This window comes from Camellia sinensis, chromosome 13, assembly GCF_055761805.1.
Source record: "Camellia sinensis isolate YWXY chromosome 13, ASM5576180v1, whole genome shotgun sequence".
Classification (NCBI taxonomy): domain Eukaryota; kingdom Viridiplantae; phylum Streptophyta; class Magnoliopsida; order Ericales; family Theaceae; genus Camellia; species Camellia sinensis.
Genome location: NC_138973.1, coordinates 89,844,069 through 89,916,157, shown reverse-complemented (window position 1 = coordinate 89,916,157; position 72,089 = coordinate 89,844,069). Strand labels below are relative to the sequence as shown.

The window sequence follows — 72,089 nt, the reverse complement described above, 5'->3', positions numbered from 1 at the left end:
GCTCGATCCTACACATTCCATGAACACAATGGGTCACAAACAATTCAATCCGTTCTTAATTCACATATTCCTCTTTAGGCTTCATTCTTATCATTTTAACTTATTTACAATGCTTAATGCATGCCTAAGAGTACTTAGAAGTGAAAGAGAACGAAAAATGGAACACAGAACACATTTACAAAATTTCAGAAACAGGGGTCCCCGCTCGCTCGAGCGTGGACTTGCCCGCTCGAGTGGACCCATTAAGTCTGCAAAAGTACTGGTTGCCTCGTTTCTACGCTCGAGCGTGAATTCGGACGCTCGAGTTGAAGGTCATTCTACATAGCTCCCCACTCTAGCGTGTACTTCCCCGCTCGAGCGGACATCCATGTCTGCAAAAAGTTCTGGGAGCTCATATTTCCCGCTCGAGCGGCGCCTTCCCCGCTCGAGCGGACATCCCAAATTCTGAAAAATCCAGAATTGTTCTTGAGCTTCAAACTTGCATTCAAATCAACATATCTTGCATATTATGGCTCAAACTTCACATATATATGTACTAACATGATCCAACACCAAATTCATTACATTATGAAGCTCAATTTCATGAATCAATCACATGCATGTCCCAATTTACACCAAACTTATTTCCAACATAACAATTTCATGCATTCAAACTCATACTCTTATGAATTGTACATGCATGTGGAACACAACTTCTATTCTTAACTCAGATGATGAAGAGATGGTCAAAAATATGAGCTTCAACTAAAATCTCACATGGATTATACATTTTGTACTCAAACATGCAAATTCAAAGCAATTTCTCACATGCATGTGCATATTGACTTCCAATTCAACAAAACCAACTCAATTTCATCATAATCAATTCAATTCATGTTCTTGATCATCATTCAACTTTGAATTCACAAAGTTACAAACTAGAATCCATGAATTTACTCACCTAGAAGCTCAATCTTCCTAATTTATGGTAAATTCTTGAGTGTGTCTTCAAGATCACTAAGTTCCCTAGCCAAATCTCTACCTTGAGCTTCCTCTCTCACTAAATTCGGCTCCTCCCTCTCTCTAGAGCATAATTCAGCCAAATTGAATAAAAATAGAGGAATTGAGTGTATAATGGCCCTTATATAGCCATTCTTAATCAAATTATTTTAATACAAATAAATTGAGCACTATTTCATCAATTTAATCTATTTAATTTGATCCGAATCAATTTTCAATTAAATTTCACCGTAGGCTCTAAAAATTACGCTGATCACAATGGCGTAGTCAATTTCGATTTCTATGGCCGTTAGGACCTTCAATTTAAATTCCAAAGCAGAAAGTCAAACAGATTATCCTACGGTGAACAGATAGAAATTCAAAACCACATATATTCATATAAATGGCACACCAAATCATATCAAACACATGATCACAATTACAATTAAAACTAATTAGCATAAGACGGAACAGGGTTATCACACCCCCCTTGCCCTAAATATTAGCCAAGTGTCAAAATCATCAAATTAGACACAATACAACACCATTTTTAAATCCCACAACACATTGTTTCATCTACACACAAAACCCCTCTTTCCATTCTTTATGCCCAAACCCTAGGTTTGTTTAAAACATTCCCAAATCACACCATTGTTACACAAGAGACAAATAACTAAGCTAAATATCATGTGAATGTATAGAAAGGTCCATACCTCAAGTTAGAAGATCGAGCAAAGCAAAGGTGAAGCTCCAACAATGTCAAAACCAACTTTTAATTGGATGAAAATGAAGATCTTGAGGAGCTCAATCTTTTTAATGAAGGCTTAAGGGTGTAGAGATCAAAGGCTTTAGGTCAAAATGCAGAGAGAATGTGAGTTTTAGAGAGACAGGCTCTCAACTTTAGGCCTTAGGATGAAAAGATATGAAAAAGTGATGTAAAAAGTGCTTTTCACGATCTGATATACGCGCAGTCCGTTCGAGTGGAGAGTTTGACGCTCAAGCGTCAAACACAAAGTTTGGTTCCGGTCGAGTGTAAGAGTGGCCCGCTCCAGCGTAAAATACACACATCCAGTATTTATGCAGACAACAGACGACCCGCTCGAGCAGAAGAAAGGTCACTCAAGTGTAGGAAACGCCACTCGAGCATGAAAGACATTCCTCCAGTACTTTTGCAGACGTGTAAAGTATTGAGACCTTGCACATATCGCTCGAGCGTGATAACGGCTGCTCGAATGGAGAACCAAAATATACACAGCCCGCTCGAGTACAATAATGGCCGCTCAAGCGAAGGAGTAAAAATCTGGACAACAAGATTTGGAAAAAAAAAAAACCATCAACCAACCAGTTTCAAATGCAACCATAACAACCCAAGGCCAATTTCAAAGAGATACAAGAGAAAGAAGAGGTAAACAATAATATGAAAGCATTAAACCCAAGTCCGGAACACAATAGATAACTAGTCAAAACCGGAATCGCTATAATTTCCCCCCTTAAGGAATTTCGTCCCCGAAATTACAATTCAAGTTTGCAAATTAAGATTTTACCACTCACACCAATGTTATTCTTACGAGTTCAATGCCATGACCCATCCTCCGGTCATCTATTCTCATCGACTAGATATACAAGTCCCATATTAAAATGAAATTTACAATTTTTCCCAAACATTTGCAATGTTTAAATCAAGATTCAGGTTACCAAATGTTTACGTAGCATATACAATGCTTCCAAAGTAATACAACATCATCTATACTCCATATGCTCAAAACATGTGCAATGTTTATATAAAATCCATGATTCCAAAATGCTCATAACATATACAATGTCTTTACATTTTATTTACATATTGGAAGCCTCAATATAAAACTAAATATTAACAAATAAGTTCGGATATTTTTCACGGACTTCCAATTCACACTCCCAAGTTGCTTCCTCAACCCTGTGGTGTCTCCACAATACCTTTACTAAGGGAATTGTCTTGCTTTATAAGACTTGGTCCTGTCTATCCAAGACTCTCACCGATCTCTCCTCATATGAGGCATCCCCATCTACCTCCAAGTCGGTCTAATCCAATACATGTGATGGATCCGGTTCATATTTCTGAAGCATACTAATATGAAACACGTCATGCACTCCGAAAAGTTGTGGTGACAATGCCAAACGATAGGCAACCTTCCAATCCGCTCAAGAATTTCAAAAGGGCCGATAAACCGAGGGGATAACTTCTCACTCTTCCCGAATCTTATTAGACTCCGCCTAGGTTATATTTCCCCCACCTCAAAAGACAAGGGTCTCCTTCTACGGTCTGCGTAGCTCCTTAGGCGACTCTGGGCCGTAACCAACCTCTTATGAATAAGTGTCACATTCTCCGTCATTTCTCGCACCAAGTCTGGGCCCAATAAAGGTGCATCACCCACCTCGGCCCAACACACCGAAGATCTACATGATCGGCCATACAAGGCCTCAAACGGTGCCATGCCAATACTTGATTGAAAGTTATTGTTATAGGCAAACTCCACTAAGGGCATGTGTCTCTCCCACGACCCCTTAAAGTCAAGGACACAGCCTCGAAGCATATCCTCAAGGATCTGGATAGTATGCTCGGACTGCCCGTCAGTCTGAGGATGATATGCAGTACTAAAGGTCAACTTAGTGCCCAAGGCACTCTGCAGGCTCTGCCACAACCGAGCCGTGAAACGCAGATCTCTATCCGAAACTATCGTCATGGGAATCCCATGCAATCTCACTATGTCCTTGATATACAAGTCGGCAAGATAGTCTATCGAATCACTCATGTGCATAGGTAAGAAGCGCACTGACTTGGTTAACCGGTCAACTACCACCCAAATAGCATCACTACCCCGTTGAGTCCTCGAAGACCCATAACAAAATCCATTGTGACATGCTTCCACTTCCACTCGGCTATAGGCAAGGATTGCAACAAACCCGCTGGTCTCTGATGCTTAGCCTTCACTTGTTGACAAGTAAGGCATTTCGATACAAACATGGCTACATCTTTCTTCATACCTCTCCACCAAAACTGGCAACTCAGATCATGATACATCTTTGTGCCTCCCGGATGCACCGTAAGGCGTGAATGGTGAAACTCTTGGAGTACCTCCTCTCGGCAAGACTCCAACATGAACAAACGATCACGGTATCTCATACTCTGGTCGGGATACACACTCAAGCCTCTTTCTACCTTCCTACTGGAAATCTTCTCCCTGAGGATTTCTACCTCAAGATCACCCCTCTGTGCTTCCAACACTCTGTTCACGAGCATAGGTTGTGCAACTACAGAAAACAAAGTCGTAGACTCGACGGACTCGCCAAGGTGCAAGTCAAACTCCCCAATAGTACCCAACATTTTTCATTCCCGGATAGCGATACGAACTACACTAGTAATAGATTTTCTACTCAAAACATCGGTCACTACATTGGCCTTCTCGAGATGATAATGCAACTCGAAGTCATAGTCCTCTATGAACTCCATCCACCTCCTCTGCCTCAAATTCAAGTTCTTCTGAGTAAACAAATACTTCAGACTCTTGTGGTCGAAAAACACTTCAAATCTCTCACCATATAGATAACGCTTTCAGATTTTCAAGGCAAATATCACCACTGCCAACTCTAGATCATGAGTAGGGTAGTTTCTCTCGTGTGTTTTCAACTACCGTGAGCCATAGGCCACTACCTTCTCTTCTTGCATCAACACACAACCCAAACCTTCCCGTGAGGCATCACAATAAACTGAATAACCCAAACCTCTCTCTGAAATAATCAAAATTGGAGCTGTGGTAAGTCTAACCTTAAGTTCCTGGAACGACTTTTCACAAGTCTCATCCTACACAAATTTGATTCCTTTCATCGTCAACCTAGTCAAAGGGGAGGCTAATCTTGAGAAGTCCTTCACAAACCGGCGGTAATACCCGGCCAATCCCAAGAAACTGCGGATTTCAAAGGCATTCTTAGGGTGTGCCTTGTCTTGCATTGCTTCTATCTTGGATGAATCTACAGTCACCCCTTCCCCGGATACCACATGACCTAAGAATTTGACATTTTTCATCCAGAACTCACACTTCCCAAACTTAGCATACAACTTATGGGCTCTAAGCAACTTAATCACCACTCATATGTGTTCTTCGTGTTCCTCCTCAGAAGGTGAATAAATCAAAATCTTGTCCATGAAGACGACCACAAAAAGGTCTAGAAACTCCCGAAAAATCCGGTTCATCAAATCTATAAATACAGCTGGAGCATTGGTTAGCTCAAAAGGCATCACCAAAAACTCGTAATGGCTATACCACGTACGAAATACCGTCTTTGGGATATCCCCCTCCCTCAATCTCAACTGGTGATAACCCGACCTCAGGTCTATCTTAGAGAAACAGTAAGACCCCTTCAATTAATAAAACAAATCGTCTATACGAGGCATTGGATACTTGTTCTTAACCGTTACCCGGTTCAACTTTCGGTAATCAATGCAAAGTCACAAGACTCTATCTTTCTTTTTAGCAAAGAGGGCCGGCGCTCCCCAAGGTGAAGTACTAGGGTGGATGAAACCCTTATCTAATAGTTCCTAGAGTTGAGCCTTCAACTCACTCAACTCAATAGGTGGAAACCAATATGACGCCATAGAAATCGGAACCGTGCCAGGCACTAAGTCAATACGGTGAGGTGGTAAACTAGAAAGATCCTCAGGAAAGACATCGGGGTATTCACAAACCACCCTTGGCAACTCAACCAAGACTTCATCACACTCACTATTCTGAAAGCTAGCAAGAAGACAATTAAGCTCACTCTGCCCTCGCGGATTATACACCTGTGATAAGCCACCCGGTCCCCCAAGAAATAAAAGCAATCCCCGTTCGAGGTACATACAGTAACCTTCTGATGGTAACAATCTATAACAGCCCGGTATGACGATAGCCAGTCCATATCCAAAATAACATCATAATTAGTCATGTCAAGCAAAACAAATGCAAATGGGAGTCAACGACCAGCGACCTCTATGTCACAACCCCGACACCCCTATTTCAAGATAACCTTACCACCAATGGGTGACTCTACACAAATAGGAGATGCTAACTGTGTCACCTCTAACCCCAAAACTGATGCAAATGCAGACAAGATAAAAGAATGGGACGCACCCATATCAATCAACACATTGGCAACCGAATTACAAAACAGAAAGGTACCTCTCACAACAGATGGAGTCGGTACAAGATCTGGCCCGGCAACAACATACACACGCCCTGTTGGCCTCTGATCTACCTACTCACCCCTCGGAGCATAGGCCTGCTACACTGACTGAGCCGAAGAAGCTCCTTGATTGGCCCTCGAGGCCTGTGCTGCACTACAAGAATTTTCACTTTTGGCGACTAAATTTTTAGTTGTCAAAAGTCATTTTTAGTCGCCTATAGGCTTTAGCAACTAAATTTTTTGGTCGGAAAATTAGTAGCCGAAGAGTAGTCAGGAAAGCTAATTGGCGACTAAACTTATTTTAGTTGCCAAATGTATTCATTTGCCGACTAAATATTTAGTCACCAAAAGGTTGGAAAATTAATTAAATAATACATTTTCGCCGACCAATTTTTTTGTCGCCAAAAGCCTCAATTATTGTTAACGACCAATGATTTAGTCGCGGAAAAATTTTTGGCTACTAAATTTTTCAGTCGCCTAAAGCAAATACTAGTGTTTTGGCTCCTAAAATTTTAGTTGCCTAAAGTCAAACTTTTTTTGACTACTAAAATTTTAGTCGGAAAATAGTATTTGTTTTGGCTACTAAAAATTTAGTCGCCTAAACTTCCACATTTTTGGCTACTAAAAATTTAGTCGCCTAAACTCTCACATTTTTTTCTACTAAATTTTTAGTCGGCAAAAGTATTTTTATTTTTCAGCTTTTGTTTAGTTACGAAATATTTTAATCGCCAAATGTTTGATTTTCTTTTGGCTACAAAACTTTTAATGGCTAAAGGTTTGATTTTCTTTTGGCTACAAAACATTTAGCCAAATGTTTGATTTTCTTTTAGCTACAAAACTTCTAGTAGCCAAATGTTTGTTTGTTTGTTTGTTTTTTTGTTTTTTTTGGGGCTACAAAACGTTTTGTCGGCAAAAACATGATATTATGTTTTATTGCAAATATTATAATGTGTCCATAACCTGTCTGTATTCCATGCAACCTGTAATACACATATAAATAAAATGATACATAAACTATCAATCATTCCACAATCTGCATCCGTATACAAAAAATAAATTACTTTAACTATCCAAGTACATACAAACCAACTATTGTCCAAACTAAAATAATAATTCCATACAAAATATAGAATCATACAAAAAGTAAAGCCTTCCATATACAAAAATTACATTTACTATACCATGTGAAATGACCATTTGGCATGGTACAAATTACCATCGTAATCTGTACCATAACAAAAGGTGATGTATGTACCAAGACAAAAGTACATCTATGTACCACGACAAAAAATCATATATACGTACGGCGACAAAAGGTGAGCTATCTACCATGCCAATAATTATCTATTGGCTGCCAAAAGTTTTTTGTATCAGTAATAGTTAACTGCACAAAAGCCGGAGACGACAAAAGTATTATATTACTTCTATACAAAAGTACAATTTCTTCTCCATACACCAAAATATCTCTAGAAGTCCGTGCAACAAAGTTATTTACAAAAAACAAAAAAAAAATAGAATTGGACCCAAAAATGCCCAACTTCATGAATGAATTTGGCAACAAGTGACAAATAAAAATAAGTGAGAAGCAGCCTTCCATGATGAATCAATTATCAGTCATTCTACAGTCTTTCTAAAGTCTTTTGTTATAAGGAACATTGTTAAATACAGAACAATCATTACTAAATCTTTCATTAGTAACATAAAGCTAATGTAACAATCTTCTATTTGTATGCAACATGTATCCAAATTCTGTGGCCAAACCAATATCAAAGCCCAATGTGAATAGAAAGTATTCTTTTTACCAACTTCCTCATTATTTGTTTGCAAAAGGCACTTGAATCATTAGATTTAAAACCATCCCTGCTTATTAATGTATGTCAGTGCCATTTCATTCAAGATATTAGAACATGTCAGAAAAAAAATAACAAAAATAAATTTCAATCATACAAGGAAATATGTAGAAATGTATGTTGAGACACCTATAAATGGTTCATCAAAGAAAGAATACTTGATATCTCATGAAGCACATGACCTCAGAAACATCATGAGCATGTTTGATACTTGTATGAAGCTGTTCGTGTCGGCCACACGGCGGTTCGAAGCCTGTTTTGAATTTTTGCCCCCGAAACGTCTTTTTTCGACTAAATTTTGGGCGTATTTGGCTCTAAGGGTCCAAATAACATTCCGTGAGTTGTCATAAGTCATATTTGGCATAGGGAAGCTGTTCGTGTCAGCCACACGGCGGTTCTGGGGCTGTTTTCAATTTTCGCCCTCGGAACGCCCTTTTTTGACTAAGTTTTGGGCGTATTGGGCTCTAAATCCCAACCTACGGGTCCGAATAACATTCTGTCAGTTGTCACAAGTCATATTTGGTATGAGGAAGCTGCCCGTGTCATCCACACGGCGGTTCGGGGGCTATTTTGAATTTTCTCCCTCGAAATGCCCTTTTTCGACTAAGTTTTGGGCGTATTCGGCTCTAAATCCCATCCTACGGGTCCGAATAACATTCTATCAGCTGTCACACGTCATATTTGGCATGGGGAAGCTTCCCGTGTCAGCCACACGGCGGTTCGGAGGCTGTTTTGAATTTTCGCTCTCGAAACACCCTTTTTCGACTAAGTTTTGGGCGTATTCGGCTCTAAATCCCAACCTATGGGTCCGAATAACATTCCGTCCATTGTCACAAGTCTTATTTGGCATAGGGAAGCTGTTCATGTCAGCCATACAGCGGTTCGGGGGCTGCTTTCAATTTTCGCCCCCGAAACGCCTTTTTTCGACTAAGTTTTGGGCGTATGGCTCTAAATCCTAACCTCGGGTCCGAATTACGTTCCGTCAATTGTCACAAGTCCTATTTGGCATGGGGAAGCTGTTTGTGTCGGCCACACAACAATTCGGGGGCTGTTTTGAATTTGCGCCCCTGAAACGCCCTTTTTCGACTAAGTTTTAGACATATTCGGCTCTAACTCCTAACTTACGGGTCTGAATTACGTTCCGTCAGATCTCACAAGTCCTATTTGTCATGGCGAAGCTATCCGTGTGAGCTACACTACCGTTCAGGGGTTGTTTTGAATTTTTGCCCCCGAAACACCCTTTTTCGACAAAGTTTAGGGCGTTTTCGGCTTTAACTCCCAACCTACAGGTCCGAATTACGTTCCGTTAGTTCTCACAAGTCCCATTTGTCATGGGAGAACTGTCTGTGTGAGCCACACACTCGTTCGGGGGCTGTTTTGAATTTTTACCACCGAAACGCCCTTTATCGACTAAGTTTAGGGCGTTTTCGGCTCTAACTCCCAACCTACGGGTCTGAATTACGTTCCGTCAGATCTCACAAGTCTTATTTGTCATGGAGAAGCTATCTGTATGAGCCACACGGCCGTTCGAGGGCTGTTTTGAATTTTCACCCCCGAAACGCTCTTTTTCGACTAAGTTTTCGATGTTTTCGGCTCTAACTCCCGACCTACGGGTCCGAATTACGTTCCGTTAGTTCTTACAAGTCCTATTTGTCATGGGGGAACTGTCCGTGTGAGCCACATGGTGGTTCGAAGGCTGTTATAAATTTTCGCCCCCGGAAAGCCCTTTTTCGACTAAGTTTTAGACGTATTCGGCTCTAACTCCCAACCTATGGGTCCGAATTACGTTTCGTCAAATCTCACAAGTCCTATTTGTCATGGCGAAGCTATCCATGTGAGCCACACAGTCGTTCGGGGGCTGTTTTGAATTTTCGCCTCCGAAACGACCTTTTTCGACTAAGTTTAGGGCGTATTCGGCTCTAACTCCCAACCTACGGGTCCAGATTACGTTCCGTCAGTTGTCACAAGTCCTATTTTTCATAGGGAAATTGTCTATGTGAGCCACATGGTGGTTCAGGGACTGTTTTGAATTTTCGCCCCCGAAACGCCCTTTTTCGACTAAGTTTTGGACGTATTCGGCTCTGACTCTCTACCTACAGGTCCGAATTACATTCCGTCAGTTCTCACAAGTCCTATTTGTCATGGCAAAGCTATCCGTGTGAGCCACACGGTCGTTCAGGGGCTGTTTTGAACCTTGACTTTGCGTACAAGACCGATCAAATTCAAGATCACATTATAGATGTTTACAAATTTACATGATGCCACTAGTCTTTGAATACAAAAAAATAACTGATGTATTTCTATCCATCTTTGAATGCAAATTTACATTAATTTCCAGTTACCATTTACATCCCAGCATTAGTAACTGATGTATTTCTGGGTAAGCATGGGAAATTTTGAACAGTGTAGATTTTCACATCACATTGCATTATATATTATAACATTAATTTGAAATTACCATTTACACCCCAGCATTAGTGACTAATGTATTTGTGAGTAAGCTAGAACCACTGACTCAACAATATTAATCACAATAGTAATTTCCACAGATTAGCAATTAATATCTTTGGTTAAGCATAAGCATGAAATTCAGAGTCATTGAGTTCAAGAATTAGCACTTACCACTTGAGGAAAAAAACCATAGAAGAAGAAGTTGGAAATGAAAATGTGTGGTGCGGCCAACATGTGATTTTAAAGACACTCATGGATTGTCAAAGCACATGAAAATATCTTGTATTTAATCCATACAGTAACTCTGCACCATAGTAATGACCTTGAGAGAAACAAAATACAGTAACTAACAAAACCACAAATCAGCCCATAGCTTAAAACCAACCTGAAACTCATCCAAGTTGGAATAACACCCCTCTAGTTTCTTCCTGACAGTTCGAAAATCCATCGGATGCTCAATAATTTCATGGTAATCAGGAAACTGCATAAAGACTGTTTCAGTACCAATTTAACAAAAGGGGCAATTAAGAATCATCATTATATATGCAAGATTTTCCAAAAGCACCTCATTTGGATCAACAGGTTCTGGGAAGACCCCATAAGTGTATTTCCTGCAGTTGAAGTTTAAAGAGGCAATCAGCTTACAACAATCAAAAACCCAAGTAGAACAGTACAAGGAAAAAACAAAAAAAGAAAATCTAAGAAGCTAGAAAAGAAAGCACACACTTTTGAAGCCTGTCAAGAATGAACACCAACAACTTTTTGTCTAGCAAACGTGTTGTGGGTCCGGAGTCCAAGGGTGACCCTGTCCACAAATAAATCAAAAAATTAGATTAATATAAAAATTTAATTACTGGGAATTCTCAACAAAACTGCCTTCAGTTCAAGAATGGATAATTTGATTGGAACCATTTATGCTGTGTTTGGTTGGAGTTTTTGAGGTGGGATTTGGAAAAGGAATGAGAAATGTAATCCTATTTATGTTTGGTTATAATAAAAAATATATGGGAAAAGAAAGGGGGTGAGAAATAAATAAAGAAATAGGATACCTTTTAGGACATCAATTCTATTTTATAACCAACACAACCAAACATAGTTGGGATTTGGAATTCTATTAATTCTTTCTCCTTTTCCTTTCATTTCCATTTCCCTTTCCATTTCCCTTCCCAAATCCCCCAACCAAACACAGCGTTAGAGTGTCCGTCGCTTTCTGAATCCTATAAACTAAGGGAAAAAGAATTGATTAACAGCAAAGGGCTTCTGGTATTTGCATTAAACTAACGGAAGATTAACAGCAAGCTCTAAGGACCCCACTCCATATATAAAAAAACATCCATTCTCATTTAATAGAATTGATTTAAAATGCTAATTCCATAACAACGACTCTCAGAGAAATAGGCAACCTAATTCATAATAAACTGATAAATTCTTTAAAAGGAGATGATTCATTTGCGTGGGGTACATATTTTAAGCTAACTGCTCAAAGAGAATATTTCTATGATGATGATGTTGATAATAGTTTTAATTAACTGTGAATCTCAACACAGTCAAAACAGGGCACTATTAAAATGCTAGCAACAAATTATTGCTAACTGACTTCACAACCATTTCATACATAATTTTTGCTATCATGACATAAATTCAATTTCATATCGAAAATAGAACAGCTAAGGAAATCAAAATTTATGAGAAGGTTATACATACATACATACATACATACATACATACATACATACATATATATATCTTCAAATAAATGAGTGCACAATTAGATATCACTTTTTATTACTTCATATGTTTCATTAATAAAGACGAATAAAAATGGAGGGAACAAATGGACTAGAATTAAAACATGCATTATAGTAACTTTGCCAAAAGCATAGGGAAAGGAAAGCACATGAATCTTAATGGTGTCATTAACAGTAGCCTTGTTTGTAAGAGAATGAAAAAGGAAGGGGAGTAGATAGATAGGCATCCATTCATAGAGCATTGTAACTTTGTGCTAGGAAGGCTAAAGGAGGACAAAATGCTTGATATTTCAATAGTCAATTAGTCGAATCAGGCCTAAGATGTTAGGCCAAATATCAAATGCTTGATGGCCAATCCAAGTAATACAATCCAAATCTCAATTACTAACCCAATTCATAATCAAATCACAAACAATTAACTAGATCTAAAATAGCACCCCTTGGTTCCACCCAAAAGAGTACAGCAACCCAATTAACAAGCTCTACCCGGACCAAAACCATTATATACAAGAAGAGGTTGGCAAACTTTCATTTGCCAAAGCAATGTATTTGAAAGAATAAAAGTAACACAATAAAAAAAGATCTAACAAGACCTCAACAATCAAAATGAAAACAAAAAGTATCCAAAGAGCGCACATTTGACATTTGATCCAAAAGGAAAATAAAAAGAAAAATATCTCACCTCTTGTTAAGAGATCTACCTCCTTATTGGTTAATGAACATCTAAATATTTTAAAGCTTAGACGTAACATTTAAAAGGAGATAAGCACCAAATCCCAACTTAGCTAAAAGGTAAATATCTTCCTGTATCAAACAGTTTGAAGGCAATGAAAAAAAAAAAAAAAAAACAAAACAAATCCTTTGTTATAAGAATTCAAATGGAAAAGCCATAACAACTTCCCAAACCAACAATTCATGGGGGGCCAAAGAAACAGAGTGAACTCAAAGTAGAAAAAGAGAAATAGAAACCAAAAAAATTGATAAAAGCCATTAATGGGAAGCTAGAATTAGAGCAAAAAGTGAATGACCCAATAGAGTATTATGCATTGGAAATCATACCTTCTGACTATTATGCATTAGAAATCATATCTCCAATGGATGAACGAGAACTATCTATCACAATGAATCATTAGACATACCACCTTTCTTCACAAACTTCGTTTTTTTAAAAAACTTTTTTTTAAAAATAAAAAAATAAAAAAAAAGATAGATTTTTTTTTTTAAACCTTCAGCAGCACATTTTAGTAAAGAGAAACTTTGCATTGAGAAAATGTTTCAGAAATTTTAATGTTATCATCTTGATCATAATTAACACTGTGAAGTGTTGATATCCTGGTTCAAATAGCTAAACCGTTAGTCATTTAGAAATTGAGAATAATTGTAAACAAACAGATCAACATGTAAATCCATTTAAAAGAATAAAATAGAAGATCATGAACCTCTTGCAGGCTTTCCTTGGCAGATTGGGCAACATTGCTGGCCTTGTCCATCATCTGGTTGCCCTTTTGCTGAAACAAATATAACAAACATCTGCACATCAGTCTTCTTTTTTTTTTTTTTTGTGCTCTTAATCTTCTAACGAGGTGAAAGAGTTCTGACTAACTGAACTAACTAGTTAATTATGTGCATCAATTAATATGTGCTATGGATGTTGAGAAGTACATAATTGGAAAACAAAGAAGATAGAGAAAGCCAATTAAGCTCACCTGGGCTTGGCCCTTGGGCTGGCCAGCTTGATAACTTATGTTCTGTGAACTGTCCATTTTTTTCAAACTTCTTGGTTCTTGGTGTAACAGATAATATATGCAACTATTGCTCAAAAACTCTGAGTTGTGGAGATCTCAGAGTTACTCAAATTTATAGTTTTTGAAAGCAATCCATTGCTTGACATGTGTACTAACCATGTGGAAGGCAATTGGACAGGTGTTACCTTATGCTGAAATTTGGGTTTTTGTCATTGGACAGGGGGGGGGGGGGGGAAGAAATGTTGTGGAGATCCATTATTCACTATCATCAGTTATTCTATTCAAAGGTGGTTGAGATTTTAGAGGAGATTTGAAGAGTTCTGTTTAAAGAAAAGGTTCTTGTTTATGGCTTATGATATATATATATATATATATATATATATATTTATAACAACATTGGAAGTTGTAGCCTTGGGAAGGGAGAGCTTTGCCTAGATCGAACCACTGATGTATTTAATTAAACATGAATAGTTGGAAGATTTTAATTAAGCTGATTTTTGTTGAAATATATAGGAAAGATTTATAGGTATTCAGAGCATATTTGGTTCATTATATGGCATAACAAATAAAGCATATTAAAAAAAAAAAAAAAGTTGTGCTTGTCTATTGGTACACTTGTTTATCTACCTAGTGTCATTCAAGAAGGGAAAAAAAACAGAGCCTGAGCATCAACAACTAAAATTTCCTCTCATCAACTGTATAACTCTGAAGCAATAGAATGGGAAAAAACAGAGCATGAGCATATATAACCTATATCAATCTATACTCCTTAGAGGAAGAAGTGTAAGCATATATATCAGTATACTCCTAAAATTTTCCATTAACTTACCTACTAATAATATTCTTAAATTGTTCAGTACCTTAAATCAATTGCTATCTACCTAATAATACTATATATATATACACATATAACTCTACTCAGCAATTAAGCAGTTCTTCACCATTGCTTAAATAGAGCAACAAAAGTTTGGAATTAAACACAACTTGGAGCTCATATGTGCTTCAAATGTAGAAAAAGAGTAAAACCCTAAAATGATTTTATCAAAATCCTACAACATCAAAAATAAAATAAAACCCTAGATCCGAGATGGTGAAATGGGGAAATAGAGAGAGAGAGAGAGAGAGAGAGAGAGAGTGAACTCTTTCGCTCAAGCGTGAACTCTCTCGCTCGAGCGGACTGTAAAACACAAGAACTTCTGGGTACATGCATTTCACGCTCGAGCGCAACTTTCCACGCTCGAGCGGAAGTGCACGACTCAAAGGGTACGCTTGAGCGTGAAGTCCTACACTCGAGCGTGGGTCCAAAATCTGGAATTTTCAGATTCATCCCCAAGCACAAAACTCAAGCATTTAAGCCTCAAACTCGATCCTTTTGGGCTAGTTTTCTGGAAAAACACTTTAAACCCATAATATAACATGTTTCAAAGATCAATTTGAGAAATCAAAGCCCAAGGATGAGTCAATTGAACACCATTTTCAAATAAACTTCAAGAACAAAGTTCAAACACAACATGCATGATCTCCTTTAAATTCCAACACCTCAAATCAAGATTAAATTGGCAATTTGATGGAAAAACATGATGAATTCATGGACTACAATCAAAACATGAACTTGCATGTAAGATTTCATGAAAAACAACTTCGAAATGTCATAATATGAACATGCATGCATAGAATCACTTTTAATTCAACACTTTACACCAATTCTTAACTTAGATCACTAATTTACCATGGACCATGCAAGAAATGACTTGAATTCACAATTAAGAAGGTGATTTTCCTACCTTAGGCCTTGAATTCTAGATGTGGAGGCTCAAATGTGCAAATTCCCTTCAATCTCTTCTAAGTCTCCAAGTAATTCTCAAATGAAAACAAGCTTTCTCCTAACTCTCTCTCTCTCTCTCTCTCTCTCTCTCTCTCTCTCTCTCGGTTATAGTCTAGGAAGATGAACAAAGTGATGCATCAAAATGATATAAAGTGGAGGATAGGTGGTCTAGAATCAAGCCACTTAGTGGTAAAAGTGCAAATAACTCCAACTAATGTAATTTAACTTAAATAACTCTAATTTAATTATTCCAAATCAAATTTAAATTAAACCTACCATAAAATCACAAAAATTCTAACTAGCATAAAATACCAAACAATTTCTGAATCGACCGCCGATAAGGCCTTCAATCCGCAATTCGAAACTAAAAACATGAACAGATCAATTTATGACAAACAGATAGAAAATGCAATCAAGCAACATACTTATGCGTTCAGTTCAAAATTTCAGTCTGTTCAATTACTTATCATGCTTAATCATAGTTTAGCAGTAATCAGAGGTGTCTTCCCCCCTTAAAAGAGTTTGGTCCCCCAAACTCAGATTACCTTCATTTTGGAAGAACACTAGATCCAGAAGGGACAGTTCGGGATATCTCTTTAACATATCATCTTCTCTTTCCCAAGTGGTATAAACGCCACCATGGTTTTGCCAATCAACTTTTACCAACGGGATTTCTTTATTCCTCAACTTATTGATTCGTCGATTTACAACCTGAATAGGTCGTTCTTCATAAGTGTAGTCATCACTTAGCACTACACGGGCAGGCTCAATCACATGGAAGGGATCCCGAAGATAATCCCTCAACATTGAAATATGGAAGACATTATGCATATGCTCCATTTCAGGAGGAAGTGCTACTTGATACGCCACTGGATTAATCTTCTCAATGATTTCATACGGCCCGACATATCTCGGCGCTAGCTTACCCTTGACTCCAAAACGAGTTTGCCCTTTCATTGGTGTCACTTTAACAAAAACATGATCACCTACTTCATATTCCCCGTCTCGCCTTTGGACATCCGCATAACTTTTCTGTCGGCTTTGTGCGGTTTTTAATCTCTGTTGAATCAGTTTCACTTTTTCTATAGTTTCCTGTACAATATCGAGCCCAAGCAAAGGCCTATCTCCAACTTCTGCCCAGCAAATAGGAGATCGGCATTTTCTGCCATACAAAGCCTCGAAAGGCGCCATACTAATACTCGAGTGAAAGCTGTTATTGTAGGCAAATTCAGCTAAAGGTAGATGAGTTTCCCAATTTCCCTGGAAATCAAGAACACACATCCGCAGTAAATCTTCCAGAGTTTGGATTGTTCTTTCTGACTGGCCATCCGTCTGAGGATGGTATGCACTACTCAGTCTCAGTTCAGTACCCAAGGTAGTTTGCAAACTTTGCCAAAATCTTGATGTGAACTTTGAGTCCCTGTCAGAAATAATAGATACCGGCACTCCATGCAATCTAACAATCTCATCAATATAAATTATAGCCAATTTGTTTGCATTATAGATTGTTTTGACAGGTAAGAAGTGAGCAGATTTAGTCAATCTATCAACAATGACCCCAATTGAGTCCATACCTTTACTGGAGTGAGGTAAACCAACAATGAAATTCATAGTGATATGTTCCCATTTCCACTCTGGTATTGGTAAGGGTTGCAGTAAGCCTGTGGGTCGTTGATGTTCAGCTTTAACTTGTTGGCAATGAAGGCATTTCGATACAAAATCAGCGATCTCTTTCTTCATTCTCGGCCACCAGAAATTCAGTTTCAAGTCTTGGTACATTTTTCTATTTCCTGGATGGATAAACAGTTTCGAATTGTGGCCCTCTTGCAGAATTCGTCTTTTCAGCTCAGAATCATTCGATACACACAACCTTCCCTAGAATTTCAACACATTGTTCTCAAATTTAAAATCTGGCCTCGGTTTGGACTCCCGTTCATTAATGACATTTTTTAAAAAGTCATCCTGTTGCTGTTTCTCTTTAATCTCCTCAATCAGTGCCGGTTGAGCAGAAATAGCAGCTAAGGTTCCACCTTGTTCACGCAAAACAATCTCAACTTCAAATTTTTCAAGGTCACATAGCAGTTCTTTCTGCCCGGTGAGTAAACATGCTAAATTTCCAACTGATTTTCGACTCAGTGCATCGGCAACGATGTTAGCTTTCCCCGGATGGTACAAAATTTACAAGTCATAATCTTTTATCAGTTCTAACCATCTCCGCTGTCTCATGTTCAATTCTTTCTGTGTGAAGAAATATTTAAAGCCCTTGTGATCTGTATACACTTCACATGTTGCCCCATAAAGGTAGTGACGCCAAATTTTCAATGCAAACACTACTGCAACAAGTTCTAAGTCGTGGGTCGAATAATTTTTCTCATGCGGCCTCAGTTGTCGGGAAGCATATGCAATAACTTTACCATTATGCATTAAGACACATCCCAAACCCTTATAAGAAGCATAACTAAATATGGTAAATCCATCCGTACCTGAAGGTAGGGTAAGAATCGGTGCAGTCACAAGTCGAGTCTTTAACTCTTGAAGGGCTGATTCTCTCTGGTCAGTCCAGTCAAATGATATCCCTTTTTGAGTCAACTGAGTCAACGGTAGGGCAATTTTGGAGAAGTCCTTCACAAATCTTCTATAGTATCTAGCTAAGCCTAAGAAACTTCGGACTTCAGTAACATTAGACGGTCTGGGCCAATTCACTACTGCTTCAATCTTCTGTGGGTCAACTGAAATGCCATCCTTACTGATCACATGTCCCAAAAACATTACATTGTCTAGCCAAAATTCACACTTCGTTAGTTTTGCATACAGTTTCTGTTCTCTTAAGGTCTGTAAGGCAATGTTCAAATGATGTTCATGTTCTTCCGTGCTTTTGGAATAAATCAAAATGTCGTCTATGAACACAACTACAAATTCATCGAGGAACGGTTTAAAAATTCTGTTCATAAGGTCCATAAATGCAGCAGGTGCATTAGTAACTCCGAAAGGCATAACAAGGAATTCGTAATGTCCATACCTCGTTCGAAACGCAGTCTTTTCAATGTCCTCTGGTTTGACTTTTAACTGGTGGTATCCGGATCTAAGGTCAATTTTAGAGAACACCTGGGCACCCTATAACTGGTCAAACAAATTATCAATTCGAGGCAATGGATAATTATTTTTCATTGTTACCTTGTTCAACTCACGGTAGTCAATGCAGAGTCTCAAGGAGCCGTCTTTCTTTTTCACAAACAAAACTAGAGCGCCCCACGGTGAAGTACTGGGCCTGATGAACTTCTTATCTAACAATTCTTGTAGCTGAACTTTCAGTTCTTTCAGTTCGATAGGTGCCATTCTGTACGGAGCTTTGAAAACTGGCTGTGTACCCGGAATCACATCAATGGTGAACTCAATGTCTCTGTCAATCAAATCTCCTGGCAAATCATCTGGAAAAACATCTGGGAATTCTCTGACTATAGGAATACTGTCCACATTAGCTTTAGTATCAGTAGGTACAGTCAATATACAACATAGATACCATTTACACCCCTTTCTAATTAGTTTAAATGCTTTCATGGAAGAAATCATGTATGGGGAGATACTACTCCAACTCCGTTAAATACAAATTCAGGCAATCCAGGTGGACGGAAAACAACTTGTTTTGTTATACAGTCTATGGTAGCATGATATTTTGTTAACCAGTCCATTCCCAATATCACATCGAAATGATCGATATTCAAAGGCAGTAAATCAATATACAAATGCACATTCCCAATAATAATTTCACATGCAGGGTACATATAAGCACAAGTCATGGATCCCCCAACAGGTGAAGATACAACTAACAAATAATTCATGGGTTCTAATGGTTTATCTAGTTTTCGCGAAAAAGCATGCAAGACATATGAATGTGTAGACCCCGAATCAATCAGAACATAAGCATTTTGAGCACAGATTGAGAGTATGCCTGACACAACGGTCTCGGTATTCTGCACATCTCCCGATACAAGTGCGAACACTCGGCCTTGCCTTAGAGGCTCATTTCCGGTAGCTTTGGGGTTGGATTTCGGTGGAGCAGTTGATGCTGCGGTGCTAGCTGCAGCTTTACTATTGCCTTGAGCTGTAGAAGGGCAATCTTTAACCATGTGGCCTACATTGCCACACCTGTAACAAGCACTAGAAATTTTATAACAAACCCTTTTATGTCTTTTCCCACATTCGGAGCACGGTGGTATGGAACCACTTCCCTGACTAGAACTGGTCGTTGACCCTATATTTTGTTTTTTGTTCAGTGAGTTATTTTGGCCTTTCTTAAACTTAAAACCCCGTCTCTTACCACGCCATTCAGTTGCTGGTGTTTCAGTCTGTTTCAATGCTTCAATATTTGACTCGGCCATTATTGCTCGGTCAAGAACATCTACATATTTCAGTAATTTCAGCACATTGATTCTGTCAAGTATCTCTACATTAAGGCCGCCTTCAAACTTCCTGGCCTTTTTGTAATCAGTGTCCACCATGTGTGGTGTATATCTGGCGTGTTCGGTAAACTTTGATTCATACTCTGCTACTGACATGGTACCCTGCTTTAACTGTTCAAATTCAGTTACTTTACGATCCTTGACACACTGAGGAAAATATTTCTCAAAGAAGGCTCCCTTAAACTGAGCCCAAGTCATAACATTGTCGGTGTCACGGATAAGTATCCACCACCGTCTGGCCTCTTCTTGTAAAGTGAAGGTAGCTAGTAACACTTTGTGTGCCTCAGAACACGGAAACATTTCAAACAACATCTTCGTTTCTAGCACCCATGCTTCGGCCTTTAGTGGTTCAAGGCCTCCTTGAAAGGATGGTGGTTTTATTTTGCTGAACTTCTGTGTCAGAGCAATTATATCCTCATTAACATTCTGATCGGGTTGTACTGGAGGAGGTGGGGGCTATTGGTTCTGTTGTAGCCTCAAGGCCTCAGTCAATAGTTTAACTGTTCTTTCTAATCTTGCCATTCTGGCATCAGATGATTCTGTTTCATCGGCATCCCTTGCATTGTCCATTTCACTATATGCAATACAGTAATAATAAACATAGGAATTGCTTACTTAAACACATTAGCACATATATTCATGTCATGGCTGCACACACTTTTTCAATGCTCATGCAATGCCCTAATCACTTTTCTAGGACATCCTATAGCTCATTTGGACACGTGTGTGCGGTATAACTCGTGATTTGATATCACTCTGATACCACTCTGTCATGACCCAAACCCGCCCCTATGGTTTTAGCACCGTAACCGGCCAGTAATCCGTGATTACCAAAGGCCTGCTTAACAGTAAAGACAGTAATACAGAGTAAGGGGCTGGCGGAAGCCAAAACAGTAAATAAAATGTGTCTAATGAGCTGTGACATTCTGAATGCAAAAAAACTTTCCTGAACAAATTCACATTCAAAACCAAAATAGTATATACATACATCATATACAGACATTCAGGTTAGGGACCAAATCCCTAACTTAACAGTACAGTGCAAGTCTCAACATTTATTACAGAATAGAGGCAAAAGGGGAAATCTAAGACACCCCAAACCAGCCTTGGCTTTGACGCACTCAGAACCTCGAAGTGAGGCATAATGGTTGGCTTTGGCAAAACGGGAGCTTAGCCTGATGCTCCTAGCATCGGTCCGGTGCCTGGACACCTACATATATATATAAACAGTGAGCTAAAGCCCAGTGAATAACAGTTGTGTAAAGAGGTTAAGAATGAATGTCCTTTCAGTAATTAAACAGTTATGTCAGTCATTTAGAAACTATAGCAGTCACATGTGGTACATCCAATAGCAAAACAGTACAATAGGTCTTAACAGACCGAACAGTCAGTTGATGGCCATCATAACAGTAAACAGTAGTGGTTCCAAACATGGGAACCGACAAAGATCTCTGTGACAGTAGCAGTAACAATATAGTAACAGTAAATTGCTATGGATGCCACGGTTACAGTTTACAATTAGGACAAACATTCATTCATTAAACAATAACGATTCAGTAAGCAGAACAATTGATCATTCAGAACAATAATCATAATTGAACAAATCTTTACAACATTGTTACTCATAGAGTACTAGGCTACAAGCAGCTAATGAGCGTCCTTGGATGCCAACCCTATACAGTTATAGAACGAACACACACTAAGTTACACACTTGGGAATCAACAACTTAGTCCTTATCTTGACTCGGTGTGGTTCTACATCAATAACCTCATTAAGATGCCTTAAACTAGGCTTAGGAATGCCTAGGATAAAATGAGGATGCAAAGATGTATTCTAAAACACTTTTCAAAATTTTCAGAAAACAGGAGTCTCGCTCGAGCGTGGCTTTCTACGCTCGAGCGGACATGCAGACAAAGGAGCTCCGCTCGAGCGTGACTTCCTTCGCTCGAGCAGACTATAAACTCCATAAAAAGTACTGGATGCATGCAATTCACGCTCGACGGACGCTCGATCTCTATTCCAGCGCGAGACCCAGGTCATCGCTCGAGCGTGAACTCTCTCGCTCGAGTGGACTGTAAAACACAAGAACTTCTGGGTACATGCATTTCACGCTCGAGCGCAACTTTCCATGCTCTAGCGGAAGTGCACAACTCAGAGGGTACACTCGAGCGTGGGTCCAAAATCTGGAATTTCCAGATTCATCTCCAAGCACAAAACTCAAGCATTTAAGCCTCAAACTCGATCCTTTTGGGCTAATTTTCTGGAAAAACACTTTAAACCCATAATATAACATGTTTCAAAGATTAATTTGAGAAATCAAAGCCCAATGATGAGTCAATTGAACACCATTTTCAAATAAACTTCAAGAACAAAGTTCAAACACAACATGCATGATCTCCTTTAAATTCCAACACCTCAAATCAAGATTAAATTGACAATTTGATGGAAAAACATGATGAATTCATGGACTACAATCAAAACATGAACTTGCATGTAAGATTTCATGAAAAACAACTTCAAAATGTCATAATATGAACATGCATGCATGGAATCACTTTTAATTCAACACTTTACACCAATTCTTAACATAGATCACTAATTTACCATGGACCATGCAAGAAATGACTTGAATTCACAATTAAGAAGGTGATTTTCCTACCTTAGGCCTTGAATTCTAGATGTGGAGGCTCAAATGTGCAAATTCCCTTCAATCTCTTCTAAGTCTCCAAGCAATTCTCAAATGAAAACAAGCTTTCTCCTAACTCTCTCTCTCTCTCTCTCTCTCTCTCTCTCTCTCTCTCTCGGTTATGGTCTAGGAAGATGAACAAAGTGATGCATCAAAATGATATAAAGTGGAGGAGAGGTGGTCTAGAATCAAGCCACTTAGTGGCAAAAGTGCAAATAACTCCAACTAATGTAATTTAACTTAAATAACTCTAATTTAATCATTCCAAATCAAATTTAAATTAAACCTACCATAAAATCACATAAATTCTAACTAGCATAAAATACCAAACAATTTCTGAATCGGCCGCCGATAAGGCCTTCAATCCGCAATTCGAAACTAAAAACATGAACAGATCAATTTATGACAAACAGATAGAAAATGCAATCAAGCAACATACTCATGCGTTCAGTTCAAAATTTTAGTCTGTTCAATTACTTATCATGCTTAATCATAGTTTAGCAGTAATCAGAGTAGAGGGTTGTCACAGTATAGTTTCGGGACTTTCACCCAAGACACTCCGACCAACTTAATTATAATGGAGTCCATCCCATTTCTCCTTCCAAACAATTAATCATACATATGCAATGTATTTAAACGTGTGGTCACACACATGGAATACATCCCCTTTCTTCTCCCAAATAAACATTCATATACAATGTATTTATAACAAGATCATATTCGATGATAATCAACCATGGGATAGTTTCAATTCACCTAATCCGCATGCAATTTCTACAATAATCAAAACTATCCTCCACTAATAGCCCAATATAGTTATCTCTAAACAGATAATTAACCTCAAATAGATAGTTTATTCAAAACTTCCAAAAAAATGAGTTAACACATAATCAATCTCACCTTTCATATCAATACCTTCTCAATTTCATATTTTTAATGCCAATTTCAATTATTTGTACAAAATAATAATTTGACCCAATTAGGGCAACTTCCCCCCCTTGCCCCAAAGATTAGCGAAGTGCCAAAATCATCAAATTAGACACAATATAACACCATTTTTAAATCCCACAGCACATTGTTTCATCTATACACAAAACCCTTTTTCCATTCTTTATGCCCAAACCCTAGGTTTGTTTAAAACATTCCCAAATCACACCATTGTTACACAAGAGACAAATAACTAAGCTAATATCATGTAAATGTGTAGAAAGATCCCTACCTCAAGTTAAAAGAACGAGCAAAACAAAGGTGAAGCTCCAACAATGCCGAAACCAACTTTCAATCGGATGAAAATGAAGATCTTGAGGTGCTCAATCTTTTTAATGAAGGCTCAAGGGTGTAAAGATCAAAGGCTTTAGGTCAAAATGTGGAGAGAATGTGAGTTTTAGAGAGACAGGCTCTCAACTTTAGGGCTTAGGATGAAAAGATATGAAAAAGTGATGTAAAAAGTGCTTTTCGTGATCTGATATACGCGCAGTCTGCTCGAGTGGAGAGTTTGACGCTCGAGCGTCAGACACAAAGTTTGGTTCCGCTCAAACGCAAGAGTGGCCTGCTCTAGCGCAGAATACACACATCCAGTATTTATGTAGACAACAGATGACCCGCTCGAGCGCAAGAAAGGTCGCTCAAGCGTCCACCCGCTCGAGCGTAGGAAACGCTGCTCTAGCGTGAAAGACATTCCTCCAGTACCTTTGCAGACGTGCAACGTACTAAGAGCTTGCACATACCGCTCGAGCGCGATAACGGCTGCTCGAGTGGAGAACCAAAATATACACAGCCCGCTCGAGCGTAATAATGGCCGCTCGAGCGAAGGAGTAAAAATCTGGGCAACAAAGCTTGGAAAAAAAAAAAAAAAAAAACAATCAACCAACTTGTTTCAAATGCAACCACAACAACCCCAAGGCCAATTTCAAAAAGATACAAGGGAAGGAAGAGGTAAACAACAATATGAAAGCATTAAACCCGAGTTTGGAACACAATAGATAACGAGTCAAAACTGTAATTGCTATAAGGTGACCGTTAAGAACAAATACTCTATGCCTCGTATAGATGATCCGTTTGATCAGTTGAAAGGGTCTTGTTGTTTTTCTAAGATAGACTTGAGATCGGGTTATCATCAGTTGAGGGTAAGGGAGGAAGGATATCTCAAAGACAGCATTCTGTACGCGGTATGGCCATTATGAGTTCCTAGTGATGCCTTTTGGTCTGACCAATGCTCCAGTGGTATTTATGGATTTGATGAATCGAATTTTCCACGAGTTCCTAGATCGTTTTGTGGTCGTCTTTGTAGATGAAATCTTGATTTATTCACCTTCTGAGGAGGAACACGAGGAACACTTACGGGTAGTACTTGAGTTACTTAGAGCCCACAGGCTATATGCTAAGTTCGGGAAGTGTGAGTTCTGGCTAAAAGCGGTTACGTTCTTAAGCCATATGGTGTTCAGAGAAGGGGTAACTGTAGATTCATTCAAGATAGAGGTAGTGCAAGATTGGGCACAACCTAAGAATGCCTTTGAAATCCGTAGTTTTCTGTGGTTAGTCGAGTATTATTGGAGATTTGTAAAGCATTTCTCTAGACTAGCTTCATCTTTAACTAAACTGACGAAGAAGGGAGTTAAGTTTGTGCGGGATGAGACTTGTGAGAAGTCGTTCCAGGAACTTAAGATTAGACTTACCACTGCTCCAGTCTTGATTATTTCGGAGAGGGGTTTAGGCTATTCAGTATGATGTGATGCTTCACGAGAAGGTTTGGGCTGTGTTTTGATACAAGAGGGAAATGTAGTAGCCTATGGCTCATGACAGTTGAAAACACATAAGAGGAACTGCCCTACTCATGATCTAGAACTAGTAGCAGTGATATTTGCCTTGAAGATTTGGAGGCACTATCTATATAGTGAGAAATTTGAGGTGTTTTCCGATCACAAGAGTCTGAAATATCTGTTCACACAGAAAGACTTGAATTTGAGGCAGAAGAGGTGGATAAAATTCATAGAGTATTATGATTTTGAGTTGCATTATCATCCCGAAAAAGCCAATGTTGTGGCTGACGCCTTGAGTAGGAAATCAATTAGCAGTGTGGCTTGTATCGCTATCTGGGAATGGGAGATGTTGGTGCTCTTGGGGAGTTTGACCTGCATCTTGGTGAGTCCATTGAATCTGCAGCCTTGCTTACGGTAGTTGCCCAACCTACACTTATGAACTGAGTATTAGAAGCGCAGAAGGGTGACCTTGAAGTAGAAAGTCTCAGGGAGAAGATTTCTAGAGGAAAAGTGGAAAGGGGCTTGAATGTGTATCTCAACCAGAGTGTGAGATACCATGACCATTTGTTCGTGTCGGAGTCTTGCCGATAGGAAGTACTCTGAGAGTTTCATCATTCACGCCTAGCGGTGCACCTGGGATGCACAAAGATGTACCATAACCTGAGCCGCCAGTTTTGGTGGAGAGGTATGAAGAAAGGTGCGGCGGTGTTTGTATCGAAGTGCCATACTTGTCAGCAAGTGAAGACCGAGCATCAGAGGCCAGAGGGTTTGTTACAACCCTTGCCTATAGCCAAGTGAAAATGGGAGCATGTCACGATGGATTTTGTTATGGGCCTTCCAAGGACTTAACAGGGTAGTGATACCATTTGGGTGGTAATTGATCGATTAATCAAGTTTGCGCACTTCTTACCTATGCGTGTGGGTGATTCGGTAGACTACCTTTCCGACTTGTATATCAGGGACATAGTGAGGTTGCATGGGGTTCCTGTGACGATTGTTTCGGATAGAGATCCGCATTTTACAGTTCGGTTGTGGTAGAGCTTGTAGAGTGCCTTGGGCACTAGATTGACCTTTAGTACTACATATCACCCTTAGACTGACAGGCAGTCCGAGTGTACCATTCAGATCTTTGAAGATATGCTTTGAGACTGTGTCCTTGATTTTAAGGGGTCGTGGGAGAGGCACTTACCCTTAGTGGAATTTGCTTATAATAATAGCTTCCAATCAAGTATTGGCATTTGAGGCTTTGTACGGTCGACCTTGTAGATCTCTAGTGTGTTGGGCCGAGGTGGGTGATGCACCTTTGTTGAACCCTGAATTGGTTCGGGAAACGACGGAGAAGGTGACACTTATCCGTGAGAGGTTGGTTACGGCTCAAAGTCGCTAGAAAAGTTATGCTGACCGTAAGAGGAGACCCTTTTCTTTTGAGGTAGGAGATCATGTCTTTTTGAAAATATCACCTAGGCGGGGTTTGATGAGATTTGGAAAGAGTGGGAAGTTATCCCCACGGTTTATTGGTCCTTTTGAGATACTCGAGCGGATTGGAGAGGTTGTTTATCGTTTGGCATTGCCGTCATAACTTTCCGGAGTGCATGACGTGTTTCATATTAGTAAGCTTTGGAAATACGAGCTGGATCCATCACATGTATTGGATTGGACCGACTTGGAGGCAGATGAGGATGCCTCGTATGAGGAGAGACCGTGGAAGTCTTGGATAGACAGGACCAAGTCTTGCGAGGCAAGATAATTCCCTTAATAAAAGTATTGTGAAAAATCATGGAGTTGAGAAAGTAACTTGGGAGCGTGAGTTGGAAGTCCGAGAGAAGTATTTGAACTTATTTGTTGATGTTTGAACATGTAATGTATTGCGATTATGATTGGTAGAATGTGAGAACATTGTATATGTTTTAGAAAGGTAGAAGCAATATATATGTTGTTTACATTTTGGAAACATGAGTTTATTATAACATTGTATATGTTTGAGGATATGGAATATCATCTGTATTGTATCACTTTTGGAAGCATCGTGTATGCTATGTAAAATTTTGAAAACTTGGACCTTGATTTAAACATTGGAAATGTTTGGGAAATTGTAAACTGTACTTTCAATGCGAGATTTGTGTGTCGAGTCAGTAAGGATGGATGACTGAAGAATGGGTCATGGTGATGAACTTATAAGAATAACATTGTTGTGAATGGCTTAATTATGTTTGTGAACTTGATTTGTAATTTCAGGGATGAAATTCTTTAAGGGGGGAGGTTATAGCGATTCCGATTTTGACCCGTCACATGTTGTACTTCGGACTCGAGTTGGTATGGTTTTGAATAGTTATTCATATCTTGTTTTCTTTGTCTTCCCCTTATTTTGGTTATCGGGTTGATGTTATGTGTTTGAAGCAGGTTAATTGCTTGTTTTTCCCAACCTGTGATGCCCAGATTTTGGCTCTTCCGCTCGAGCGGGCATTCTTGCACTCGAGTGGGCTTTACAAATTTTTCCCCTCCGCTCGAGCGACAATTCTTGCGCTCGAGCAGGATTTGTCAACTTTCAGTATTTTTGCAAACCTGCAAATACTGGAAGAGTGCATTGGACGCTCGAGCGTCCAGACTCACGCTTCAGCAGGGTCCTTCATTTGCAAAACTTCTAGAAGTGCGTATCTTACGCTCGAGCGTCACTTTTCACGCTCGAGGGGAACTTTGTATCTAATTCTTGAGCATCACTTTCATGCTCGGGCGGACTGCGTGTATAACAGTCTGTGAAAATTGTATTTTGAATCACTGTTTCATATCTCTCTTTCTCTAAAACTCTCCAAAACCCTAGATCTTGAGTTTCTCTCTTTAAAACTCATCTTCTCTCTCATATTTCATCTAGATCTGTTGATTTCTTCACCCTAGTGCCTTTGAGAAAAAGGTAGAGTGCATCAAGATCTTCATTTTGATCCAAACAAACCCGGATTTCAGTGTCTTTGGAGTTTTAACCTTGCTTGGCTCATCTTCTCTCTTTGAGGTAAGGATTTTCTACACTTTGTTATGATTTTTAACTTAGTTATTTGTGGTTGTGTAACAATGGTGTTATTTGGGAGTAATTTAAGCAAACTTAGGGTTTGGGTGAGATGTAAAAGAAGGGCTTTTGGTAGAAATGAAATAAATAAACTTGGGGTTTGAAAATGAAGTCTTGTTGTGTCAAAATGGGTGATTTTGGTACTTTAGTTGATATTTTAAAAATGAGGAAATTTTTTCACTAAAATGACTATAATAATTATTTTGTATAAATAACTGAAATTGGTGTGGTAAACATGAAATTGAGTGAGCATTGAAATGGATGGTGGAATTGAGTATGTAATACTTCATATCTTTGGAAATTCCGTAAAAAATCTAGAAATCCCCTAGATGTTGATTTGTGATTATGTATCAATTTTAAGCAGAATATAACAATCCCAATCAAACAATCAAGACAAAGAGACACAATGATTTAACGTGGAAAAAAACCACAATTGGACACCTCCAACTATGATCAAAAAACCATGGGCAACAGCCACAAGAACAATCCACTAAGAAGAATTAAAGGAATTACACAGGTATACTCTCAATTACCTAGCGAATCCACAACGCCTAATTGAACCAACCTTTATGTGCCTCTTCCAACCCCATCTTCACCACGGAATTGTCTTTCTGATGAGCCACTCCGGATTCCACCAAAGCTTCAGGCTCGAATTCTTCAGAATCCACAACTGAAGAATAACTCTCTCTTTTGTGTATAACAAACAAACCTTTGATGTACTCTCTTTAAATCATGAGTTGAAGACTCAATAAAACATCAAAGAAAACAAACAAAATATCCCCAGATATAAACCTTAAGAACCAAAAAGAAGATCTGGAGAACTTCAATCCATCACTTAGTTTTGGGAGAAAACCAAGTATTTATAGAGAACCAAAAGTAATCCAAGATTGGGAAGAAAACAAACTCCTTGAGAAATCCGGATTCTGAGGCTCGCTCGAGCGAAGCTTTTCTGGCTCGAGCGAGCAGTGTATTTTTCATGATTTCTACTAGTGCCTTGGCTCGAGCGACGGATCCTTGGCTCGAACGAGGAATACACTTTTTCAGGTTTTTGTATGGACGCAATCCTTGGCTCGAGCGCGCATTCCTTGGCTCGAGCGAGCAAGCCCTAGCTCGAGCGAGAATTCCTTGGCTCGAGCGAGCAACGACGGACATGCAATTTTGAATGCAATTTTGCATTTTGCTTCGGCCGCGAGCTGACCGGGCAGCTCGACCCCTGTAATAATCAGCGAAGTGGCAATCTTGAAAGCATTAACATCACAAACTTCTCTGCATGGTTCGATTCGGGTTTGGATTCACATCTAATAAACTCATAGCCTTACTGAAATAAAAGTGCGAAAATAAATACATCTGAAAGGAGTTTTGTCAAACGGGGTTGCCAAGAATAAAAACCTAACATTCCGGATAAGTCGTTTGTCTTGTGATTGCATATCTGTTTAGAAATATCTGCATTGGGCTATCGGTGGAGGATAGCTTTGCTTGTTGTAGAAATTGCACGTGAATTAGGTGAATTAAAACTAGTTCATGGTTGATTATCATTGAATATAATCATATTGTGAAAACATTGTATATGTATGATTATTTGGGAGGAGAAAGGGGATGTACTCTATATATGTGATTATGTGTTTAAATACATTGCATATGTATGGTTGTTTGGGAGGAGAAAGGAGATGTACTCCATTGTTTGGGATGAGAAAGGGGATGAACTCTATTATAATTAAGTTGACCGGAGTGTCTTGGGTGAAAGTCCCGAAACTATACATGGGTGCTGATCCTGCAAACAAAATATCCTTAAAATGGCAAATTGAAACTATACATGGGTGCCGATCCCGCAAACGATATATCCGTAAAATGGCAGTTGAAAGTGTTTGTGTGTAAATTGTGAAATTGATGAACCTTTGAGTTGTAGTTTCATTTGGGTTATTAAGGAATAAGGAAATTGACTTATATATTTTGAAATGAATTGGAGGAAAGTATAATGGAATATGAAACTGGTATTCTATGGCAATATAAAAGTATGAATGTTTTATCCCGGGCATTGTATATGCACATTTCACCTATATCTTTGTTAAAACTCATATGTTATGTTAGATTATTCCTACTGGGTTGTGACTCACCCTATTTGGAAAAAACATTTTCATGTAATGATTGCATACCTCTACCAAGGCAATAGCATTGGAGGGATCTTTCGGAAACAAGAGCTTCTTGTTTTGTTTTATTTTTGTATAGCCTAGGGCTAAATTTGTATAAGCTAGTCTCTTTTTATTGTAACCAAGCCAAGACTTGGAAAGGTGTAAGCTCGAAGGGCATTTATTTATGTTAAACTCTTTTGTATCGTTAACTTTATGTAGTGAAAGGACTAATATTCTGATTTATGCTGTTATATACATATACATGCTTTTGGGTTGTATTTATCGTATATTTTTTGGGGCGTTACATTACCAGCCTCCAGAGAGAAACAAACCTCAATTTCACACTTTACCGGGTGTAAACCGAAAAGGAAAGAAACCTCTAGCAAGGTGCTACGATTAACCGGAGAGAAATGGACCTCCCAAACAACATTCAAGCAATAACACAACATACTAAACTACATAAATATCATACAAGTGTAAAACACACACATAATTTATTCAACAACAACAATGTTACCCTCCACTGATGACTAAGGATAAAACTTCTAGACAGATAAATAAATGACTCATGAATTAGATTGGAAATTTCAAGACATCAACATTACAATTAACTATATTCCCATTTCATTTCATAAAAGAGTTAGACTCATCGTTTTATGTTAAAAAACCAAACCGGTTATTCCCAACCCTCAACATTTCCAAACCATAGCTAAACCTCATTTTGTTTAACAAAAATCTCATTTTTAGTGACCAAGCATTAATTCAATCCCTAAAAGTATTTGTTTAATCTCATAACTCATAACCCACTTATTACCCAACTTTATCCCTTTTTGTTTATGAATTCTTAATAATAAATTAGGGCTTTTCACCACAATCAACATAGACATGATTAATTACCTCCCAACATACCAAATCAACTATCAATCATACAATTCCAACTCCTAAAACTCAAACCTTAATTCCCCTTTCGTGCTTTTGGAAAATCTCTTAACGGACATATTATTAAATGAAATAAAAACTACCACATATCTATCTATAAAAAGGTACTAAAGATGAGCAAAAGAATTCCTATTTCAAGCAAGAAGAGAAGAAAGCATAAAAATCCAATTTTGGGTCTATAATTGGACTTTTCAACAATTTTCTCTTAAAATTTTAATTCATTTTTGGTATAAAATTGGGCCAAGTTTAAGTCATGCCTAAGAAAATTCAAAAATCTCTTGTGCCCAAACCCTGACTTGGACCAACTTTGGGCCTAAAAGTCTTTTCTAAGCCCAGTCCTAAAATGTCATTTTTGGTGTAACTTTTTTTTTTTTTTTTTTTTTCAAATAAGATAATTGAGTAGAATTTTAAGAAAATGGTTAGAAAAATATTTTTTATAAAAATAATGTTTAATCGCCATTATTGGGCGTAAATCGGAAAATTTTAAAAATTAATGTAAATTGTAAAAAGTTATTTTGTTTTTGTTTTTGTTTTTTTTGTTTTGTTTTGTTTTTTTTTTTTTTTTTTGAATTTTTGTACAATGTCTGTAATTTTATAATAATATAATAAAGAGTTAAGGGACAAAAGCACTTTTAGCACAATAAGAAAACTGGGAGAGAGTGGTCCATTGGAATTTCTTGTGAGAAAAAGATATTTGTATGGATTATTTATTTTGAAAGGTATGCCTGCAATTTATTTTGGAAAGAAAAAGATAAACATTGATTAGAATTTGGGCAATGGTAGAGGGTCACAATTTTTGTGACTCAAATGGCTCAAAACTGTTAAAACGACGTCGTTTTGAGTACAAAACATGCCAAAACGACGTCGTTTTAGTAGTTTTGAGCCATTTGAGCCACACAAATTGTGGCTCTCAAACATTATTCTTAGAATTTTGACTTGATCTCCATTTTTCTGTTTGGATGAATGCTTTCTATATTTTGTATGAAATAATTATATATACTTTCATTTTGCAAGTGAAATAATTAAAGTCGTATTTTTATGGGTAATTGAGAGTTAACCAATAGGAGATTTTTTTTTAATTGTTTAAAAATAAGAAAAATAAGAAATAAGAAATTTAGTGCTTGTTTGGGTTAACCTAAAAAAATGTACTTTTTTTTTTGGTATAAATACACTTATTTGGGTCACATCAATCAACATCTATCAATATCTCATCTCTAGTTTTCTAACCACTTTCTCTATTTTTACACATATTTTTTTTAATAAAAAGTCAAAAAATATACTTATTTAAAACATCCCAAATCACTTCTTAGTATTAAGGCCAAGTTTAGGAAGTTGTCAAAAAGTCAAAAAGTTACTCAAAAAGTTATCACTATTCACCAAAAATCAAAAATTACAGCTGCACAACTCCCAATCTTAATTTTCCCCTACACACTAATTTATATAATTTTTTAATACACATTTTTTCATAAAAAGTCAAAAAATTAACCCAAACAATCATATTTTTTTCTTCAACTTTTTAGTCCAAAAAGACAAAGGGCATGTTTGATTGGGTGGATTAGAACATGGGATTGGGATTATTAATCTGTGGGCCCAATTATCTTATGTTTGTTTTAACACTTTGGTTTAGGATTATTAATTCAATGGATAATTAATCCAACAAATTTGTAGGATTATTAGTAATTTGGTAGGAGTGGGATTATTAATCCAATGGATATTAATCCAATTGGATAGTGAATACCACACTAATTTAATAGAATTATTAATGTTTCACTATTAATCTTGTGAATCAAACGTGACTAAAAAGTACACTTATTTAGAATACCCCAAACAACCCCTAAGTCTTGGAGCTCTCATAGCTCTTCTCGTTGAAAATACCTTCGCTATAATATATAATATAGAAGTATAGATGGATAGATTTTAACAACAAAAAAGGATACCCACAAAACTGGTTTCTTCTGCAATTATTTTTTATATTAGCCATACTTAACTAATTTTATTTCAAATTGTCTTCATGATTTTGATGGCTGCACCAAATACTTTATTGTCCCACCCATAAAAAATTTTAACGACACCATTAGCTAGGAACACCATGTAAACAATAATTAGTCCGTATGAGCCTTCCATGATCTCATCTTGTACTTGTATTATGTCTACTATCTCGAAGTTAAAAGACAAATTTGTAGCATACTTTTAAACAAAAGGTGTTGAACTCAAGACTCTGACCCTTCTTTTCTCTTTTTTCTCTTTTGCTACATAATAAGACCACAAATTAAAACTAATATTCATTAGGCCGATGTTAGTTTATCAGTGTCATTTGAAACCATCAAGCACGTTTACATTTTGATTCCTTTTCTTGTTCTTTCTTAGCAAATCCCAGTAGCCAAATTACCCCAAAACTTTTTCCCAAATTAATGAAATACCCTTCTTGGAACCATATCACCACATTACAAGTGGCCAGAATTACTGTAAATATAGAGCAGAATATGGGTAATTCCCTAAGGAAATTTCTATTTATACCCTCTTGAAACACATTATCTACATCAAGCCTTCAAAGTTCAAAACAAGAATAGAGAAAAAATGAAGAGTTTTTCCTCAAAAACATCTTCTCTCCTACTAGTATGTCTCTTATTTACCACTTGTTTGGATGTTGAGGGTCAGGGTTGTAGCCCAAGTGGGAAAATAATGGGAAAGAAACCACCTCCGGGCCAATGCAACCAAGAGAATCACTCAGATTGTTGTGTCCAAGGCAAAATGTACACAACATACAAGTGTTCCCCAACAGTTTCTAGTCAAACCAAGGCAACACTCACTATTAACAGCTTTCAGAAAGGGGGAGATGGTGGCGGTCCAAGTGAGTGTGATGGCAAATATCACTCTGATGACTTGCCCGTCGTGGCATTATCAACTGGATGGTACAAAGGAGGTAGCCGGTGCCACAACAACATCACCATCAGTGCTAATGGGCGGAGTGTGGTGGCCATGGTGGTTGATGAGTGTGACTCAACTATGGGATGTGATCAAGACCATGATTATCAACCTCCGTGTCCTAACAACATCGTTGATGCTTCGAAAGCTGTGTGGAAAGCCTTGGGTGTCCCTCAAGATAATTGGGGTGACTTGGATATAATTTGGTCTGATGTTTAGTTTCAAATGTTTGCTTGTGCTATAAGTATACCTAATATCATCTCTGTATTAGTTCTTGCACTTGTGTGTTTCTGTTTTTCAAGTACACTATGTAATGTAATCTAAGAATTGTGTATATTGTATTACGGATATAAAATCTACAGGAATTCCCTATAAGTTTAGTCCAAATTTGAAATCCAGTTTAACAGTGTTCTTCAATATCAGCTCTCTCTCAAATCATTAAAATTTCAGAACAAATATTCAAACAAGTTCAAAAGATTAGAAAGGAGGATCTGGGATGCTCTACCTCTAATTGTTCTTTGGTCACTTTGGAAGCAGACGAATGAATGGATATACAATGAAGTGCAGCCTAATTGCTTTGAGTTGAGTGAGCTAATAAAGCTTAGGCTTGCATTTTGGATCAAGGCCTTAGTAAAAGACGTCCATTACTCTGTGACTGACTTAGTATTCAACCTCAATCATGTGAGGGTCTGCCTTTGAGAGTGCTTTAATACTTGCTCTCGGGAGTTTGGTTGCTTTGCTATTTTTTCTGATGATGATGTTTAGCATGGGTTCTGTTTTGATGTTGTGCAGTTTGGTTTCTGTTCTGTATGATCAGCAGTATACACCAATTGTTGAGGCTGTCTGTTGCTACCTTGGGAGTTATTACTTAGTGCATGTTGGGGGTAAATTATTTTTGTTGGTGTATTGAATATAAGTTCTGTGGAATTAGCAGATGTGGCAGGTTGTCCTTACTGTGTTTTGCTTAAGGATCTGGTGAAAGGTTTGATGCTGGGGTTAAGGACTGAACTGCTGTTTATGCGCTGATGTCTGCTGATTAGGAGCTCTGTTTTTGTTGAAAGATTGATGCTACTGCTGGTCTTTTTGAGTGCTAGTAGTTAAAGAATTAATTGATGTGGGGGACCTATCTTGCTGCTGGGTGAATCCACAGTTGCATGGGGTGAATTTGTCTTTGGCTGCTGGGGCCGTTTGGTCATTGTTGTATTCTGGTAGTTTGTTTTTTTTCTTGTTTTGATTTGCTCTGTTGGTTGGTTGCTCACCAACTTGGAGCTTGAAGTGTGTGGTAGCAGATGATTTGGTGTGCATCTCGGTGCCAACCTGGTTGGGATCTTGATGTATCTCTGTGATGTTTTTTGCACCTTCCTCTTTATTGATGTTATGTATCATACTTTGTATGCTTTCCATCAATAAAGTTCTTTTTTTGCTGATCAAAAAAAAAAAAACTCTGAGCTCTCAATGTTACAATTTACAATAAGTTGTGAACAAGACTACAAATTCACAATTTACATTTTACCATTAATAATAGAAGAGGAGAAAAAAAAAAAAAATTTAACATTAGCAGCCAACTAAAGACCACAGATTTATCCCTATGTGTTTGGAAAGGATTTTTCAAGAGCTTACCATTGTAAATTACATTACAAAAAAAGCATAAACAATATTTTAAACATTCCACAAATGACAAGAAGATGAGAAAGTGATGAGAAGAGAAAATAAGCCACATAAAAAAAACAGATTTGAAGTCTTCATCGTCCCTTTGCTACTACCTCCAGTTTTTTTTTTTTTTATTATTATTATTATTATTTAATTTTTTTTTTTTAAGAAAATTAAAGTTGAATCCAAAAAGCTACGTCAAATGGCCAACAACCATTTTTTTAAGCTATAATATAAGTTCTACCAAATTGGATCAAATCTAGCATTACTAGTGAAAATAATGAAAATATCGAACAGATGAGGATACTTTTAGTATGTATGTTCTATTGTGCTAACACGTACATTCTTCATTTTTTTTTTTTTGTAATTTAATTATGTGAAATACTCCAACAAAAAGAATCAGAACAAGTTTAATGACTTGAGAAAATCAGTCACTCCAAGCTTCAATCAAATTAATTAGACTTCCCCTCCATGAAACTATACATAGCCTAACCCTGATTTGTGTCAACCATCAAACAAGAGAGAGAGAGAGAGAGAGTCCTCTTTTTTCCTTCAAAATGTTTTCATTGTTCTTTTCATCTCATGGTAATGTTGGATTTGTAAAAAATTTCTCTAAAATTATGTATTGAGAATTCAATCTTTTGATGTTGGCAGCACATAAACCACAAAAATAAATAAATAAATAAAATAAACTATCTAGAGCTAACCTAGTAGCCACCCTTGAGATCATTATGAAGCACGAGTACAGGTACAGGTACAGATACAGATACGAGTATCGGCATTAGTACAATATGGGTATATTGATACACTAAAATTCAAAAAAAGTAAGGTACATGTACAGCTTGGTATGTTTGTATAAGAATATTTATTTCTAATTTAGAGTAATGCAAAATTTGATTAAATAATTTAATTTGTTAAGATCCAACTTACAATTAATATTTCAAAAGTAAAGGTATAAATCAAAATTACATGTCATTATATTAAATAACTTACAAGCCATAACTTAATTTTAAAATCATGTAAAGTATAAAACTAAAAATAAAAAAGAAATCTAGTGAAATGAATTTTATCTTTGTAGTAACAGAAAGTAATGTTTCGACTAAGGTACAGTATGGCTTGGGTATATACTTAGTACGTCTGGGTATGCCAAAAATTAAGAAGAAAAAATTTGAATACGTATTTTGTGTATCCGATACATATGCAGAAGTACCAGACAAAGTATCATACGTTGGTAAGTATCTGATACAAATACGACGTGTTTGTTAAAGTACCCATGCTTCATAGTCATTGACAGGGTGTAGGAGTAAGAGTCTCCAAGGTAGCACCTTCCACTGTGAAACCAGGTTTAGGGCCTTCTGGCTGCCTCTTTGTGCTGAAGACTTCACCTCTTGTCTTGGCCTCTGCTATCAGTTGATCGTTCTTTTTCTTCAGCTTAAACTTGAAGTCCTCAGTGCACCTTGATGGCTGAACATGTTCAATGCGCACATGGATCCTCTTTCTGATTATCTTGTTATCCACCTGTATTTATGATAACTTTGATATTATTTTCAATTTCATCAGTTACAAAAATATAATAATAATAAGGGCAGAAGGGCACTTCCAAATAAATTAATTTACAATAGCACTGTCACAATAGAAGGCTAACATGGAACAATTGAAAAGTCCCATCTGTCACAAAACTAACTATATGTTTGGATTTTGGATTTGTGAGACAAATCCTCCCACAAATCCAAGTACCAAAACAGCCTGAAAAGAGGCCGCATCAAACACATCACACCTCCATACCGAACATAAAATAACCCAACTAACAAAAACAATTTTACAGATGAAGGATACATACCCAATCAACTACATCACCTAAAAACCAAACATTTGTAATCAAATGACACAATAGTCAATTGTTTTTTTTGTTTTTTTTTTTTAACGGAAAGAAACGCACAAAATTAAGGAAAACCTAAATGCCTATTTCACAAAATTTTTAAAGGCGAATGCATAACTTAAGGCGTTTTATCTTTCATGAGCCAAAGCATAAGCCATAAGGCGTCAAGACATAAGCATTCTAAATTTTAATATTGAGTAAATAAGTAAAATATTTTAAAGTAGAAAAAAATTAATATAAATAAATATAAAGGTATAAATACTATTCTCCTTAAGGCATCAATATTTCACTATAGATACGAAAGCTTGTTTTTCATTGAAGTGAAATTAACATTCTTAGTTTTTGTGATTGAACTTCTCACTTGAGCATTATCTTTGTATTTTTTTATTTTTTTTTTTGATTGGTCATTTACTTAAATTTTTTATAGAATATAATTGCAAAAGATATTTTCATTTTTTGCTCTTTTGAATTTAAACCATTTATTAGACTAAACCATCTCTTAACAAGAACCTAAAACAGTCTCTTCATATGTGTACTCCTCATATGCTCCAAAGGAATATGAGGTGCGTGTCTCAAATTGTGATGCACCAGCATTTGGGAACTTAAAAATCAAACCCTTGATGCATTTTACCTTAGCCTTGAGACGAGGTATCTCAGTAAAAACCTTTTTAAAACTTTACTATTTCAACACATGCAAATTATCGAACACCAATTAAATATATACCCATTTAACTATATCACCTAAAAACCAAACATTCTTGGTCAAATGACACTAAAAGACACTTGTTTTCTGATAAAATGCACTAAACTAAGGGAAACCCAGATGTTTACTCCACCATTTTCACACAAACAAATCATCAAACATCTTCAGAGCAAACACAAACACAATACCCAATTAACACTATCGCCTAAAAACCAAACATTCTTAATCAGTCACAAAAAGACACTAGTTTTTCTGATATAAATTCACAAACTAAGGAAAACCCAGATGATTATCCATTCAACACAAGCAAATCATCGAGCACCTTCAGAACGGAAACCCACAAAAAGACAATGGTTTTGCTGATATAAAATCTCAGCCCATTGGGCTTAGTCCACTGGCCAAGTTTTGAGTCTTTTTTGTTCCTCTGTTTCCATTTTTTGGTATCTATATAGGTCATATTTGTTTGAACGGATTAGATAAGGAATGATTGTAATCTATTGGACGGTTAATCTTAGGATATATAGTCCCTGGACTATTTGGTTAGAAATGATGTGTATTTCATGTTTATTTAGTCATGGGATTAGATGTCAAGAAATGATTAATATATTGAATCACATGTTTGTTTGGAATATTATAAAGAAGGATAAATAGTCAAAAAACTATTTTTTCCTTTTGTATTGTTTACTAAATAATAGCAATACTGAATCTGTTTATTTTATTTATTGGCTAGAACTTTTAAAAAATTAAATAAATAGAACATCAATAAAAATAGAATAACTTTTAAATTTTATTTTATTTTACTGAGTACAATACATAATAAAACCAAACTATTTGTCTATGTAATAGTGAAAAAAAAAATTGAATTTTTATCCCATCATTTGAAAAAAAAAAAAAAATTGAGAAAAAAAATTAAGATACATGTACTCAAGGGCAAAAGTAATTTTTACAAGTTAATCCCATGGGATTGTTATCCCACTGTTTGTATCTCACCTCCCTAAGATACAACAATCCCACATATGAAAGATATGGAGTCTAGTTGGACTCCTAATTCAGACAACAAATTTTCAACCAAATAATAAACTCTTCCATAGAATGGACATAAACTCCAATCCCTTCAAACAAACACCTTCTAAGGGAAATGTGGGAGAAAGAAATTATGTGGATTTATTACTGCGAATATATATATATATATATAATGGACTATCCAAAGATTTAGATATTTAATTTCCATGAGTCAGTTACGCACAAGATTCCCTATTCCCTTCTCCTCTCTTGACCAAAATCAAAAACAAAAATGATGTAATCAAACACCAAACAAAGGGTTGGCATTTGTTCAATGGTTAGTTTTATTTCAACAGACCTATTGTAATAGAAAGAGTCACTTTCACTTTGTAATATGATTCACACACTAAATCTGTATTATTTTTTATTTTTTTTTAATAATTAGTACGAAAGAAATAACAAAAAGAAAAATTAGTGTATCACGCAGTGATGACACTTGAATTTCCCCATCAAACACATATAAAAGAGTACCTTCATTCACTGAACTAAACTCTGAATCTCAATCTCCATTTATTATTACACTCTACCCTGTGATTTATTATTTTGATTTGACCATTTATGATTTCACTAATAATAGACTAAAAAGAAGAGAGACATCCTATGTAGGTGTCCTATCATACATCTATTAAAATTACTTAGTTTGATTTGAAATGTGTTTAAGGGTTTTGCTAGTTTAAATCTTTTACGTTCTTTCATATTGAAATCTCAACATGAGAAAAATTTTAAAAATAAAAATGATTCATTTACACAATTTCTTCTTTTTTAATCCTTTCAAATGAGGTTCTTATCGGTAAAAAACTAGACTCTTACTAGTAGAAGTCTTATTTGGGAAAATTCAGGAAATTTTTTTTTTTAATGTGGATGAATCAAAAAATGTTGGTTTGTAGCGTCTAAATATCTAAGCCCTATGTCAGCAATTTGAGAGGTTCATCCTGTCCTCTCTTGAAAACATTTTGATCTTTCTCATATTTATATGGAAAACATTTGGAGATACATAATCCAACTTCAATGTTTAGTAAAACAACTGTACTTGCAATTTGACAATTTTGGATATAGTACATGTACCCAAAAAACCTAAATTAATGTAATGTTTGTGGCATCCCATCACAGAAGTCTACTTTCCACCTAACCAGTGTTTGCATCTCAATTTTTTTTAGTTATTTTCACTAATTTGAACTCAAACCCTTTGATGCCACGTAAGATACTCGATGTATGGGTGTAGAGATAGTTAAGAGGTTTGCCTAGAAACAGTCACTCTTAATAGAGTGTGTTTGCTCACTAATTGAGTGCTCTTGCACTGAAAATAGTACTAAGCAATTTTCCAAAGACATGGGATGTAAAAATACATAAGTGGGAGAGCATTTGGCTTTAGAGGGAAGCACTTGCGGGGACAATGGTGTATGAAGCAGAAGCAAGAATGTTGGCTAAGTGATCTACCAATGTTGTGGGATGTAAAACTATAATATTGGTAGAGGAGCATTCTGCATTAGAGGGAAGCATCGGCGTGAGCAGCAGTGGACGAATAAGAAGTTAGAATGTCTGTTTGAGTAACACAAACATTGATGAGAATTTAATTCCCAAAAAACCTAAGGGCCTCCCTACAAGATTTGTCAAGCAATGGTTGTCTAGAGAGAATTATTTATTGCCGTTCATGACAATACTCCAAAACAATCTCTATTATTTCATTTGTGGAGACCGCATGTGAGATTTACATAAATAAATAGTCAAAATTGTTTTGTGACATGATCATGCCAATGTCACAAACCACAGTGATTCAGTGAATAATTGATCCCTATAGTGACAAGGTTACAAATACAACCCAAATTTGATGTTTTCATTCAACAAACTATTGATTCAAACCCCACTTGGATATTGTTCATTCAACAACTATTTGACTCAAGCAATAAATTAATCGACCCCCAACGTCCTCTAGCTACTATGACATCAAATCAAAAAGTTTTTTGTTTTCTACTGGTAGGTCTGGGACAGCCTTAAACATGGCTGGACCATGCATTAAGACACGGGAAAATTCTTTGTCAGTGGAATTGTCAAGTTTTAATTGCACATTTATGAAAAATTTTATGATTTTATTTTTTAATGTTTATAAAGTTTATTATTAATTAAAAAATATTTTTATACACTAAAATGAAATTACCCCTTAATATATAGGACAAACCTAAGACAATTCTACTATAAATAAAAATAAATAAATATAAAAATGAATAAGAAAAATATGAGTAAGATTTTATGAAATTTGTTGGTGGAACAAGTCTAAAAATCTTATTTGCCTATATACATTATGTGTTTAATTTTGTTATTAGTTTATGTATTTTTAAACTCATTCAATTTGAGAAATTGCTGATTTAGAATTCGGGAATGGGGTATTATTGTGCCTTCAAGGCGCATCAGGCTTCTGTGCCCCTTCCAGGGTTGATATCAGTACTATTTTGATGATTCAAACCATTCATATCATAGTAGTTCGAAAAAAAAAAACCATTCATATTATAGGGTTTGTCGAGTCAAATATCCATGACAAAAATCAAGTTAGTCGGGCATTCGTAACCACATGATCAAGGCGTTAAAAATATATAATTTATTATCAAAATTATATTTATCGTTTATTTTTTTCAAAACAAATGTGATAAAATTCTTATGATTACGAATGCCCAATTGACTTGATTTTTTCCTACTTAACAAACCTGTGATATTATTATATGGTTACAAATGTCCAATTGACTTAGTTTTTCCTACTTAACAAACCATACAATATCAACAATTTGGATAATATTATTTAGTACTCCGAGAGTACGATCATGTGGCACTCTATGGTAGTATGATTGGTGGAGACAGTAGAGTATTGATTATTTGTATTGAGTGATTGAAGAACATAAAAGGTATAATGAATGGTAATTAATGAGAGAATATGATCATGTGATATTCCGTAACTATTGTATAATTTTCTGTTGTGGTATCCCGTTGTCCGTAGAATTCTTATGAAGGGCAGTAGATCCTGGAAATTTAATTCTTATAAAGGTTTGAGTAGATCTATTCATCTTCTTCGTCGGAAACTTGTCTCCTTCGGCGTCGGTAAGGGTGAAGTAAGGAATCGGTGGTCGGTGGTTGCCGGTAAACCCTAATCAATGATGGTTGTCGGTCACCGATGACTATATGTTGGAAAGAGAAAAAGAAGAAAGGCGTAATTGCCAGACACCAAAAAGGAAGAGAAAGAGGCAAAGAAGAACGAATGCACAAAGAAGACTAAAGAAGAAAAATACATAGTGGACTTTTGAGAGTATCCAAAAAGTTGAAGGACTAAATAGACTTCTCTTCTTTTAAATAGGACTTTCAGGTAATTTGCCCAATGATAAATAAGAAATTTTATAAACATAAATATTAATTTATAGCTAGATTATCACAATCTTATTTTAAACAATAAACAATAAACAGATCCTTTAAATATATAATCTTACACAAATATTTTTCTATCAACTATTCTTACTTCAATTTGTTATAATATGTACCTATAATACAATTGAAGGTATGAAATTAATTGCACAATTACACAATTTTGTTTAATAATTCATCTCACAATAAAAATTCATTGAACCCACTATTACGTATTATTTGCATGCTATTGGTGTAAGAATACATTAATATCAATATGTAATATATTTTTATATATCAAGAGTTGTTGAGTCTCGTTTCCTATGCTACGAATATCTTGCATGATGAAAAATATAACATTAGTCATTAGTATATTTTCATTTATATAGAAAATGTAGAATAGTTTTTTTAAGAAAATGGAATAATAATGTAACTTAACATTTCGATCGATGTAGGAATTTCATAATTGTTTTCACGATATTTATAGATCCATGCTTAAAAGTGTTTGAATGGTCACTTTTATGAAACTGTCAAATTACATAATTTATTATGTCATCTGTAAGTAATCAGCATATGACAAAAATTAATAAAAAAATTTTATTTGATGTACTTAATTTCTGTATCATTGAATTGTTACGATAATGTTTAGACATCATTTGATTTTTTTTTTCTTGTAATTTGACTAAAATGTGTGCATGAGGTATATTATTTTTCTTAAACTTCACAATAGATAGGACAGTTTTTGCTTTGGTTCGTCTAACTTTGCTTGGAGAGTATATTGTAATAGATCTTCCGTAATTTTTGTTTCATCATTTTCTTATTTTTCTTCTTGCTCACTATTATAACTCATAGTAATAAAAATATTTCGATGAGTAAGAGTTTGAGACGATATCATATTTTTATGAATTTTAAATTCCATTTTCCCTAAAAAATGTGATTTTTTCTACGAAGGGAAAAAAATACAATTATTGTCGTGATGGAAGTGTTTTGCAAAGTCTTAGTTTGTTATTGAAAGTATTTATTGTGGACACTTATTTGTAAGACATGTATGTATATATGTATTGAATATAAGTTGATAGGAGAACAATACACAATCTGTAATTTTTTCCTAACAAATATAACTATATTACTAAAATGATACGTTTAGAAAATTAAAATATCCAGTGGTAATATAATATTACAGATTAACAATGTATAAATACAGTAACATATATAAATCTATATATATATATATATATATATATATGTAGACATTGACAAATATAAGATATCACAAAAGTAATATGTGAAATTTTTTACAATAATATAATATAGATAACAATGAGAAATTAATTATCTATAGTTAAATAGTTAGTCATAATGTAGATATTTAGTGTTGTATTTTTGTGTATGCAGTATTTTTTAATTAGATTATTAAATTCCCATAAAAATTGAAAGGAATTTGTGAATAATTTGTGTAAAATTAAAGATTAGTGAAGAAAATTTTAAAAAATAGAAGTTTATAGTGTTTGGTTTGATTTGTTTTTTCAAATTTTTGTTTTGAATTTTTTAATTTTCAAGTTTTCTTTCTTTGACATTATTTTTTTTAATAACCCTTCTTATTTCTTTTTGGGTTCACTTAATTTAATACTTTTTTTATTTTTTAATTTTATTTTTAAATTTAGATTCACTTATTCTAAATACACTTAGAAAATAATTTGTTGTGTATTCTTTTTGATAAAATATATAATAAAAAAAAAATTAGTATATGTTTGAATCTATAAATTTTTTTTACCAATATTTTACTTTTTAATTCTATTTAGATTATTAGATATTATATTTTCATGTAAAAGTATAATTTAAATATAAAAAATGAAGAAATTCTAGTATCATTAATCATCAAAAATAAGAAAATATGAAAAATCAAAAACAGAAAAAACAAATTTAAAAAATAAAACCAATGAAAGTGGTTCTTATTTAGAATTTTGATATCATACCTGGGTTATTAAAGTACCATGTAAAATATTACACTTATAATTTAAATAAAAAGAAAGCGTATGAAGATAATCTGCGAATTTTTTAAATGTTGCACAAATCCCTATTTTAAAAACACATTTTAAATGTTGCACAAATCCCTATTTTAAAGACACATGCACTTTTCTCTGTCTAGATTTGAACCAGAATGCATACAACTTTAAGATAAGATTTAACCAAAATTATTCACAGTGATTTGATCTATGATGGAGAATTATAAATATTATCTATATTAGTATAGAAGTAGACACAGAAAATAAGAAAGAATAATTATTTTTTGTTCTTCAATTGTCATCAATGTAAAAAATAGGGCAACGATTTTTTTTTTTTCTTTTTCTTTTTATAAGAAGGGAGACGTTTTTTTTTTTTTATATTTTTATAGAACTCTTAGAAGTAGATATATTATTTTTTACTGTTCAATCCCAAAAATAAAGAGATAACTAATTAGTTTATATAAGCCTCTATAGTAGATTTAAGATAGTAAAATTGAAATTTAAAAAAAGTAAAAAATATGACAGACTTTTCACACTTTTATAATAGTAGTAGATTAACTTAATGAATAATTAGGTAAACACAATTATAGGTCCATTGTAATTAAAATGTATTAATAAAAAATTAATTCAGAAAATATTTTATAATAATCAGAATTATTATCCAAATTTGACCAACAGCGGGCAAAGGGATTTTGAGACTTTAAATAAAATATTAAAAAGATACCTTCTCTTATTGAATCATTAAAAAAATGAGTTTTTGATAATTAGATTTCTTTTGAGATTTGTTTGATACGTGTTAGGCGCCCGACTAAGGCCCCGTTTGGTATAGCTACTAAAATAGTTTATACATTATAACTTAATAAATTATATATTATGACTTTAATTAGAAATTGTTAATCTGTTTGGTGTACCTATTAGATTATAGATTTAAGTTGCTGAATAGTGTTTGTTAAATAAGCTGTAAAGTAGCTTTTTCAATTAATTTTTATTTTTTATTTGTCTACATTTCTCATAAAAAAAAATAATAATAATCTATAGTCCATTTGGGTCTTTTTCTATTTTTAAAAAAATAAAAAATAAAAAAATTAAAGAGTATAATCATAAATTAACATGTCCACAGTAGAAGCTGATAATCAGAAGTAAGGGGTGAGCAGCTTCTCAGAATCAGCTTTTTTTGAGTTAAAATAAGCTGTTAGGATCAGAAGCTGTTTGAAATAAGTGTAACCAAACAGTCCAAAATAACTTTTCAAAGATAAAAACCATAAGTTGGCTCTAAAAAACTGCAACAAACACCCCCTAAGTCACTTAATAGTTGAAACAATTCAATACATTGCCAAAGAAAATGATGTTGAGATGAAAAAAAGAGCGGAGAAAATTTGTAGTTGAAAAGTGGAGATCCGCATTTCTAAAATTAAGTACTAGTAAGAATTATTATCTTAAAATAAATAATAATTAAGGCCAAGTTTGGCTAACCTAAAAAAGTGCACTTATTTCATCTTTTTATCTTTTTTAGGTTACATCAATCAATATCTCTTCTCTACTTTCTCTACACATAATACAAAAAAATTCAAAAAGTGCACTTATTTAGTCTTCCCAAACGTGAGAACTTGATGACTAGTTTATAAATCTATTAATCAATTGAATAGTCCCCATCAAATTCACGCACCCACCCTCTACTTAAGTTTTTTATTTCTTTCACATTGTCTTTTTTAATTTAATTAACATGCGGTATGTCCGTCCTATGCACATGATGTGAAAAAAATTGATAATGATGATACAGTTCGTTCTAAGGAATGGGTCGGACTGATCCACGCTCCGCAATCCTACTTTCGAATGACCAAGCCCACCAGAAGACCTGCACAAGAGTTTAACGGGGAACGGGGAGTCCCCCAGCGAACCCTCCGACGAGCAAATTAGAGACAGAAGTAGAGTGTAGAGATAAATTAGAAATAGGAAGCTTAACCTTCTTTTTGTCTTTAACCTTTTCTTATATCCTCTGGTAATCATTTCATTATCCCTTCCGACCTGTCACCTTGGCCGAAAGTCTATGCTCTAGTTTACCTTGTTCATGGTGAAGACGTTCTGTCCCGACGGAGAGGGCTTGTCGCAATAAATGCTGTGAGGGGCTTCCTTAATGGCGATGTGCAGTGACAATAACTTTGCAGATCTTTGTCTACTTATATGGCTTGCCCTTCTCTTGACATTTGTCTTGATGTCATTGGTTTTTATTGTTACATGGGGCTTCGGAAGTGCTGGGCCTTAGTATTTGAGTTGTGTATTGGGCCCTAAATGATGGACTATGATCTTTATAGGCTTATCCATGTCAATAGTCTCTCATTCCCAAGTGCAGCTTTAGACCAACGAAGGAAATAATCAAAAAACGGAAGGTGGTGAGAGACCAGGAAGGTAAAGGTCAACCGAGGGGAGTGACTGACCATAAGGAAGGCCGACCGCGAAAGGTGGCCGAGTGGAAGGGCTGACCACGAGGAGGGCCGACTGCAAAGGGTGGCCGAGTGGAGGAGCCTACCATGAAGCGGGCCGACCGTGAAGGGTGGCCGAGAGGAGGGACAGACCGCGAAGGGTGGCCGAGAGGAGGGGCCGACTACGAGAAGGGCCAACCGCGAAGGTTAGCCGAGTGGAGGGGCCGACTATGGGGAGGGCCGACCGCGAAGGGTGGCCGAGCGAAAGGACCGACTACCGGGAGGGCTGACCGCAAAGGGTGGTCGAGCAGAGGGACTGACTACGGGGAGGGCTGACCGCGAAGGGTGGCCGAGCAGAGGGACCGACTATGAAGAGAGCCAAGTGCGAAGGGTAGCCGAGCCGAAGGACCGACCATGAGAAGGGTCGACCACGAAGGGGGGTCGAGTGGAGAGGCCGACCATGAGGAGGGCCGACCGCGAAGAGTGGGTGGTGGTGTGCGGGGCTCGAGTAACGGCGGGGCACGTGGTGATGTGAAGTGGAAAGGACAGGGTAGGGGAATGGGGCATTGAATGGTGGTCGTACACGTGGCAGAATCCTGGAGCGGGGAAGGTTAGACGTTGGGCAAGAAATGAAACGATAGGTCATTATAAGGTGTTTGAAAAGACAGGTTTGGCGGATTTGGGAAAATTTTCAAACTGGCGAAAATTAATTGTGACCCTTGGAATACAGGCAAGCCTTGGGCTTTTGGTATTATTCGTTTTACCTACTTTTTTGTGAAAAATCAAAACATTCAAAGTGTAAACTCCTTCGTTTTGAGTGATACACCGCTGCAATATTTCGTGAATTACCTCATACCAGCATCTGAAGCTATTCGCAGACACGCCGGAGAGATGGCCCAAGAGGAAGCAACAAACGCAAGGGTTGATCCATTGGGCAACGACGATGCGGTAGATTTGGCGGAGCAGTACAGGGCAAAGAGGCGAATGGGAAGCGAGGGGGAGCCGGTGGGGCGACCTCGTTCGTCAACAATTATTGTGGCTGCACGGCCAATCAGCCAGGTTGAGCCCGATCACTGGCATACAAAGACCGACAAGTCGACCATTACGGCGGAGGAGTTGGAGGGTATGCGCAAGAAATACCAGATTCCCGCAGAAATAGAGTTGAAGCCACCGGCATCACAGGAGAGGGCGTCTGATGCACGATTGGGGGAATTTGCCTTGTACGAGGAGGCGCTAAAAGGGGGTTTGAGGTTCCCACTCCCCCGGATAATAGTGGAGGTGTTGGATCGATTGGAGGTGGCTCCAGGCCAACTGATGCCCAATGCGTGGAAGATCTTGCTGGCTTGTGCGAACGCGTGGCCTTAGGCGAACCAGGGGGCTGAAAATGACGGTGGACGAGTTTTTTGCATGCTACAAAGCGTCGGGCCAGCAAAAAACTTGGGTGACTTTGCAAGCGGCAGCAGGGAGGGGGCGTGGTGGCGGGGTTGCCGTCATCAATAAAGGGGTGGAGACCGCGGTGGTTCTACGTGTCCGCAAACGGAGGAGTTGGAGTGCACACGGTGTGGAGAGTGCCCACCAAGTCTCTGGAGCCAAAGCTGGGAGCAGCAGTAGAGAAGAGGGTGAAGAAGGTGAAGGCATGGAGGGAGAAGGAGGGGGTCAAATGGGACGACCTCGTTCAGCCCTCAGCCTTGTTTGCTGCTAAGTTGGGTCCTCAGCCGACCGGTGAAGACTTTGTGCCAGCAGAATTAGAGGCGAGGAGAAGGGCGCAGGAGGCGGAGGATAGGGCGATGTTTGCCAAGGCTAATAAGTACAAAGGAACGCAGGCAGACCGTTCGCCGAAGGCGATCCCAAGGGAAAGAATACGTCCGCGTCCCAAACCACTGGGGGAAAAGAACTTGGGTGATTTTGAGCCGAGGCTGCCTACAAGTGACCCGTTGAAGAAAAGGGCCAGCAGGGAGATAAAGGGCGTAGGGAAGAAGAAGAGAAGGGTAAGAGAGAGGGAGAAGGGGCCAGCCTTGAAGCAGGTGGAAGAGGTGACGACAGAGAAGACCCCCGGAGTGGGATTGGCGGAAGGGATGGATAGTGGGGGGATAGTCCCTAAAAATCCAGTGAAAGGTGGGGTGATGGGAGCTGAGGAGAGGGTAGAGCAGCGGCCAAAGGATGGACCTGCCCCCCAAGAAGATGGGAAGGGGGTCAGATTGAAGACTGCTTTCTACAACAATGTAGCAGTATCTAGGCGACTGAAGGGAGAAGAAGGCCCAGCCAGGATTGCTGCCGACCGGCTCTTGGGCGTGGTGGAAGATGTGGCAATGCGCTCGATGGCCAGTTTCACGGAGGCCGAACTGTTAAGAGGGCTGTGCTCAGCTCAGATGGAGGCAACTGCATTGGCAGGAGCCCTGCTAAACTAGGCTGCAGCTGCCAAAGGTGAAATGAGGCCATTGATGGTAAAGTTGGAGGAGACGAAGGCCCAACTTGAAAGTTTCAAGAAGGAGAGTGTGGGCTGGAGAAGGGCTGCGCGGAGTGCGTGTGCCAGGGGGTTGGAAGAGGCTCAGAAGGCAAAGAAGATGGAGGTGTTAGCGATGGTGCAGAGCAACGTTGCCGATCGTGCCCATGCTGAGTTGCTCGCGGCCAAGTTGGAACTGGAGGACGGGCGCCGCAAGGTGGTGTCGCTCGAGTTCTAGCTGGCTGGCGAGTAGAAGAAGCTGGAAGATGCCCAAAATTCTTGCACTGTCACCAACGAGCGGTTTGAAGAGGCTATGACCAGTAATGAAGATCTGCGCGCCCAGTGGGTCAAAGAAAAGGAAGCGGCAGACCTGAAGATTGCTGGGTTGGAGCGGGATCTTGCAGACGAGTGTGCCAAGGCGGCGGCAGAGAAAGCAGAGTTGGAGAAGGAGTTAGGAGAAGAGAAGATCAAGGCAGCCTCTGAGAGGGCAACATACCCCGACTTGTGCGTCACTGCAGTAGAGCAGTTCAAAGGGTCTACTGACTTCCAGATGGCGATCGATGCTACGATCGCCAGTAACTTGGCAAGGGAGGCGTCTAGGGGGGCTGGTCCGTCAGGGGCGACCGCTGGAAGCAAGAGTGAAGAAGAAGTAATCCAGAGCTTCCAGCGGTCGGACTTCTACAAACACGAGATGGCTGAGTACTGGGACAGCGACTGGAAGATGTTTAAGCGCAAAGCAGAAGAGCTGTTCCCAGACTTGGACCTCAGCAGTGTAAAGATTGATGAAGACGACGTGGCTCAAACCCTCCTAGACGAGGGCGTTGAGGAGCGTGGATCAGTCCGACCCATTCCTTGGCCGAAAGTCTATGCTCTAGCTTACCTTGTTCATGGTGAAGACGTTCTGTCCCGACGGAGAGGGCTTGTCGCAATAAATGCTGTGAGGGGCTTCATTAATGGCGATGTGCAGTGGCAATAACTTTGCAGATCTTTGTCTGCTTATGTGGCTTGCCCTTCTCTTGACATATGTTTTGATGTCATTGATTCTTATTGCTACATGGGGCTTCGGAAGTGCTGGGCCTTAGTATTTGAGTTGTGTATTGAGTCCTAAATGGTGGGTTATGATCTTTATGGGCTTATCCATGTCAGATAATATAATTTTTATATAAATAATTAAATTTTGTATGTAAATTATGAAAATGAAAAATGTTGAAACTTACAATTGGACTTGTTTGGAAATTGATTTTTTAATAATTTTTTAACTTTTTATAAACAGTCGAGTAAAAAGGTAGAAATAATCAGTTGATAACTTGTATTGACTTTTTGACAAAAAATCACTCTTCCCAAACATGGCTCACAATTTTACCGTAATGGCATGCATTTTATGTGTCAATTTTTAAGTTGTCAACTTCCAACCTCCTTGTTAGAGTAGTAAACTTTGGTGAGTTCAACCAAAGCAACCTGAGCTCAACTCGAATTTTTTTAAAGATTAAGTAACATATTTTTTAATTTGGTGAAAGCTTGAGCAATTTGTGATTTTTTTAAATTAGACAAATCAAAGAATAACCTGTGATTGAAAGCACTCTTTTACTTATTATAGATATAAATAAATATAGATTACATGAATATTAAGATATGTTTATTTATAAAAGATTATCTGAAATCGGTCAAGTTATATTATGGGTCATTGTCTAACTCTAACCGTAGACCTGACCAAGAAAATTTGATTTTGAAATATTTTATGATAATCAATTTAAATTGACTAATATCTACTATATAAATATTATAGTATGTTTGTATAAAAAAAAAAATCTATCAAACTAACTCATGAATTATGTTTTAGCATAAAAATGCAATAGACCATAAAAATTTATTCCAAAAGTGAGTGTATAATATAAGTTTGGAACGCACTCATAATAGATTTAGACTATTATTTTTTATTTTTTTAATAATTTGTTTGGTAGATTTTTTGGATTTACTTGTTTTATTACAGAACTTATTCAAGTGAAGTTTTATGTCAATTTTTAAAAATATTAGTAATTATTAATTTGAAGTTCATACTTAAAAATTTTAAACTTTGCATTTTTTCACTAAGATTATGATATGTGCATTTGAAATTTCACTACAACAAAAACAAACTTTAGTGGCACTACACTAGTGGCATATTTTTAGAAAATGTCACAAAAAATGATATTTAGTGGCACGTTTTTAAAAAATGCCACAAAACGACAAACATAAAAGGCTCTAGTGACATTTCAATGAACAAGTGTCACAAAACTACAACAAAAATATACTTTAGTGGCACTACACTAGTGACATATTTTTAGAAAATGCCACAAAAATGATATTTAGTGGCACGTTTTTGAAAAATGCCACAAAACGATAAACATAAAAGGCTCTAGTGACATTTCAATGAACAAGTGTCACAAAACTATAACAAAAACACACTTTAGTGACACTATACTAGTGGTATGTTTTTAGAAAATGCCACAAAAATAATATTTGGTAACACATTTAGATAAATGCCACAAAGCCACAAACATATAAGGCTCTAGTGGCATTCCAATAAAGAAATGTCACATCAATTTTATGGCATTTTATAAAATAATGACAAAAAAAATTATGTTCGTGACATTTACCAACAGATGCCACTAAACTTTAGTAACAATGGCATTTTTTAAAAAATGTCAGGACACTAGGTAGGTGCAAATTACTTTTTATGGCACTTAGGTGAAAATGTTCATAAACAAATATTTCATAGCATTTTGAGAAATGCCACTAAGTCAAAAACTTTCCAAACTTATAATGGCATTTTAGAAAAAACAAAAAATGCCAATATATTTTTAAAATTTTTACAATGCAGTAAATGATTAAAAATAAATAAATTAAACTCAATATACACTACAAGAAAAAGCATATTCGGCGACTAAATTTCCTGACCAAAAAAAATTTGGTCGCTGAAAGTATAGCTTTCAGCAACCAAAACAGCATTAGTAGTCAAAAGTAAAGCTTTTTAGCGACTAAACAATTTTAATAGCCAAAAGTCTACAATTGGCGATCAAAACTAAGTTTGGTCACTGATTACATGGGGTTTAGTGACAAAAAAATTTTAGTAGCCTAAAGTAAAGCTTTTTGGCAACTAAAAAAATTTAGTAGCCAAAAGTCTACAATTGGCGACTAAAAATAAGTTCGGTCACTGATTATATGGGTTTTACCAACTAAAAAAATTTTAGTAGCCAAAAATAAAGCTTTTTGGTGACAAAAAAAATTTTAGTAGCCAAAAGTCTATAATTGGCGACTAAAAAATAAATTTAGTCGCCAAAAGTGGTTATTTTTAGCGCAGGAGAACTAAAATCCTAAGGCGGGAATTAAATTTTTTGGCGATCAAAATTTTGGTAGCTGAAAGTGCATCTTCGGTGACCAAATCCGATTTTGGTCGGCAAAAGTTAAGTTTTTTAGCAACTACAAAATAATTAGTAGCCAAAAATATAGAATTGGTGACCAAAAAATATTTTTAGTCGCCAAAAGTGATCTTTTTTTATTTTACTAGTAAATAGTTTATTTTACATAAATTATGTTCAATAAAATAATTATATTTATACATATACTTTTATATTAATATAGATGTATGTACTATATAAATAATATATGTTGCATATATAATCATATGGTGCTATAGAGGTGTAGTGGGAAGAGTGTGGTGTATAAGGTTTATGGTGCGAGAGGTTGGCGGTTCGAGTCTCTGCAAGAGCGGATCAAATTGTTCTACAACGAATTATCGTCATGAATGACACTTGATAGCGTCACGAATAGTGCCTACCATGACATTAAAGTGTCACTGAAAGGTTTTAGTCTTGATGGTGTAATGGCACTTATAAGTGTCACTAACTCTTTTTTTAATGGCGATTGATAGTGCCACAAATAATATCTACCACGACATTAAAATGTCATTGAAAGTTTTTAGCCATGATGGTGCAGTGACACTTGCAAGTATCTACCGTGGCACTCGTATCTACCGTGGCACAGATAGAAGTGGCACTTGTTCAAAATGCCACAAGACCAAAAAATGTCATTAGAAGAATAGTTTTGTGGCACTTTCAAATGTCACTAAACAAAGAAAATGTTGTAGTGTTTTTGACCATTTGATAAATTATAATTTGCAGATAAAAAAATAATTTAAAATTATATATGATTCAAATTTTCTTTGGACTTTCTTTTTAAATTTAAAATTAAATATAGCTTAGATATAACTAAAAAAAATTACCATCTAACCAAAAAAAGCTAAAATTATTTTTGAAAGCAGCTATTCCCACTCCACTTTATTCCAAATATACTTTATTTTTTGTCTTTATTATACATATTACATTAATAACCTTTTTTACACAAAATACACTCCCTTAAAAAATCAAAATTCCAAGGGCGTTATTGTAATTATGTATAATAAAGACAATGAATGTAGTGAATTTGGAGTAAAGTGGAGTGGAAATAGCGACTCCTTTATTTTTTTGACATTTTATGTACTTTTTAAAAAAAATATGAATTTGAAAATTAGATATGGTTAGATAAGTCAATAGTCTTAAATTATATTTATTTTTTAGTTTCAAATATTAAAAAAATGAATAATATTTTGGAAAAATGTAGTTTTATAATTTTAAATTATATAATACTAAAATTAAATTTAGAATTGCCTTTTAAGGATTTTCAAAAATCAAATTAGATATGGCTTAAATATGGTTAAATTTATTTATTTGACTTTCTATGTATAAATATGTTTTTTTTTTAAAATTTAAAATTATAGATATGATTAAATCTGCCAATCATTTTATGTCACTAGTATTTCTTAACTTTTAAAATTCAAAATTTTATATTAATGATTTGAAATTCCTAGAACCTCTTAGATCAAAAGTTTATTTTGCTCGGAAACACACACTAATTTTATGTCACTTGTAGCTCTGCACCCAAGAAACACACTAACTGATAAATTAGTTACTGAATAGAATTAAAATTGAAAATGATGAAAAATATAATTATTGATTTTTAGGGACTGCATACATAAAATCAATAGATGATACAATTTATTTTATTTTATTTATAATATATTTGATAGACCTATAATCAATCACAAATTCTAGCTTTTTAATAATATATGGCATATTGACATATTATATGTCTTAGAAATAACAAGCATTAGCAGGAGGCCAACAAATATTTGTAGTTCTTAGAATGTGAAAGAGGCATCCATAGTCATTTTCACACATGGGCCTAATCTATTGGTGTTCTGTTGTTAATAGAGACAAATGGATATGGAGATTAAACTTGAATAAAAATAAAAATAAAAATAAAGGTTTTAAATATCAAATGAAATCTTAATAATCACCATTTGAGAGAGAGAGAGAGGTGTAAAGAATATTTATTCTCGTAAAGATGAAGTAATGGAGAAAATTTTATGTGAAAGCAGTGAAATATAAGCTTTTATTTATTTATTTATTTATTTATTTTTGTTTTAGGAAGAGATTTGTAATTCTTACTGAAAGAAAGATTAATTAGCTAGGTAAAATATATAGCACATTTTTATTATGGAAAGCAATTCCTTAAATTATGTGTATTTTGTTATGTATACAAGTTTGGAATTTAAATCCCTATATCATAGGTGAATTCAATAAATTCTTTATTGACTATAATTTTAAATTTTAAACTTTAAATTTCAATTTAGCCAGTGATATTTTTCTCTTTTTAAAAAACTCAACATAATTGGATTCGAATTGAAAATTTTACCCATAAATCCCATTTAGAGGAATGTTGATCCATTTAATTCTAAATATTTTCTTTTAAACCAATTAGTCCTTTTTGTTTTTGGAAAGAAGGATTTGTTTGATTTGGTACCATTTGAGTTTACTTGATTGCCCTTTAGTGAATATTTTTTTCAAATCTTTTGGTCATTTGTAGGATGTGAATGGAAATATTATGTGTGCTGGGATATTTTTTGGGAGATTTTTTTTTTTTGGGGGGAGGGGGAGTGTTATTTTGGTAACGTCTACTGGGTTGATGTTTAAAGTGTTCGGTGTCGGGTGTTGAAACTCCTTTTTTGATGGTGTGGTGTTTCGGTGGGAGAAGTGCGGAGTTTGTTTGGTCCAATTCGAGGTGGAATTATCGCAAGGTACGTGCATTGGTTTGTTAATGTTTTATGTTTAATGTTTTCTTTGTTTTGTTGCGTTGGTTTGGTGTGTTGCTGGGTTTTTGTCACTACGATGGTTCCTTGTTATGTTTTGTTGTGTTGTTTATTGTGTTTTGTCGGATTGGTCGTGTAGATGGTCTGATGTGGTTGTATTGTTTTGTTTATGTTGATTTTTTTACGAAAACATTTTGGGTCACCATTGAAGTATCACATGACGTTGGTACATCCATTATGTACATATGTAGCGTGCCACATGTTTGTGGTGTGTTAAGTTTTTCTTTTCTGTGTGCGATGATGTTACAAGGTGTCACAACACACTGACTGTCATTTTTTTGTCCCATGATCTGTCTATGTCACATAAGTGTTCTGTTAATGTTGGTATAATTGTAATGAGTGTGGTTAATTTCAATTCTTATTTGTATAGGTTTAACATGTCCATTCTTATTTGTATGAGAATTCTGATAATGTTGGTGTAATTATAATGGGTGTGGTTAATTTCAATTCTTATTTCACATTTAGAGTTTTAGTGTGTTACACTAATTAAAGTGTTACGTTTGGAAAAAATACGCTAATTTGTTTTTTTTTTTGTGTGTGTTACATTGGAGTGTATTACATTTAAATATCACGTTTGGGAAAAGTACATTAAGGAGTTCTTTTAGAGTTTTAGGTTGTCACGTTTGAAAAAAATATATATTAAAGAGTTTTTTAGTGTTTTATATTAGAGTGTTATATTATTGTTTGTAATGTGGGATTTGTTCTAGAAAGAGGAAAAATCCAAAATCTCTATAGTGCAAATTATCCAAATGTGTAATTTCACATTTAGAGAAATCTACTTTTATTTCTCAAAAATTAAATCTAAACGTGTAAGGGATTAGACTTTTATGTAATTTCTACTTTAATGAGACATTTGTGTTCATAAAAAAAAATAAAGGATTAAATAGTTCAAAAAATTATATTTTGAGATTTATCGGTGCTTCACCTATTAAAATTTTGTCTTTTTCTGAATATATATATATATATATATAGATACCTAAAATCGTAGAAGGTGAGCTACAAAGTCAATTTATAATTAAAAAAGATGTCAACAGTAGAATATAAATTAACAAATATATGTAGCTATTTCGGTCGCATGAAAGTTCATATTACATGCTTTATGTGCATTCACGCTCAAAAAAAATTGGTTCGTTTGACCATTACGTGGATTTGAAACTATAATCTTAACCTTATCTATTTTGGCTTATTTTGGGAGTTAGCTTTTAGCTACTTTTTTGATTTATAGTAAAAATTAAAAGTTGACTTTTTTGAATTATTTGGAATTTGAAAAGTTAGTTTTTAATCAATGGTGAAATTATAATTCTATCCCTTATGGGTCAAAATGTGTTATATGGATGAAGTTGTAAATATTTTAAACTAAATGAGGGTAGTTTAGTCATTTTATTATGATTTGACATCATAAACAAATATTAATCAAAAAAGCCAAAAATTACTTTTTACTAACTTCTCAAATCATTTATTTAAAAAAACCAAAAATTTAATTAAAAGCAAAAAAATAATTTTTTACCATCTCTCCAAAATGTCTCTTTGACTTTCGAATCCACGCATTACATAATTCGCGTACACATTCGTTGATGCACATAATATGATTCTTGTGTCTGATGGAAAGTTCAAATGAATTTTAGAGTAATAATAAGATAATCCATTAAAATTTTAAGAAATTCTTTGAAGATAGTTAGAATAAACTATTCACTTATCTAAAATTCAATTGACACGCCTCCAGAAGTATAGGATTGACCATGAATATAAAATTCTCTAAATTCACCCATAGTCTTTCTCACATTGTCCACTAATATTTTTTTTTCAATTCCTACTTTTTCTTTCTCCATATACACACTTGAACCCCTCGTCTATTTTGGTTTTTGAATTTCACAATCCGCACATTACAGAGTTCATATACACATTCACTTATACAGATCACATGATTAATGTGTCTAATCAAAGATTCATATGAAGTATAGAATAATAATTGATGATATAGTTCGTTCCAAGTGGAACGGGTCGGACTGATCCACACTCCTCGAGCCTATGTTCGAATGACCAAGCCCACCAGAAGACCTGTACAAGAGTTCAACGGGGAACAGGGAGTCCCCCAGCGAACCTTCCGACGAGCAAGTTAGAAAGAGAGAAATGGAATGTGTAGATAGATTAGAGATAGAAAAATTTAACCTTCTTTCTGTCTTCGACCTTTGCTTATATCCTCTGGTAATCATTTCGTTGTCCCTTCCGACCTGTCACCTTGGCCGAAAGTTTATGCTCTAGCTTACCTTGTTCATGGTGAAGGCGTTCTGTTCCGACAGAGAGGGGTTATCGCAATAAATGCTATAAGGGGCCTCATTAATGGCGATATGCCGTGGCAATAACTTTGCAGATCTTTGTCTGCTGATGTGGCTTGCCCTTCTCTCACCATGTGTCTTGATGTCATTGGTTTTTATTGCTACATGGGGCTTCAGCAGTGTTGGGCTTTAGCATTTGAGTTATGTATTGGGCCCCAAATGGTGGGCTATAATCTTTATGGGCTCACTCATGTCAGTAGTCTCTCATTCCCAAGTGCAACTTTAGTCGAACGAAGGGAATAATGAAGAAAATGAGGGTTGTGAGAGGGTTGACCGACCATGAGGAGGGCCGACCGCATAGAGTGGCCGAGTAGAAGGGCCGACCATGAGGAGGGCCGACCGCGAATGGTGACAGATCATGAGGAGGGTCGACCGCAAAGGTGACCGAGTGTAGGGCCGACCCTGAGGAGGGGCAAGCATGAAGGGTGGCCGAGTGGAGAGACCGACTATGGGGAGGGCCGACCGCGAAGGATGGCCGAGTGGGGAGACCGACCATGAGGAGGAGCAACCGCAAAGGGTTGGTGGTGCGGCGGGGGGCTCGAGAGGCGGCGGGGCACGTAGTGAAGTGAAGTGAAATAGACAGGGAAGGGGAAAGGGGCAGTGGATCGTGGTCGTACACGTGGCAGAATCTCGTAGTGGGGAAGGTTAGGCATTGGGCAATAAGTGAAACGATAGGTCGTTGTAGGGTGTTGAAAAGACAATTTTGACGGATTTTTGAAAATTTTCAAACTGACGAAATTTAATTGTGACCCTTGGAATACAGGCAAGCCTTGAGCCTTTGGTATTATTCGCTTTACCTACCTTTGTACAAAAAATCAAAACATTCCAAGTGTAAACTCCTTCGTTGCAAACACTACACCCCTGCAACACTTTGTGAATTTTCTTACGCCCACATCCAAAACTATGCGCAGACACACGAAAGAGATGGCCCAAGAGGAAGCAAGAGTTGATCCATTGGGTGATGATGATGCGGTAGAGTTGGCGGAACAATACCGTACGGAGCGTATGGAGGGGGAAGAAGCGAGTCAGGCTGTGCGGGCTCGCCCCAGGACAATGATTTCCGTCGCGAGACCAATTAGCCAGGTAGAGCCGGACCATTGGCACACCAAACAGGACAGATCCGTGCTGACAATGGAAGAGTTGGAGGGATAAGGAAGAAGTATCAAATTCCCTTGGAGATAGGGCTAAGACTGCCCGAATCCAAGGATAGGGCATCGGATGTGAGGCCGGGCGAGTTCAGTTTGTACAAGGAAGCGCTGCGAGGGGGTTTGAGGCTACTTCTCCCCCAAGTAGTGGTGGAGGTGTTAAATAAGTTAAGGGCGGTGCCAGGGCAACTAATGTCGAACGCTTGGAAGATAAAAATGGCGTGCGCGAGTGCCTGGCTGAAGGCAACCGGGGGGACGACAATGTCAGTGGATGAGTTCTTCTCCTGCTACAAGGCCTCCGGTCAGCAGGAGACCTGGGTGACTCTGCAAGCAGTGGCAAGGCGAGGGTTGGTGGCGGGTCTTCCATCTTCGGTGAAGGGGTGGAGGCCGAGATGGTTCTTCGTGACAGCGAATGGTGGAGTTGGGGTTCGCACGACGTGGAAGGTGCCCACCAAATCAGTCGAGCCCAAGTTGGACAAGGCGGCGAAGGACCATGTGAAGAGGGTGAGGGAATGGAGGGAAGAGAAGGGGGTGAGGTGGGACGAGCTGGTCCTGCCTTCAAAGTTGTTTGCCCTGAATTTGGGGCCGCAGCCGCTGGAAGAGGATCCAACAAGGGAGGAGTTAGAGAGGCAACGGAAGGTGGAGGAGGAGGAGGAGGAGAGAAGGTTGCTCGCCCGAGCAAACAAATACAAGGAGACCCAACTGGGGTCTGCTCCGAAGCCGATCGCGAGGGAGCGAATCCGATCGTGCCCCAAACCGTTGGAAAAAAAAGACTTGGGTAGTTTTGAGCTACGACCGCCTCCAGTTGATCCAGTAAAAGAAAGGGAAAACAAGGACGGGGAGGCGAAGAAGAAGAAGAAGAAGAGGAAGGCTGCCCCTGAGGGGGCTACAGATATGCCTGGATTGAAGAAGGCGAGGGTCGGTGGGGAGGACACTCCTATGGCAGAGAAGGGAGCGGGGGCTACCCCAGAAAGGGTGGTTATCCTAGAGGTGTAGGGAAACAAAGGTCAGAGGGGCCAAGAGGAAGAAGAGCACATGAGTGCCATGCCCAAGATACAAGTGGAGAGTGGGTCAGCTGGTCCTGAAGAGGGGGTGGTGCAGCAGCCCAAGGGGGGTCCTGTGCCGCAAGGAGAGGGGGTCAAGCTGACGGCTGCCATCTATCATGCTCGCGCAGTGTCTGGGCGACTGGAGGGAGAAGAAGGCCCTGCCAAGGCAGCTGCAGATCGTCTTTTGGGAGTAGTGCACGAAGCAACCGTGCGCTTGGTGGCCAGGTTCAATGAGGCTGAGCTACTAAGGGGGCTGTGCTCTGTCCAAATAAAGGCGACCACCTTAGCAGGGGCTCTGCTGAGAACGGCGGCGGCTACAAAAGGTGAAATGAAACCTCTGAAGGCAAAGTTAGAGGAGGCGAAGGCCCAACTTGCAAGTTTAAGAAGAGAAATTGCTGAATGGAAGGAGACCGCGCGAAGTGTGTGCGCTAGGGGATTGGAAAAGACCCAGAAGGCCAAGAAGATGCAAGTGTTGGCAATAATGCAGGGGTACTCAGCCGAGCGAGCCAATGCTGAACTGCTCGTGACCAAGTTGGAGCTGGAAGTGGAATGCCGCAAGGTGGTATCGCTCGAGTTCCAAATGGGGAATGAGCAGAAGAAGCTAGAAGAGGTCTAAGAAGCCTGCACCATCGCTAACGATCGATGGGAAGAGGCCACGTCTATCAACGAAGATCTTCGAGCTCAGTCAATCAAAGAGAAAGAAGAGTTGAATCTGAGGATTGCTGAGCTAGAGAGGACGTTGGTGGACGAGCGGGCCAAGTCAATGAAGGAGAATGAGAGGTTGGAGAAGGAGTTAGGCGAGGAGATGACCAAGGCAGCCTCTGAGAGGGCAGCATACCCCGACTTGTGCGTCGCTGCAGTAGAGCAGTTCAAGGGGTCTGCTGACTTCCAGATGGCGATCGATGCTACGATCACCAGTAACTTGGCAAGGGAGGCGTCTGGGGGGGCTGGTCCGTCAGGAGCGACCGCTGGGAGCAGAGTGAAGAAAAAGTAATCCAGAGCTTCCAGCGGTCGGACTTCTACAAATACGAGATGGCTGAATATTAGGACAGCGGCTGCAAGATGTTTAAACGCAAAGCAGAAGAGTTGTTCCCAGACTTGGACCTCAGCAGTGTAAAGATTGATGAAGACGACGTGGCCCAGAACCCCCTAGACGAGGGTGTTGAAGCAAAAGACCTCGTCTCAAGTGAAGATGAGTAAATGGTGTGGACAAAATTTGTGCTTAGAGGCTGGGCTATTGTTTTTGTTTGTTTGTTTTTTTTTTTTTTTGGAATTTCTGTAATAGACTTATGTATAAACTTGTGAATAAATAAAATTGTGAATTGTGTTTGGCACATTGTTGTTTTCATGTTTGTAATTTTGTAAATCATTGTGAATAAATGAGAATGGTGACTTGCACAAGGTTTGTGTATAAATCATTGTGAAGTATAAGATGTAAGAAAACCTCAATGTAGAGTGAAGTTTAAAATGTAAGAAAACCTCAATGCAGAGTGAAATTTAAAATGTAAGAAAACCTCAAAGCAGAGTGAAGTTTAAAATGTAAGAAAACCTCAATGCAGAGTGAAGTGTGAATTATGACCCAGCAAGGAGCCAGTCTCACTTAGAAAACGTTGAATCGGAATTTGACTAAGTATGGAAACTATGCCACGATCATAAAGTTGTAATGGTGGCTCAGACTGGCTGAAGCTTTAAGTAACTCAGTCTGGCTGAGCTCTTCATGCTCAGTCTGGCTGAGATTTTACGTGACTCGGTCTGGCCATGGTCTTCATACTTAGTCTGGCTGAGGCTTTACGTGACTCGGTCTGGCCGAGCTCTTCATGCTCAGTCTGGCTGAGGCTTTAAGTAACTCAGCCTAGGCGAGCTCTTCATGCTCAGTTTGGCTGAGACTTTAAATAACTCGGTCTGGCCGAGCTCTTCATGCTCAGTCTGGCTGAGGCTACAATCAAGGCGTTATTGAAACACCGCACAAACAACTGAGATAAAAGCTTGTTGTCATACAAAGTGCAGCCCATTTGATCATAAATTTACACTATATGAGGAGAGAATGAGAGCATGCAAGTGCATAGATTGTCAAAAAGAAAATACAACGATTGATCAATGCAAAAATACAACTTTTATTGAAAATAACACTTCAAATGCTCAGCGTTCCAAGGATGGGGGAGGTCTTGACCTTCCATATCCTGAAGTCGGTAAGTACCCGGATGAGGTCTGGCTTTCACAACGTAAGGTCCTTCCCACTTGGCTGCTAGTTTACCCTCAGTCGGATTTTTGGTGGCAAGAGTTGCGTCTTGAAAAACAAGATCCCCCTTTGCGAATTTCCTCGGTTGGACTTTGCGGTTGTAGTGTGTTCTCATTTTCTGTTGGTATGAGGCCCGTCTGACTAGAGTGGTTTCTCGGAGCTCTTTAATTAGGTCTAAGTCTGCCCGACGCAGCTCTTCAGTTAGTTCCGGATTCAGATGTAGAACCCTCGGGGTAGGAAGATCGATTTCCACTGCGATGACCGCCTCAGGGCCGTATGTTAAGCGAAAAGGGGGTTCCCTAATGGGAGTTCGAGCGGTAGTGCAGTAGGCCCAGAGTACATTCGGTAGTTCTTCAGCCCAGAGTCCCTTAGCAGCTTCCAACTTGGTTTTGATGATCTTCAGAAGAGAACGGTTGGTGACCTCAACTTGGCCATTGGCTTGGGAATGACCTGGGGAAGAGAAACATGGCTGGATTCGAAGCTCTGCACAGAATTTCTTGAACTGGGTATTGTCGAATTGTTTACCGTTGTTGGAGACGATGGCTTGAGGGATGCCAAATCTGCATACGATCGACTGCCAAATGAATCTAGTTGTGTTCTGCTCGGTAATTGTGGCAAGGGGTTCTGCCTCCACCCATTTAGGGAAGTAATCAATGGCGACAATGACAAATTTGGTTTGGCCTCGGCCAGTGGGCAATGGGCCAACTAGGTCGATCCCCCATTTGGCGAATGGGTAGGGACTGCAAAACGTGATTAATTCTGTAGGAGGAGCATGGGGAATATTTATAGCGATCCCGGGTTTACCCTTGTTGTATAGTGATCCGGACATGTGTCCGTGGATGTTGGTAGTTGTTTATTATCTTGTTTACATCCTTTCTTACTTTGTATTTGAGTTATAGGATGTGTTGAGCGGGTTTGTTACAAGTTGGTTGAGTTTAGAAACCAAAACTAGTTGCCCAGATTTTTGGCCTGTACGCTCGAGCGGAGGTGTTGGCGCTCGAGCGTAGATTACATCCATCCAGTATCTTGTTGTGCAGTGTTGTGAGCTCGAGCGTAGGGATTGGGAGCTCGAGCGGAGGCCTGGTTCTGCAAAAGTGCTGAGCGAGTGCATTCTGCGCTCGAGCGGGAGGTTGGCCGCTCGAGCGGAAGTCTGTGAGTGGCCGCTCGAGCGGGGTGTTTTACGCTCGAGCGGAGACCTGGGTTAAAGTCCCGAAATTGTGACTTTTCAAATCACTTTTTCACTTTCTCTTCTCTCTCTTACTTTTCCAAAATCACCATTGTTGAGTCTTTCTCTCTAGATACTACCTTCTCTCTAGGTTTTGATCTAGTAGGAGTGATTGGCTCACCTTTGGCCTTTACAAAAAGGTTGTTGATCGTCGAGGGCTACATTTTAATCTGAAAATCACGGGTTTTGGAGCACGTTGGGTTTTGTTGTCTTCTCCTTTGGGACTCCGAATTTGAGGTAGGGATAACCTACTCCTCTCTATGGGTTTTGTCTTTAAATTTTGGTATTTTGAGATGTTGGGCTTGGTTGGGTAATTTTGTGAAAGTTTGGGGCTTTTGTGTGATTTTACAAAGGTTGGGGTTTCATTCATAATAAACCTAGATGCATGTTTGGCATGAAGAAAATGGAATGATTGTTGAATCATTGATGAAAATGGGACCTAAGGGTTGAAATGGTAATTATGGAAAATGGCCTAATTACATTGTTTAATTAATTGGGATAATTAATTGATGAGAAATGAGGAAATGAAATGTTGATTGAATATCCATTTGTGCATTTATTTTCTGTTTTAGAAATAACTGCTTTGGGCTATCGGTGGAGGATAGTCGTGATTGTTGTAGACAATGTATGTTGATTAGGCAAACTGAAACTAATCAATGGAATGTGTTATGGAACTTGACAGTTGCTAGAATACATTAATTGTTTGTATTGTGTGATTGTATATAGAACCAATGTGTTTATATACGTTATGTGTAGAGGAGGAGATAGGGGATGTACTCCGCGGTTTAGGGGAAGATAGGGGATGGACCTCTAAACCGGATAGGTATTTGGAGGAGATAGGGGATGTACTCCGTAGACAGAGCTCATATGCTTGTCTAGAGAAGTGAAGATAGAGCTCATATGCTTATCTTTGTGAAGTGAAGTGTGGATACAGCTTGTATGCTTATCTGTGGATATTGTTGATATACATATCTGTTGTAGAGTGTGGATACAGCTTGTATGCTTATCTGTGGATATTGTTGATATACATATCTGTTGAGAATGTGGATGTAGCTTTTATGCTTATCTGAATGTGAGATATAGTTTTTATACATATCTGTGGAAATGATGATAGAGCTAGCATGCTTATCTGTTGAAAAAGGGAAAATGAAAAGTAATTGGGACTTGTAAGTCGTTGACATAAATATGTAATTTATGTGATTGTATCAGTGTTGACCAACTATCAATTGCTAATGTTTTAGTCATTGTCCATGGTTGGTTTAGTGTATTTCTACTGGGCTGTGGCTCACCCTATATGGGAATATCATTTTCAGGTGCAGGAAGCATGCCACCTCCAAGGACATAGCTGGGAGGCTAGTGGCGGGCATAGTTTTGTCGTTTTACTTTCGATGTATTACATGTAATTTCAAGCCACGGGCTTAATGTGTAAACGAGTTAGAACTCTTTGTTGTAACCAAGTGTTAACTTGGAAAGCTGTAAGCCCGTAGGGCATTTTGTTATGAGGTTAACATGTAATACTTACGTCTTGGAATTCTAATGAATGAAAGGAATGCAGTTAGTTTAAATGTAAATGCATGTCTTATTTGATGGGTTTATTGTTATTATTTTGAGGGCGTTACAACTTGGTATCAGAGCGTACCGGGTTCGAATACTTTGGGTACGTGGGAAGTGATTAGGATCACAATGGGTTTGTCTCGCTTGATAGAGACGTAGATGTAGTACCATATGCTATGTGCTTAAGTGATAACATGCTTATGTGACTATGTGGGTATGGGATTTAATTTCTAGGATGTTGATTGGATCCTTGAGTTTCTGGGAGTCTTGTTGGAAAAGCACTTGATCAACGCTGTTTCTAACCGGAACTCTAGCAACGCCTCGGGACTATCATTATCCGGAAATGAAATTCGTAAGTGCTTATGTGTTTATGTGCTTATGTGGAGTGAATTACACTTGTCCATGCATTAGGACGTGAGTGTTCAGTTTCGGCACACCTATGAATGTGCTAACGTTCTGTGTTACCTTTATTAGGATGTCAGGACGAGGAAGAGGTGCTAGGCGTGGTAGACCTGCGAGGCAGGAAGTACCGTTACAGGGTGAGATTCCGGCAGTGCAGGAGGGAGTTGGGCAGGCCAATGTGGCCGAGCCAGTGGGTCAGCAGGCTATGGGTGCCTTGGCCAGAGAGATAGTAGGAGCTTTGGGTACTCTTAGAGCTGGGAATCAGGCAGTTGAGGCGGGGCCTCAAGTTGAGAATTGGTGGGTCTTATATTAGAGAGTATAGACACCTAGTGGACGCTGCAGCTCATATGGAGCTTATGATGCAGGAGGAGGATGAGGGTCAGAGAGGCTCCAAGAGGAGCCAGGATAGTCAGAGTGATGGCAGGAGACAGAAGGGTTATAACCCTCAGCAGTCTCAGGGTGCAGTCTCTAGATCGACCTTTCCAGTGCCGAGTATAGGCTCGGGGAGAGGCAGTCAGGGGGAATTCACTTGTTACAAGTGTGGCCAGCTGGGTCACAAGGTTTCTGTTTGCCCGCAGAAGGGTGGGGGTCAGAAAGCTGCTTCTTCTTCAGCTAGACCGCCGAGTCAGAGTTTGGGCAGGGGGCAGCTCTTGATTTGTTATCAGTGTGGACAACCTGGGCACATGAAGAGGTTTTGCCCACAGTTGAGTGCCACTTCGGGAGCGTCTGGTTCTAGGCAGACGCAGGGTTTTCAGCCAGCTCAGTCTGTGCAGGCCTCGAGGGCCAATCCGGGAGCTTCGTCATCCCAGTCTGTGCAGCAGTCTTTTGCTCCGAGAGGTGAGCAGGTAGACCAGGGGCCTACGGGGCGCGTGTATGCTGTTACCGCGCAGGATTTATTACCGGCTCCATCAGTAGTGAGAGGTACTTTTCTGTTTTGCAACTCAGTTGCTAATGTGTTGATAGACACGGGTGCATCTCATTCTTTTGTATCTGCTGCATTTGCATCTGTTTTGGAATTGGAGTTAGCACAGTTAGCATCTCCTATTTGTGTGGTATCACCTTTGGGTGGTGAGTTGATTCTGAAACAGGGTGTTAGAGGATGTGATATAGAGGTCGCCGACTATAGGCTTCCTTTTCCGTTTGTTGTCATGCCCATGAAGGGTTTTGATGTTATTTTGGGTATGGACTGGTTATCGTCATACCGGGCTGTTATTGATTGCTACCGCCAGAGGGTCACGTTATGTACCTTGAGCGGGGAGTGGTTCCATTTCTTGGGAGACCGGGTTGGTAGTGTTTTGCCACCGGGGTTTGATTCGCGAGGGCGAAGTGAGCTTAGTAGTCTACTTGCTAGCTGTGAGAGTGGTGAGAGTGGTGAGACCCAGGTTGTGTTACCGAGGGTGGTTTGTGAGTATTCGGATGTCTTTCCCGAAGATCTTGTTAGTTTGCCACCTCACCGAGAGATAGAGTTCTCTATTGATTTAGTGCCTGGTACGGCGCCGATTTCTATGGCACCTTACCGTTTTGCTCCAGCAGAGTTGGTTGAGTTGAAAGTTCAGCTCCAGGAATTGCTCGATAAGGGCTTTGTTCGCCCTAGTGTTTCACCGTGGGGAGCGCCGGCCCTCTTTGTTAAAAAGAAAGATGGTGCCTTGAGATTGTGTATTGACTACAGGAAGTTGAATCGGGCTACGGTTAAGAATAAGTACCCTATGCCCCGTTTAGATGATTTGTTCGACCAGTTGAAAGGTTCCCGTTGTTTCTCTAAGATAGACTTGAGATCGGGTTACCATCAGTTGAGGGTCAGGGAGGAAGATGTTCTGAAGACGGCATTCCGTACGCGGTATGGCCATTACGAGTTTCTGGTGATGCCATTCGGGCTTACCAATGCACCGGCAGTCTTTATGGACTTGATGAACCGGATTTTCCGGGAGTTCTTAGACCGATTTGTGGTCGTCTTCGTGGACGACATTCTTATCTATTCGCCTTCTGAGGAAGAGCACGAGGAACACTTGAGAGTGGTGCTTGAATTGCTTAGAGCCCATAGGCTGTATGCCAAGTTTGGGAAGTGTGAGTTCTGGCTGAGGGAAGTCAAATTCTTAGGCCACGTGGTATCCGGGAAAGGGGTGTCTGTTGATACATCCAAGATTGAGGCAGTGCAAGATTGGGCACAGCCTAAGAGTGTATTTGAGATCCGCAGTTTTCTGGGATTAGCTGGGTATTACCGTCGGTTTGTGAAAGATTTCTCCAGGTTAGCGTCACCGTTGACTAGACTGACTCGGAAGGGAGTCAAGTTTGTGTGGAGTGAGACTTGTGAAAAGTCGTTCCAAGAGTTGAAAGTTAGATTGACCACCGCTCCGGTATTGATTATTCCGGAGAGAGGGTTGGGTTATGCGGTTTATTGTGATGCCTCACGAGAGGGTTTGGGTTGTGTGTTGATGCAAGAGGGGAAAGTGGTAGCTTATGGCTCACGTCAGTTGAAAATACACGAGAAGAATTACCCCACACACGACCTAGAGTTAGCAGCTGTGATCTTTGCCTTGAAAATCTGGAGGCACTACCTTTATGGTGAGAGGTTCGAGGTATTCTCGGATCATAAGAGTTTGAAGTATCTGTTTACACAGAGAGACTTGAATCTGAGGCAGAGGAGATGGATGGAGTTCATCGAAGATTATGATTTTGAGTTGCATTATCATCCGGGAAAGGCCAATGTTGTGGCCGATGCCCTTAGTAGGAAAACCATTAGTGATGTAGCTTGTATAGCCATCCGGGAATGGGAGATGTTGGGAGCCCTTGGCGAGTTTGATTTGCTACTGGGCGAATCTGTTGAGGCTGCGGCCTTGTTTTCCGTTGTTGCGCAACCTACACTTGTGATTAGAGTGTTAGAGGCACAGAGAGGTGACCTTGAGGTAGAATCCATCCGAGAGAAGATCTCCAGTGGGAAAGTTGAGAAGGGTTTGACGGTGTATCCCGACCTGAGTGTGAGATACCGAGACCGTTTGTTTGTACCGGAGTCTTGCCGAGAGGAAGTACTCCGAGAGTTTCATCATTCGCGCCTTGCGGTGCATCCGGGAGGCACTAAGATGTATCAGGATTTGAGCCGCCAGTTTTGGTGGCGGGGTATGAAGAGAGATGTGGCTGTTTTCGTATCGAAATGCCTTACTTGCCAGCAAGTGAAGGCCGAGCATCAGAGGCCAGCGGGTTTGTTGCAACCCTTGCCTATTGCCGAGTGGAAGTGGGAGCATGTCACTATGGACTTCGTTGTAGGTCTTCCGAGGACTCAGCGAGGTAGTGATGCCATTTGGGTGGTTGTAGACCGGTTGACTAAGTCGGCGCACTTTATTCCTATGCGCGTGAGAGATTCGATAGATCATCTTGCCGATTTGTATATTCGGGACGTAGTGAGATTGCACGGGGTCCCAGTGACGATCGTCTCAGATAGAGATCCTCGTTTTACTGCTAGGTTGTGGCAGAGTTTGCAGAGTGCACTGGGCACTGAGCTGACCTTTAGTACGGCTTATCATCCTCAGACTGACGGGCAGTCCGAGCGTACTATTCAGATCCTCGAGGATATGCTTCGGGGTTGTGTCCTGGACTTTAGTGGGACGTGGGAGAGGCACTTGCCATTGGTAGAGTTTGCCTACAACAACAGTTTTCAGTCTAGCATCGGTATGGCACCGTTTGAGGCCTTGTATGGCCGACCGTGTAGGTCTCCAGTTTGTTGGGCCGAGGTGGGTGATGCACCTTTGTTGGGTCCGGAGTTGGTTAGGGAGACGACGGAGAAAGTTGAGCTTATCCGTAGGAGGCTTGTTACAGCCCAGAGTCGACAAAAGAGTTATGCCGACCGTAGGAGGAGGCCTTTGGCGTTTGAGGTAGGTGATCATGTCTTTCTGAAGATATCACCTAGGCGAGGCCTGATGAGGTTTGGGAAGAGTGGGAAGTTATCCCCTCGGTTTATTGGTCCTTTTGAGATCCTTGAGAAGATAGGCGAGGTTGCTTATCGGTTAGCCTTACCGCCGCAGTTGTCCGGAGTACATGACGTGTTTCATGTGAGTATGCTTCGGAAGTATGAGCCTGATCCATCACATGTGCTGGATTGGACCGATTTAGAGGTAGATGAGGATGCCTCGTATGAGGAGAGACCGGTTCGGGTCTTGGATAGGAGGGATCAGGTCCTGCGTGGCAAGACCATTCCTTTGGTGAAAGTCTTGTGGAAACATCACGGAGTGGAGGAAGCCACTTGGGAACGTGAGTTGGAAGTCCGTGAGAAATATCCGGACTTATTTGTTGATGTGTGATCTTGTATTTAAATTTTACGTTTTGTTGAACTTAAGAGCTTTTATATATGTCTTAAGTTGTGAAACATTGAAAATGTTTTGATTATTGGAAGTATGTTTGGAACTTGCCTCATATGGAAGTTGAATGTAACATTATATCTGTTGAATATATTGTTGGAATTGGAAGGATAGTGCATAATGTTGATGCATGTTGAAAGTACATATGTTGTTTACATATTGTGATATGTCTCTTGTTTAAGGGATGGGATGACCGGTAATGGGTCGAATTGTTGAATGTTAAAATGTAACATTGTTTAAAATGGAGGAAAACTTGTTTTGAAAACTTGTGTTTAATTTCGGGGACGAAATTCTTTAAGGGGGGGAGGTTATAGCGATCCCGGGTTTACCCTTGTTGTATAGTGATCCGGACATGTGTCCGTGGATGTTGGTAGTTGTTTATTATCTTGTTTACATCCTTTCTTACTTTGTATTTGAGTTATAGGATGTGTTGAGCGGGTTTGTTACAAGTTGGTTGAGTTTAGAAACCAAAACTAGTTGCCCAGATTTTTGGCCTGTACGCTCGAGCGGAGGTGTTGGCGCTCGAGCGTAGATTACATCCATCCAGTATCTTGTTGTGCAGTGTTGTGAGCTCGAGCGTAGGGATTGGGAGCTCGAGCGGAGGCCTGGTTCTGCAAAAGTGCTGAGCGAGTGCATTCTGCGCTCGAGCGGGAGGTTGGCCGCTCGAGCGGAAGTCTGTGAGTGGCCGCTCGAGCGGGGTGTTTTACGCTCGAGCGGAGACCTGGGTTAAAGTCCCGAAATTGTGACTTTTCAAATCACTTTTTCACTTTCTCTTCTCTCTCTTACTTTTCCAAAATCACCATTGTTGAGTCTTTCTCTCTAGATACTACCTTCTCTCTAGGTTTTGATCTAGTAGGAGTGATTGGCTCACCTTTGGCCTTTACAAAAAGGTTGTTGATCGTCGAGGGCTACATTTTAATCTGAAAATCACGGGTTTTGGAGCACGTTGGGTTTTGTTGTCTTCTCCTTTGGGACTCCGAATTTGAGGTAGGGATAACCTACTCCTCTCTATGGGTTTTGTCTTTAAATTTTGGTATTTTGAGATGTTGGGCTTGGTTGGGTAATTTTGTGAAAGTTTGGGGCTTTTGTGTGATTTTACAAAGGTTGGGGTTTCATTCATAATAAACCTAGATGCATGTTTGGCATGAAGAAAATGGAATGATTGTTGAATCATTGATGAAAATGGGACCTAAGGGTTGAAATGGTAATTATGGAAAATGGCCTAATTACATTGTTTAATTAATTGGGATAATTAATTGATGAGAAA

General features: G+C 38.2%; 1 protein-coding gene across 1 annotated transcript; it reads left to right on the top strand.

Moving 5' to 3' along the window:
- The first annotated feature begins 34,356 nt into the window (after positions 1–34,356).
- Positions 34,357–35,172, top strand: LOC114285082 (kiwellin-1). Its single transcript, XM_028228078.2, has one exon. The coding sequence runs from the start codon at positions 34,406–34,408 to the stop codon at positions 34,970–34,972; it is 567 nt and encodes a 188-aa protein (XP_028083879.1). The 5' UTR covers positions 34,357–34,405; the 3' UTR covers positions 34,973–35,172.
- Positions 35,173–72,089: the final 36,917 nt, after the last annotated feature.

Bases quoted from the DNA above. Each gene is read 5' to 3' on its own strand.
- LOC114285082 (XM_028228078.2), top strand. From the start codon at position 34,406: ATGAAGAGTTTTTCCTCAAAAACATCTTCTCTCCTACTAGTATGTCTC.